General features: G+C 34.2%; 2 protein-coding genes and 1 long non-coding RNA gene across 5 annotated transcripts; 2 read left to right on the forward strand and 1 right to left on the reverse strand.

The window, feature by feature from the left end:
- The first annotated feature begins 18,429 nt into the window (after positions 1 to 18,429).
- Positions 18,430 to 30,428, forward strand: LOC137810984 (uncharacterized). The gene is made up of 3 exons (XR_011081006.1): positions 18,430 to 18,786; positions 29,670 to 30,029; positions 30,127 to 30,428. It is a non-coding gene; the product is annotated as an uncharacterized lncRNA (long non-coding RNA).
- Positions 30,429 to 39,866: 9,438 nt separating this feature from the next.
- LOC137810986 (NAC domain-containing protein 37-like) lies at positions 39,867 to 44,451 on the reverse strand. Of its 2 annotated transcripts, XM_068612510.1 has the most exons (5): positions 44,176 to 44,451; positions 42,996 to 43,041; positions 42,307 to 42,486; positions 41,858 to 42,129; positions 39,867 to 40,866 (listed from the first exon to the last, which is right to left on the reverse strand). In XM_068612510.1, exons 1-5 carry the CDS (start codon positions 44,434 to 44,436, stop codon positions 40,291 to 40,293), a joined length of 1,335 nt encoding a protein of 444 aa, XP_068468611.1. In that variant the 5' UTR covers positions 44,437 to 44,451; the 3' UTR covers positions 39,867 to 40,290. The 2 variants fall into 2 exon arrangements, with proteins under 2 accessions (XP_068468611.1, XP_068468612.1); XM_068612511.1 differs by lacking the exon at positions 42,996 to 43,041 and having other exon boundaries at positions 44,176 to 44,317.
- Positions 44,452 to 57,463: 13,012 nt separating this feature from the next.
- LOC137810987 (V-type proton ATPase 16 kDa proteolipid subunit-like) lies at positions 57,464 to 59,676 on the forward strand. 2 transcript variants are annotated; one of them, XM_068612512.1, is made up of 2 exons: positions 57,464 to 58,006; positions 59,172 to 59,676. In XM_068612512.1, the coding sequence occupies exons 1-2, from the start codon at positions 57,645 to 57,647 to the stop codon at positions 59,302 to 59,304; spliced, it is 495 nt and encodes a 164-aa protein (XP_068468613.1). In that variant the 5' UTR covers positions 57,464 to 57,644; the 3' UTR covers positions 59,305 to 59,676. The 2 variants fall into 2 exon arrangements, with proteins under 2 accessions (XP_068468613.1, XP_068468614.1); XM_068612513.1 differs by lacking the exon at positions 59,172 to 59,676 and adding an exon at positions 58,546 to 58,657 and having other exon boundaries at positions 57,498 to 58,006.
- Positions 59,677 to 72,089: the final 12,413 nt, after the last annotated feature.

A 72,089-nucleotide genomic window follows, 5' to 3' on the forward strand; every position in this document is an offset into this window, starting at 1 on the left:
TTGGGCTTTTGGGTTTGGGCTCTCGGCTTCTTTTCTCACAGACGTTGCTCTCCAGGTTGGGCTTTCGGCTTCTCCTCTCACAGATGTTGCTCTCCAGGTTGGGCTTTCGACTTCTCCTCTCACAGATGGGTGTGTGTACCTGCAAGGGCGCTCCGATGCCAAAGTCAGAAATAGTTTATGCATTCATCAGATAAAATTCACTCTTACTTACCTCATGGGTTGATCCTCTATTTATAAGGCTCTCTTATTGGGCTTATAATTTATTTGGGTCTTTCTGCACCACTTATTATTTTAAACACACTCAATAAAAATGTGTCAGAGAAAATCTCGTTTTGCGTGTTTTTTCTTGATCGAAACAAATGACTTGATGTGAACAATTTACCCAACCGTTAGATGCAAAGTATTTTAATGGTTTAAAATGTTGTGACGTTTCAAACTTAGGGTTTTATTCCATTATAAATATCTCACTTTATTTGTTGCTTTTGGTGTTATCTTATCTTGTTATTTTCGGAAAGGTTTGAAAGGTATAATGTCTATCTCGAGCTCTGTTTCCGTTTTTAATGAATTTACGGGTTTTTCGAGCGCGGGTGGTGAATCTACTGGACGAGTGATACAGACCGATCGAAATCCTGATTCCATCTCCTCATTTGCTACTCTTTCATGTATGAAGGATTCAAATGAAGCCACTACCGCTGTCGTAGTCAACAGGGCCAAAAGGATTGCACCAAAAACAAACCCTCATCCTGGTTATAACTGGGTTAATCCTAAAGTCCAAGAATTTTTCTCTCGGTACCGTTCCTCTAAAGATCTTCGTGATTTTCTTTCTAATACCCACATATATTCTTCTAATATTGTTGAGGATATAATTTCATTTCGGCGTGCTGGAAATGTTGATAATGTTTGTCATGGTCGTGAGAATGATAACAACAAATTTTTTTATTTTATGCATGTTTTTTTACTGATCTTCACATTCGATTTCCATTGAATGATTTTCAAAAGGGTGTACTAAATTTTCTTAACATTGCTCCTACCCAACTTCATCCTAATGGTTGGGCTTCTATGCAAGCTTTTAACTTCTTGTGTAAATTATTATCACTTTCTCCCAGTCCAAAATCTTTTTTGTATTATTATAGTTCTAGGCCTGGTAAACAACCAAACTGGTTGTCTTTAATTAGTAAACCTCGAATTTGTTTTCTCAAGCCCTTTACTCTTTAAAGGGGTTTTTTCAAGATTTTGATAGAGGAAGATGGAAGGAAGTATTTCTTTAATGGTGATACCCCAAAATTTCACTTTTGTTGGACTAACCAACCTTTGAAGTTCAACTCTTGGTCATACCACTCAATGGACGCCGAGGATCGTCGTGTGATCGAAGTTCTCGGTCACTTCTCTTACCAGATTCCTACTCGCGCTCTGTTACGGTTATACACTTCCAAAACGCCTTGAAAAGATTTCATTGGTATGTATTTATTCAAACTTTTGTTACGTAGCAAAAGATTTTTAACTTTGCTAAATGTTTTATTAATTTTCAGATTTAATGGCAGCCACTAATTCGAAAGCTCGTTCGTACTTCTCGAAACTCATGAGCAAAGCAGGTGATTTAACTCCTCATCCAGAACCAGTTGTTGATCATGCAACGGAGATAGAAGTTGTTGAACCTATCTCTCGGGTCGAGGCAGTTGAGCCTTTAAATGATGATCATAATGTTGGTCCTTCAAAGATAAACATGAAAAGAGATCGAAGCTGTAGGAGATCTCATTCGTCTTCTCGGCGTCATTGCCATATTCAAGGAAGTTCATCGCAACCACTTCTAGATTCAATCTTTGCTGCTACTACTAAGTTTTCAAAATTCATTCAGACTACCGTTGATGAATCTTCGTACAACATGCTCAAGGCATCCGATGCTCCATCTTTGGCTGACTCTATTATAGATCTTTCAAGTCGGACCTTGCTTATTGGAAAAATGATGAAAGAAAAGAGTGCAAATGGTATTTCTTCTGCTGAGTTTGACAAAATGAAGAATGACCTTGTTGAAGCAAATGAAAAGATTAAGTCTTTAACCCTTCAGGTGAAAGAAATAAACGTTTTGAATATTTAGCGAGAGACCGAAAAAGAGAATCTTGAAAACAAGATTGTTGAGTTGAATGCTGAAAAGCTGAAGAGTGATGAAAAAAAACGCAAATTCAAAACGAAAGTCAAAGTTTGAAGGAAAAGTTGTTGGAATTGTCTACTAGAAAAGGGATTGACAATAACACCATCCAACTTATGGAAAAAGAAATAAACCAACTAAAGGGGAACCTATCTGAACTCGAAAGCTTTGTCATTGAACAACATAAATTAGGTTTTAACAAAGCTCTTCAACAAGCCAAGTATTTTTACAAAATTCCTGTTGATGAAGGAAACTTTGATGTCAAAAAGAACTTTTATAATGGTGAACTGATTCCTATCAATGAGATTCCGGATGAAGATGCAACATAAATTAACATCATGAATTGAATGAGTATCAACTCGATTTTTTGTTGTAGATCCTGCTTAGCTATCGGGTTCCAAATCATTTTGAGTGTCGTTATGGCTACACTAATGTATTACTCTACAACTTATTTAATATAAAACTTTTCAGCTTTATTGTTTACTTTTATTATTCATTCTTATTTTTACCGTGAACGATTCAATCAATTTAATCTTTAAACGTTTTGGCTAAGTAAATTAACAACCCTTTTTTATCATACCTTTCGGTCTAACTCTCTTCACATTACTTAAAATAATTGTTTTTAAAAGGATTGTGATTATGAATGAAAGGACTTAAACTATACCTCTTGGTATGAATTTATCTAAAAAAGTATAAATGTTTTAAAGAAATTGATAATCTTTCGGTCATACCTTCTCAACTAACGTGATTGAAGGTGTAGATGCTTAGCATACTTCACAACCTTTCGGTCGAACCTCTCAGTCAATGTGATTGAAAATGTAAGTGCTTAACATACTTCACAACCTTTCAGTCGAACTTCTCGGCCAATGTGACTGAAAATGTAAGTGCTTAACATACTTCACAACCTTTTGGTCGAACCTCTCGGCCAATGTGATTGAAAATGTAAGTGCTTAACATACTTTACAACATTTCGGTCGAACCTCTCGGCCAATGTGATTGGTTAGAAAACGTAAGAGCTATCAGACTTTATAATTTTGATTTTTCATTTTATTCATAATATGCTCTCCACGTTACTTTGAATAGATTTCATGAAGAATGAATTTGTTCATAGTTGAGATACTTTTAAGATAGATTTGTCGGGTGGGTTCCACCTGGAGTGAAATCATCCAAGCCCAAGAAATCTGTAGAGCATTTTCTTTGGCAGGGTTTCATTTATTAATGAAATCATCCATGATAAAAAATGGAGTACATGTTGACCCAGAGAAAATCAAAGCCATCCAAGAATGGCCAATACCACAAAATGTAGGAGATGTTAGGAGTTTCCATGGGCTAGCCAACTTTTATAGAAGATTTGTGCCTAACTTCTCAAGTCTAGCTTCACCACTCAATGAGTTAGTGAAGAAGGACGCTCCATTTTGTTGGACCGAGAAGCAAGAACAAGCCTTCAAGAGGCTAAAAGCTCAACTCACTAATGCACCCATTCTAGCCTTACCAAATTTTGCAAAAACTTTTGAGCTAGAGTGTGATGCATCGGAAGTAGGCATAGGTGTCTTATTGTTGCAAGGTGGACATCCCATTGCTTATTTTAGTGAAAAACTTCATGCAGCCACCCTCAATTATCCCACCTATGACAAAGAGCTCTATGCAGTTGTGAGGGCCTTAAAGACTTGGGAACACTATCTAGTTTCTAAGGAATTTGTTATTCATAGTGATCATGATTCTTTAAAATATTTGAAAGGTCAACATAATTTTAACAAACGCCATGCAAAATGGATGGAATTCCTTGAACAATTTCCTTATGTCATAAAATACAAGAAGGGTAGTACAAATATAGTGGTCGATGCTCTCTCAAGGAGACATAAGCTCTTTTCAAAACTTTGAGCCCAAATGCTTGGATTTGACAACATAAGAGAACTTTACAAAGAAGATTATGATTTTGCATCCATCTTTGCTAAATGTGAACATGGAGCACAAGGAGGATTTTATGTGTCCGAAGGATATCTTTTTAAAGAAGGAAAACTTTGTATACCTCAAGGGACACATAAAAAACTCCTTGTAAAGGAATCTCATGAAGGAGGTCTCATGGGCCACTTTGGAGTTGAAAAGACTCTTGATCTTTTAAAAGGAAAATTCTTTTGGCCTCATATGAGACGAGATGTCCAAAGGCATTGTTTTAGATGCATATAATGTTTAAAAGCTAAATCTAAAACAATGCCTCATGGACTCTATACTCCTTTACCTATTGCAAGTGCTCCATGGGAAGATAATAGCATGGATTTTATTCTTGGACTCCCTAGCATTGCAAGAGGTTTTGACTCCATTTTTGTGGTTGTAGATCGTTAGTAAAATGGCACATTTTATTCCATGCCACAAGGTAGATGATGCTGAAAATGTTTCTAAACTCTTGTTTAGAGAAGTGGTAAGACTTCATGGGCTACCTAGAAGCATAATATCGGATAGAGATCCAAAGTTTATAAATCATTTTTGGAGAACCCTTTGGGAAAAGCTTGACACTAAACTCCAATTTTCAACGTCTTGTCATCCTCAAACGGATGGTCAAACGGAAGTAGTCAATATATCTATTTCTACTATGCTTAGGGCGGTCATGAAGGGTAGCCATAGATCTTGGGATGAGTACCTTCCCCATATTGAGTTTGCATACAATAGGGTAGTTCACAAGACTACTAATATTTCTCCATTTGAAGTTGTATATGGGTTTAATCCTCTTACTCCTTTAGATTTGTTACCCCTTCCTAATCCACATACCTTTGTGCATAAGGAAGGAGCTACAAAAGCTGAATTTGTTAAGAAAATGCATGAGAGGATTAAAGAACAAATACAACAACAAACTGAGAAATATATAAAACATAACAATAAGGGGAAAAGAGAAATAATCTTTGAGGAAGGAGACCTAGTTTGGCTTTATCTTAGGAAGGATAGATTTCCAACTAAGAGAAAGTCTAAACTTAGTCCCCGAGGTGATGGACCTTTCCAAGTCCTCAAGAAAATCAATAAAAATGCATATAAACTTGATTTTACCTGCGGAATATGGAGTACATGATACATTTAATGTCATTGATTTGACTCCTTTTGTAGGTAATAATGAAGAAGAAGAAGCATTGAATTTGAGGACAAATCCTTTTCAAGAGGGAGGAGATGATGGAAGAGGCCCAAGCGTCACCTCAAATGCAAGCCCACCAAAGTGTAGAATTGGGCCAACCACTAGAGCCATGGCAAAGAAGCTTAAAAAAGATTGGGATACTGCTACTGATGACAGAGAAACCTTCTTATACATGTTCAAGATGCCATAGATTCTAGTGTAGAGTAGAATTTAAATTCTTGTAAAAAATTAGCATAGGAAATTTCATTTGTAATTTTTGTTAAAATGAAAATTGCTACCTAAATACCAACCTAGGTTAAAATTAGGGTTTCATAAAACTCGTAATTTAACCTAGGCTAGTCCTAGGCAAGCCCATTAGGAGTGCACGTTCTAATTCATTGAACATGCTTTCCATGTGCTTGATTTAGGCGCCAATTTCAAAGTAGCTTAGTTTGAATTTCCCTCCTATTTTTTTTTATTCAAACCGGCCCTCAATTGCTATATAATGAGTGACTTGGTTCATGTTTTCACAAGATTAATCTAATAGTGAATTGCTGTCAATTTTGTGCCAATCTCACTACTTGTCTTCTCCTACCTCTCTAGGATAGACAATTGATCTTCAAACTTTCATTCTACCAAAGTCAGATGGCCTCACCACTCACATTTCATACCTAACCTGCACCTCCAAGGCAACCACTATCTCCTAGGAGAGCCTTGACCGTGAGCATCCATTGAGCTTCCACAAATTCCACCAACAATTCTCCAAAGGACTAAGGCACTCTTCCATCAGGAAAGGGTTGGTACTTAAGCGATCCAAGTGATCCCCCTTCCTTTCTTGGGAATCTACCTACATTACTCAACCTATATTTCTTATAGTAATAACTTTTAACACATAACTTTAACATGTTTTCTCATTCTTCAAGTCCAAATGAAAGTGATCGAAAGTCTACCAAAACTCTTTTAAAACAATTAGCTAGAGACTTTCAAGCACTTTCATATAGACAACTGCAACATGAGACCCAACTAAAATAAAGGCATGGTCATTTTGCTAAAATAGAAGAAAAGTTACAACTTGTTAAAGAAAAGGGTGAATACAACACAAAATCAAAAAGATCTTCAAAAACATCTAAATCTAGGTTGAGTGATTCATATGATGAAAAAAGTCTAAGAATGCATGATCAACCTCAACCTAGGAGAGTTAGAAAGGAAAGAAAAGAAATTCCAAGGGAAGTTAGGGTAGAGCTACCTCATTTCTATGGAAAAGAAAATGTAGAAACATATTTAGATTGGGAGAAGAAGGTAGAACATTTGTTTGCTTGCAACCATGTGAGTGAAGAGAGAAAAGTACCCTTAGCCACCCTAAGTTTTCAAGGTAATGTAATGTATTGGTGGACTGCCATTGAGAGAGATAGGCGTCTTCATAAGGACCCTCCCATAGAGTATTGAAATTATCTTAGGGGAGCCTTAAGACGTCGCCATATTCCCTCCTATTATAATAGGGAGTTGATGGACAAGCTCCAAAGACTTCATCAAAAAAATCTAAGTGTATAAGAATATTGGAAAAAGATGGTGTTATATATAATAAGGGTAAGGATTAATGAAGAAAACCATACCACTATATCTAGGTTTTAAAATGGTCTCAAATTTGAGATAAAAAACAAAGTTGAACTTTTATCTTATAAAGATTTAAATGACTTGATTCAACTTAACATTAAAGTTGAAAAACAAATTTTGAGAAAACAATCAAGTCAAAAATAAAGTTCATACTCTGTATCTTATGACAAGGAAGAGTTTTAAAGAGGGGAAAAACATATAAAAGAAACATATTTATAACCTTCCCAAAACCTATCCAAATACGAGCATATCTCACACACTCAAGCTAGAGAAATTCAGTGTTTTAAATGTCTTGGTAAGGGTCATTTAGCATCTCAATGTCCCAATGAAAGAACTATGATCTTAAGGGATAAAGATGAAAATAGTATCCAAGAAGAAGAAACTAGTGAGAGTGAAGAAAATGTAAAAATAGAACTCAAAATTCAAGAGAAAGTCCTTAGGGACCAATATGAGGTGTGGGAGAAGAATGTTCCTTCCCACAAGGTCATTCAGAAAGAAGAAAAATTTAAAAATGAAAGTGAAAATATACTTCTATCTGAACAACCTTCAGACCTCCTTTATTGTAAAGGAACACTTGAATGCACTGCCACACTAAGCTACCTTTTCAAGTGAAAAAGATTTTAAAAGAATTTGATGATATATTCCCTAAGGAAGGCCCCATTGGACTTCCACCTTTTAGGGTTATAGAACATCAAATAGATTTAGTTCTAGATGCTAGTCTACCAAATAGACCAGTTTATAGAACTAATCATGACGAGACTAAGGAGATAGAATCACAATTTCAGGAATTGTTGGAGAAGGGCTGGGTTTGAAAGAGTCTAAGTCCTTGTGTTGTACTTGTTTTGTTGGTGCCAAAGAAAGATGGCAAATGGAGAATATGTTCTGATTGTAGAGCCATCAATAATGTCACCATCAAATACATGCATCCAATTCCTATACTTGATAATATGCTTGATGAATTGCATGGGTCCACTATATTTTTTCAAGTGAAAAAGCTTTTAAAAGAATTTGATGATATATTCCCTAAGGAAGGCCCCATTGGACTTCCACCTTTTAGGGTTATAGAACATCAAATAGATTTAGTTCTAGATGCTAGTCTACCAAATAGACTAGTTTATAGAACTAATCATGACGAGACTAAGGAGATAGAATCACAATTTCAGGAATTGTTGGAGAAGGGCTGGGTTTGAAAGAGTCTAAGTCCTTGTGTTGTACTTGTTTTGTTGGTGCCAAAGAAAGATGGCAAATGGAGAATATGTTCTGATTGTAGAGCCATCAATAATGTCACCATCAAATACATGCATCCAATTCCTAGACTTGATAATATGCTTGATGAATTGCATGGGTCCACTATATCTTTTCAAGTGAAAAAGCTTTTAAAAGAATTTGATGATATATTCCCTAAGGAAGGCCCCATTGGACTTCCACCTTTTAGGGTTATAGAACATCAAATAGATTTAGTTCTAGATGCTAGTCTACCAAATAGACTAGTTTATAGAACTAATCATGACGAGACTAAGGAGATAGAATCACAATTTCAGGAATTGTTGGAGAAGGGCTGAGTTTGAAAGAGTCTAAGTCCTTGTGTTGTACTTGTTTTGTTGGAGCCAAAGAAAGATGGCAAATGGAGAATATGTTCTGATTGTAGAGCTATCAATAATGTCACCATCAAATACATGCATCCAATTCCTAGACTTGATAATATGCTTGATGAATTGCATGGGTCCACTATATTTTTTCAAGATTGATCTTAAAAGTGGATATCACCAAATAAGAATCAAAGAGGCTGATGAGTTGAAAACTACTTTTAAGACCAAATTTGAACTATATGAGTGGTTAGTGATACCTTTTGGACTCACTAATGCACCTAGCACTTTCATGAGGCTTATGAATCATGTCCTTAAGAATTGCATTTGTAAATATGTAGTAGTTTATTTTGACTATATGCTAAGATATCACCAACAAGTGAAGGTCGAGTTATCTGTAGGCATCTATAATGATAAAATTTTATGTGATGTACTGCCTAAGATCATTAAAAAAACTCCATGCACAATGATAAAATTTTATGTGATGTAGTGCCTAAGATCATTAAAAAAACTCCATGCACAATGATAAAATTTTATGTGATGTAGTGCCTAAGATTACCTTTACACATGAAAAAAATAAATATATTTTTTATCCTTTAACTTCTCCTTGGATGTTAGATGGTCAAATAAGATTAAAACTTAAAATAAAAACTGAGAAATAACTAGCTCTTCTATAACAAAAGGTAAATAACAAAAATTTAGAACAAGGGAGGAAAAAGTTAGAAAAGAAAATTACGTACTCCTCTCTAAATAAATCTTGTGAAAAGTTGCCAATAACAATAGAAAAACAAGAGGAATGGCAACTTAATAAGATTGATTTTTATACAACTGCTGAAACTAACTCATTTGATTTGTTTGATGACTTCAATAGATGGACATTTGATCCTGGAGGGTGAGCATAGTTGTCAAAGCAGGAATAAGGCTGTTGTTCGAGATCAACCTTGTAGATTTGAGGACAGATCCTTTCAAGAAGGAGGGGATGATGGAAACCGTCCAGCCTCACACAACCATATAATAAGGAGGATGAAGACCTAGATGTTGTTTATTGATTTAATTGCAAATATGGGTCTAATTGGGCTTTTGTTTATTTTTTTAGGCCCAATCAAGGGAACAACTCTAGATTGAAGGAATGTACAAACATATTCAAGAAGACCTCCAACTCATCAAAACATAAAAACTACTAGAAGAGGCCCAAGTTCAAGCCCAAGTGCAAGCCCAACAACTAGAAGATCAGGGCCCACAACTAGGTCTATGGTAAAGGAGATACAAGAGGACTGGGATGTTGCTACTGATGGCAGAGAAACATTTCTCTACATGTTTGAAAAAGCCTAGACCCTAGTTTAAATAGTGTAGATAAGATTTTATTTTCTTGTCAAATTTAGACTAGGAAATTTTATTTGTAATTTTTCCTTAGATGAAATTTGGCACCTAAAAACCCACCTAGGTTAAATTAGGGTTTCTAAAACACCTAATTTAACCAAGGTCGGTTATGATTAAGCCATGGAGAAGGGTACACATTTTCCACATGTTTCATATGATACATGTGCTAAACGTTTTCCATCACATGTTAAATATGCTTCATGTGCTCCATGTGCTAAGTTCAAATTAGGCGCCAATTTTAAATTCATTTTCATTTGAATTTTCCTCCAATTCTCTTGTTCAAATCCAGCCCTCACTTGCTATATAATAAGGTGCTTGGGTTATGTAAATTGAATATTAATGAAGAGTGAATTGCTGCCAAAATTGTGCCAATTTCACTCATTGTCTCCTACCTCCCTAGGATAGACACTTAGTCTTCATTTTTCACCTATTCCAAGTGAGATGGCCTCACCACTCACTCTCAACACCTAGCATGCACCTCTAAGGAAACCAAAACTCTACGTGAGCTCCTTGTTCATCTTCCTTCATTGATGCTTCAGCCATTCCTCCAAAGAAAACGCAAATCGGATGAAGGCATACTCCATCATATATGCCTATAACATTTCTGGTAATTTCTCTGCCCATAATCCTTCGCACTTCCTAATCTTCTTTTTAGTTGTCCAAGAATAATTTTGTTTACTGCTTCTGCTTGTACATTTGTTTGTGGATGCTCAACTAAAGTTGTTGTGGATTTAATTCCTAAATCTGCATAGAGTTCCATAAGCCTTTTATCAGTGAATTGTCGGCCATTGCCAGCTATAATAGTGTGCAGGATTCCAAATTTACAAATTATATTTTTCCACACAAATGTTTGAACATGTTGGGCAGTTATTTTTGTCAAAGCTTCTGCTTCTATCCATTTAGTAAAGTAATCAACAACGACAATCATGAATTTGGTTTGTCCTCATCCAACTGGAAATGGACAAAGTATATCCATTACCAAGTTAGGAAATGGCCATGGAGAAATGATTCCTTGTAACTCTTGCGTTGGTATATGATTAAGACTTCCAAATTCGTGACATTTTTTGCATGCCTTGACATATTGATTGCAATCTTTTCAGACCGATGGCCAATAGTATCCAGCCCGACTAATCTTTGTCGCCATTGTTCGGGCTCCATAGTGTAGTCCATAAATCCCTTCATGAAGTTCTTTGGTCAAATATTCGACTTGTTCCTGTGAAAAACATTATAACAAAGGTGTTGAAAACCTTCTTTTGTACAACTGATTACCTATTAGAACAAAACTGGCTCCTTTCTTTGCTATTTTAGAATCTACTTCAATGCCTTGTTCTTGATTTTTTTATCACTTCTATGTATGCTTTGATCCAATCATCTTTTGTTGTTGTAACATTGAAGCATTATTCTAAACCAACTGTAGGATTGTTAAGAGTTTGTTGTATGACTGAATTATGTTGAATATGTTGTTGTTGACTTGCCTACTTGGATAATGAATTTGCCTTTGAGTTTAGTTCTCTCGGTATGTATTTTATCTCGGCCTTACCAAAGCATTGCATAATAGTTAGGACTTTATGATAGTATTTCATTAACAATGGATCTCTTACCTGATATTCTCCTTGAATGTGACCTACTATGAGTTGAGAATCTCTTTTGCATATGACATTATCAACTCCCATGTCTCTGGGCAAAAGTAGTCCTACAATTAAAGCGTCATATTCAGCTTGATTGTTGGAAGTTTTGAATTCAAGCCTCAATGCCATCTCTATTTGGAAAATTTATGGTTCTTCAAGTACTATCCCTACTCCGCTTACCTTCTTATTCGATGAACCATCTACATGTAAAGTCCACACCTCCAGTTGTGTTATTGTTGGCAGTTGAATAATGAAATATGCAAGAGATTGCGCCTTAATTGCTCCTCTCGGTTCATATTTGATTCCAAACTCTGAAAGCTCCACAGACCATGCTACCATTCTGCCTGCTAGTTCTGGTTTTCTTAAATTTTTAGATATTGGATAATCAGTTCTCACGATTACCTGATGATTATGAAAATATGGCCGAAGACGTCTTGTCGTGTACACAAGTGTTAAGGCTATTTTTTCGATCAGGGGGTATCTGGTTTAGGCATTTTGGAGGGATCTACTTACAAAGTATATTGGTTTTTGCTTTGGGTTCTCTTGGATCAAGGTTGTTCCTATAGCTTCATGTGAAGTTGCTAAGTAGACTATGATAGGTTAAGCTAACAGAGGTTTGATCAGAATGGGTGGTTCGGCTATCACACTCTTTATTTGGGAAAATGCTCGTTCACATTGTTCATTCCACTCAAAAGTTTTAGCTTTTTTCAACAATTTTACTATTGGTTTTGTTCTCTCAGCTAGGATTGTTAAAAATCTTGCTAATGCATTTAACTTTCCCACTAGTCTTTGTATCTCCTTCAAATTTGTTGGACTTCTCATCTTCATTATTGCTTCACATTTGTCAGGATTTGCTTTAATTCCTGTGTTGGTTAGCATAAAACCTCAAAATTTTCCTCCCCTTACACCAAAAACACACTTATCAGGATTCAAGTGTATGTTATACTTCCTTATTCGTGCAAAAACTTCTTCAAGATCTTTTACATGTTGTTGTACTTCACATGACTTAACAATCATGTCATCAACATAAACTTCCATGTTCTTTCCAATTTGTTCCCTAAACACCTTGTCCATCAATCTTTGATATGTGGCCCCAACATTTTTTAAACCAAAAGGCATAACTTTGTAACAATAGTTAGTCGTATCAGTTGTAAAAGCTGTCTTCGAGATATCTGGTTCATACATTTGTATTTGATTGTACCCCGAATAGGCATCGAGAAAACTCATCATCTCCTAGTCAGATGCTCCATCAACTAATCGGTCAATACTTGGTAGTGGATATGAGTCTTTCAGACATGCTTTATTCAAATCAGTGTAGTCAATGCACATTCTCCATCTACCATTTGGTTTCTTAACAAGTACCACATTGGCTAACCATGTTGTATATTGAGCTTCTTGAATGAAACCAGCTTGCAATAACTTATCGGTTTCTTCAATTGTTGCCTTTCGTCTTTCTTCCCCCAATTTTCTTCGTTTTTGTGCCATCGGTTTTGCTCCTTGACAAACAAATAGCTTATGAGAAATTACACCAGGATCGGTCCTTGGAATGTCAGCTGCCTTCCATGCAAACAAATCTTTATTTCTTCGCAACACCGCAATCAATTTACTCAACAATTCATCAGGCATACTTCCACTTATATATTTACATTGTTTCTCATCTTCTCCCAGTATAATAGATGTTGTTTCTTCTTTCGGTTTTAACCTCTCATCATTCATTCTTGGATCCAAATCCACCAAGGCCACCATATTCCTTCTATCTTCTTTATCCGTTTTTGAAGTCATTTTTAACCCAACTGCATAACACTCCCGGGCATCTCTCTGATTAACATAAATGGTTGCTATTTCACCTTTCTCAGTTGGGAATTTTATGGCTAAGTGCGGTGTTGATACTATAACTCCCAACTTGTTTAAGGAAGATCTTCCCAACAAGGCATTATATGATTTTGGAGCATCCACTACCAAATACGCGATTTTGATTTTCTTTGTTGCATTTCATCTTCCAAACGTTCTTACTAAATCAATGTATCCTTTTGTATCCACCCTTTCACCCGAGAAGCCAATAATTTGTTCTTGAAAGGGCACCATATTTCTCTCTTTCAAGTGTAACTTCCTAAAAGTATCCCAAAACAAAATATCCACTGAACTTCCTTGATCTATAAGAGTCTTCATAACTGCGTACTTTGCTATCTCCACCATTATTACCATTGGATCATGATGATCAGGATCAATCTCCTGAAAATATTCATTTGTAAAAAGCATTGGTGGCAAAGTTCTCTTCTTAAAAACATTGATCCTGAAAATATTCATTTGTAAAAAGCATTGGTGGCAAAGTTCTCTTCTTAAAAACATGATTAACTGTTCTGACGCTCCTCCAATATTGTTTCTTGCCGACGATGACTCCTTTCCATAAAACCCTCCCGAGATTGTGTTGATAAAACCTCTCACAGGTCTTCCCAGACTTCTCTCTCTACTTCTTCTTATTGATTGTGCATTCTGATAACTTCTTTCATTTCTTGCTTCCGATCTACCTTCTCTTCTTTCATCTCTTCTTTCTATTCTTCTATTGTCTTTTCTCTCAAATCTCTTTATCCTCCCCTCTCCCAACTCTCCTCCTTTCGGTTCTCTTTCAGAACTTTGCCTTGTTAGTGTATTTCCACTTCTGACAAAACGTCTCAACTGTCCAGCTTGAATCAACTCTTTTATCCTATCCTTCAGACCGATACATTCTTTTGTATGATGACCATGCTTTTTATGATACTCACAGTGCTTGTTATGATCTGTTCTCTGATGTGTTCTTGGTTTTCTTGGTGTCTGTATGATTTCTGCTGCCATTGCCTCCTGTAAGATTCTTGTTCTTTTGGTGTTTAATGGTGTATATTGTTGGAACTTACGACTTTGAAACTCCTATTTTGCTCTTTTGGCAAAATGTGCGCCTTCTCTCTCACCTATTTTTTTATCACCTCCATCTGTTCTCGCTTGATTACGAAATTCTCTCAACTCTTCCATTTGCATAAACTTTGATGCTCGTTGCCTTAGTTCATCAAGGTTGGTTGTTGGTTTTTTTACAGAAGTTATCGGCAAATGGATTTGGCTTCAATGTTGTTATCATGTGATGCATTGTGACTTCTGGACTAAGATTTCGAATGCCCAAAGCCACCTTTCCAAAAGGTTCCATGAACATCCTCAACGACTCCCCCTTTTCTTGTCTTATGTTCACCAATGCAATCAACGTCAAATGACGAGGTCGACTAGTCGCAAACTGAGCTCCAAACTTTTTTACCAATGTGTCAAAACAATCAATACACAATGGTGGTAATCGTGTAAACCAACTCAGAGCTGCTCCATTCAATGTGGTTGGAAACACTCGGCACATTACAACATCATTCCATGTATACAAACTAATCTGAGTTGTATAAACTGCAATATGTTCATCAGGATTTGTACTTCCATCATACTTGTCTATGGTTAATTTTTTCCAATTATCAGGCAATGGGGTTTCCACTATCACATCATAAAATGGATGCTTCCTAGATGACATTATGGTAAAAGTTCCAGATGTTTCGGGTAACCTTTTCCTTGTGGTTTGAAAACTTTCATCATTATGAACTCTTTCATTTGCTGGCACTCTTCGTTGAACAGTTTTAAATGATGAGTTCAAAACTGTCTCTTCATGCAACTTTCTTTTCATATGCGCATTTTCTGCTCTTAACATACTTAACTCTTCTTCATTATTTTTCTATAACATTTCAAATTTCTTTTGTAATTGCATTAACATTGCCATTGACATCATATTTTATTATCTCCCTGTTCTCCACATTGCTCCTCTCTTCTACTCATATCTGCTTCAACTTCTTAATTATCTCTTGACCCCACAGTGGGCGCCAAAATGTTCTTACAAAAGGGCTGAGGACTCTTAATTAAGCTGATGACACAATCTTTACGGGTTGATCTCTCGAATTGGGCTTTTGGGTTTGGGTTCTCGGCTTCTTCTCTCACAGACGTTGCTCTCCAGGTTGGGCTTTCGGCTTCTCCTCTCACAGATGTTGCTCTCCAGGTTGGGCTATCGGCTTCTCCTCTCACAGATGGGTGTGTGTACCTACCTGCAAGGCGCTCTGATGCCAAAGTCAGAAATAGTTTATGCATTCATCAGATAAGATTCACTCTTACTTACTTCTTGGGTTGATCCTCTATTTATAAGGCTCTCTTATTGGGTTTATAACTTATTTGGGCCTTTCTTTTTGCACCACTTATTATTTTAAATACACCCATTAATTTGGGCCCTATTGAATTGGGCCCTGCTACAGTGATTATATATATATATATATATATATATATATATATATATTATCATTTATATATATATATAGTTCTCGACATAATCTTTCAGTGTTCTCTTTCGGTCATACCTCTCGGTCTTAGCAGTACAGTTTTAACAACAACATATAACATAAATACAAGTAATATATAAACTTTACACATTTTATGTTGTTTAAAATATTATCATAATAAGTCAAATTTATTATATATATATATATATATATATATTATATAATATAAAATTAATATAAAACTTGATTTCTATATAATATTTATTATGACTAAAATTCGTCATAGTAAGTCAATTTTATATGATTGTTATAGATATATCTCTCATAGTACATCATATTTTTCATAACTATTGTAGATATAATAGCAATAATATGTTCAAACAAAACTTTGTATAACTAATATTTTTATAATAATCATAAAAAATATAACTTACTATGATGATGGTTATCATAAAAACTTTAATAGTAAGTGAATTTTTTTATGATAGATATTTCTAGATTTGTTATAATAAATCTGATTTTTTATGTCAGATATTATAATAACTGTCATAGTAGTATCTTAAAAAAAGCTATTTTGCATTATATTTTTTTTACATTCTTTAATAGTAACAACTACTTGCATACTATTTTGCATTAGGAGGTTTTCACGTGCTCCTTAAGGGGGAAGACGGAGTGCAGATTAAAGATGCAATAAAGGAGAACAAGGAATGGTTTGAGAATCTATTTGACACCATTGTTCCATGGAAAGATCAATTTGTAGTTGTAGATAAACTTGTTTGGGTACGTTGTAGGGGTTTACCTCTGAAATTATGGAATACAAACTACTTGGAAAAAACTGCAGCTCTACTGGGTACCTTGGTTGAGGTGGACGAAGCTACGTTGGCATTGGATGAACTTGAATTCGCTAGGCTCCGAATTAGAGTCACTGTGGGTTGTGAAGCGAAATTAACTTTGTATATGAAGATCAATGAAACCATGTATGAGATTTATCTGATGGAGGGGTACACGGTGCCAGAGCATAAACTGTGTCAATGTCAGTGGGACGATCATTCTGCAGATGCTAACGACCTTGACTCGCAATAGTCTCTCGCATCTAGGTTCTCTGGGAAGGGGACATTGACGAAACAAGAAAGGCTACCAGGGAAGATACCATGGTGGATATGAAGGGTCGTGCGACGGGTTCTAGCTTTGGAGATTCTTTGAGGGGATTGGAATCGGCGTTCTCACGGTGCTGCGACCGCCCCGCTTGCATGACAAACTTTAATGCGTCTTTGTGTATGCCTAGCAGCAGTGCTATCGAGAACAGGGTATTAATTACCCCAACAACTCCACCAACCACACATAGGGCAACATGGCCTGGGCCCAAAATCACCCATTATGAATGCATTTTTAAAAGACTCTTTCTTCCTACACCTCCATACCTTCTTGTGTCACCTCCATACTAAATATGAAAAATACCATTTTATCCTTTTTTTTCACCCCTTGGATTTGAAATAATTAGCCTATGGATTATATAATCCGGATAAATTCCGAATTACATAATTCGGAAGTCAATTTCATATTTAGAAAAGACTTCCAGATTATGTAATTCGGAAGCTAATAACACATCTGAAAAAAAGACTTCCGGATTACATAATCCGGAAGCTAATTTTGAATCTAAAAAAAGACTTCCGGATTATGTAATCCGGAATATTGAAAAGGGTATTTTTGGAATAAGAAAAATTTATGGGGGTGGCACAAGAAGGTATGGAGGTGCAGGAAGAAGCAGCCTTTTTAAAAAGGATTTGGATGCGGACAGGGCGCGGTTAGTAACTTTAAAAGGGTTGCTTCCGCGCTTGCTAAAGTCTCGCTGGTGAAGCCCAATCCAGGTGACTCAAGTGTGGATTTGATGGGTTTGCATTTCATGACCGGTTGTTCTTCTTGAAGATTTGAAAAAGGTGACGGAAGCAATGAATGTGATGGATCAAGGAGGGTTCATATAGAGCTATGAGTTCCTTGTAGGTGCATGGAATGTATGAGAGTGATTGGTTGGGCCATATCACTTGGAGAAAGGTGAAGATCAAAATGTCTAATCTAGATATACTAGACAAGGGAGTAGAAGCTTGCAATATTTAACAGCATTTTACTCATAAAATTGATCTTACAAAACATGAGCCCAACACCCCTATATATAGGTGCAAATGCCTTGGGAGACAAGAAAGTGGAGGGTAGAAAAGAGACCTAAACCCTTGGTTAGGTTTCTAGAAGGTAGGGCTACATTCTTACCCTAAAGGGCCTTAGCACAAGCCAAAATGATAAATACACTCATAACCAAAATGATAAATACACCCCCTATTATGCTAAATGTACCATACTCAACTGAAATTACAAATAAAGAAACTAGTTGATGCTCAGCTCCCATGGCTTGGATCTACTCCTTGTGATCCTCTGAGGGGTCTTTGAACATGTAGAGAAAAGTTTCTCTGCCATCAGTAGCAAAGTCCCAATCTTGAATCCTCTTTGACATGGACCTAATTGTTGGTCCTAAACTTGGGCCTGAGCTTGGGCATCTTCCATCAGGATTGCTTCTTTTGGAATGGGCCTTGCAAAAGCTCATTTGCTGAAGAAAAGTGTCAGGATCTTGACATGGTTGAGCAGTCCAGTCAAGATGCCTCTTCCTTCCCTGCTCGAACGACCCTTGCTGAGCCACGTTCACCTTTTCGAACGCCCCAAGCCGTGTCACATGCGGTCATTAGGATGGTGATTTCTTGGAAGGAGAGGTCGTGCTTGATGAACAAAATCAAGGTTTTCCACACTCTAAGGAGGGATCATTTTTAGAGTGTATGTCCTATTCAAAGCGAAGGAAAAAACAGAGTTGGAAGTTGTTGAGCTTGGAAGGGGTAGCAAACACGGTTGTGGAGGAGTCTCAATGTGAGTGACAATGGAGGGATATTAATGTGACTGAGGGACGCTCTAGGGTCCTCGATCTTCAGCGTGCGTCCCCAAGCCTCTGAACAAATGTAAGGTTAGAGTCTTTTAATCTCAAACTTAACAATTTAATCTTTGATAGTGCTATAAGGAACGGTAATAGGAAATTTTGGCTTAAAAGTGAGAATTTTGAGGCTATTAGGTTATGGAATTTGGGTAAGGAGTTGGGATTTACTTTTGAAGGGGAAGAAGATAATGTTATTAAGAAGATAGGGTTGTTGGAGGTAAGGGACACAAGTTTGTTTATTAATGAAGATAATTAGCATTAATATAAGGGGTCTTAGAGGGAACGCAAAACATAAATACTTAAAGGACATTATTCGAAATGAGTAGGTTGGAATGATATGTATTCAGGAAACTAAAAGCAAGAATTTGGAGTTGGGAACACTTTCTTCACTTTGGGGGACTAATGAAATTGGGTGGGTGGAGAACGAAGCAATCCAAAGCATTAAGGGTATAGCTACTATGTGGAGGAGTAGTTGTTTTGAAATGATCAGTTTTATAAATGGAGCGAATTATAGTATTATTGAAGGTGTATGGAAGGAGGGGACTAGGAGACTTGTTACAGTGGTAAATGGGTTTAGTACCTTACGTGAAAAATCAAAGGTTTAGCAAGAAATAGTGGATGTCAGGATAAACCAACCTTCGAAACCATGGTGTGTGTTGGGTGATTTCAATGCAATTAGAGCGAGTGAGGAAAGAAAAGGTGTAGGTAATCAAACATCTTATGGTTTTGAAATCATAAGGTTTAATGATTTTATTCTGCAAGATGGATTATTAGATATCCCTGTGATTGGGAGGAAGTACACTTGGTATGAACTGAATGGTACAACGAATAGCAGAATAGACAGGATCTTGGTATCAAGAGATTTGTTGGATTGTTGGCCGGGTTCTAAACAATATGTTTTGGGATGAACGATGTCAGATCATTGTGCATTGATTTTAAAAAAATGTGGATATTGATTGAGGGCCGAAGCCCTTTCAAACTTTAGATGTTTGGCAACAAGATGTAAGGTTCAAGTTGTTAATAAGGTCAAAATGGAACAACTGAACTATTGGGTCGTGGGATGGTTGTCCTTAAAGAAAAGATGAAAAGACTTAAAGCAGACATAAAAGTTTGGAATAAGGAGGTCTTTGGAAATGTGAACCATGAAGTAGAGGAGTTGAATAAGAAACTACAGGCACTGGATGAAAAGGATGGCGCAAGTGGCTTAAGCGATGATGGAAGGGTAGAGAGGAAACTGTTGTTAGCAAAACTTAGTAGGAATAGACTAAAAATGGAGGCTACCGCTAATAAAAAAGCTAAGTGTAAGTGGTTGAAGTAAGGGGATATGAACACTAAATACTTTCATGCAATTACTAAATGGAGACATTGTAAAAATGGTTTGAACGGACTATTAGATAATGATGTTTGGGTGGAGGATCCAACGGTAGTAAAAAATAAGATAAGGCACTTCTACGAGTCTAGATTTTTGGAGGGGAGAATACCCAAGAAAAATTAGACAATATTCCTTTTAATTGTATATTGGAGGAGGATAATGTCTATTTAACGAGGATTTTTTCTGAAAGAGCAGATCAAGGAAGCTGTTTGGGATTGCGATGGGTCAAAAAGCCCAGGACCAGATAGGTATAATTTTCAGTTTTAAAATTTAGCTAGGAAATATTGAAGAGTGATGTTGTTAGGGAAATCCAGGACTTTGAGAACACTGAACATTGGTCGAAGGGATTAAACGCGTCGTTCATTGCGTTGATTCCAAAAGTAAATAACCCTTCAGATTTAAATGAGTTCAGACCCATATCTCTTGTTGGATGTATCTATAAAATTGTTTCCAAGTTGTTATCAAGGAGGCTTAAAAAGGTTTTGTAGGGGGTAATTGATGTTAGACAAGCAACATTTTTAAAAGGAAGAGGCTTATGGATAGTGTGTTGATAGCGAATAAGACCTTGGAGGAGGTAAAGAGGACGAATTCTATATGCTTATTCTTAAAGGTGTACTATGAAAAGGCATATGACTCTATAAAGTGAGATTTTCTCTATTACATGCTAGGTAAGCTTGTTTTTTGGAGGAAATGGGTTAGATGGATTAAAGCTTGCCTTAAGTCGGCGTCTGTGTCCATCCTTGTGAACGAGAGTCCAACAAAGGAATTCAAACCCGGGAAGAGTCTTAGATAGGGTAATCCACTTGCTCTTTTTCTATTTTTAATTGTGGCTGAGGGGCGTGTAGGTTTTGTTCGACAAGCAGTACATAAGGATTTGTTACAAAGTGTGGAGGTTGGGTCTAAAAGAATTAAGGTTAACATGTTACATTTTGCGGATGATACTCTTTTCTTTTGTAAGGATAATCCCCATAACATTAAGGTTATTAAAGCTATCCTTTGCTACTTCGACTTGGCATCAGAGCTTAAGGTTAACTTCTCAAAGAGCAGATTTGGAGGGGTGGGTGTAAATCATTCCAATTTGTGTGTGTACTCATCTATTCTTAACTGTGAAATCACAAAAGTTCCTTTTAAGTATTTGGCTTTGGAGGTGGGGGGCCAACCATCAGAGATTTAGTTTTTGGGAAAATGTGGTAGTTAAGATTCGAAAAAAGCTAGATAGGTGGAAGGGAAATTCTTATCTATGGCGGGTAGAGTTTGTATGCTGAGGTCAGTCCTTTTATCGATTCCCCATGCCTATGTCTGTAATTCTTACTATTAAGAAATTGCAAATAAACTTTCTTTCGAGGTGGGGGAAGGATGGAAAGAAAATTGCTTGGGTGCCATGAGAAAAGTATGCGAATCCAGAGAGGAAGGTGGGCTAGGAATAAAAGATATAAGACTCTTTAATGTTGCGCTGCTTGGAAAGTGGATTTGGCACCTTCTGTCAGAGGAGGGTGGCTTGTGGAAAGAGATTCTGGATTCAAAGTACGGTGGATGGAGAAACTTGAGAAGTGAGGAGAACAATCCTAAGGAGTCTAACTGGTGGAAGGATTTAAAAAAGTTTGGAGGTCGGAGGAATGAGGGCTTAACATTACGGATAACGTCATTTGGAGGCTTGGTGACAAGAAGCGAATTAAGTTTTGGGAAGATAAGTGGTTTGGTAGTGAGGCTTTAGGAGTAAAGTTTTCGAGGCTCCTATCTATTACCACCGACAACACTACCAATGTGTCACAAATGGGGCTTTGGAATAACGATGTATGACAATGGAAAGTGACTTGGAGGCGTGACCTGTTTGCATGGGAGGAGGGAGAAGAAAACCATCCTTTGTCATTATTGGGTAGCAAAGTTCCTTCAATAGGATGTGAGGACCGATGGGTGTGGAAAGTGGATGTATGGTTAGACTACATGGTAAGCTCGACTTATAATTGCCTAAGGAAGTTAGACGGGGGAGACTTTAGATCATTGTATGAGGCTTTTTGGAGCATTAAGGCATTACCCTCTTCCATGACAATTGCCTGGAGAGTTTTGGGAGATAGGCTACCAGCTTGTGTTAACTTGGCGAAAAGAAGGGTGGTTTTGAAAAACATCTTGGGTGTTATGTGTGGGGAGGTTGAGGAATCCTTAAGTCATATTTTTTTCAATTGTAAAGTAGCATGGAGGGTTTTGTGTCCGTGTAGTAGGTGGTTAGGGGAGTGTATGGTGTACCATTGGGATGCTAGATATCATTTTTTGCAGTTTAAACTGGGTTAGGCATCACAGAAGATTAACAGAATTTGGGGATGTGTGTCGATTGTTGTGGTTAGGGAAATTTGAAAGCAAATTAATCTCATCATTTTTTAAGAATGATAGAATGGATAGTTATGAAGTTTTTACTTTGGCTCAGCTCAAGGTGTGATCCTGGATCACATGTAAAGAAAGGTTAGCCTCTTTTACTTATGCCCAATGGAGTATGGATCCAAAGACGTGTCTATAGTCTATTAGAATGAAAGGTTGAGGTTGGGATTTTCAGTGGGATGGTTGCTTTTGTGTCTAAGGTAATGTTTTATTGCTTATACTGGTTTCTATTTTTTGTTGAATGAGCTTGCAACAGATACTACTAACCTTGGTTTGGTCTTAGGTTAGTATGGAGGTTTGCTTATATTTGCAGGGCTAAAGTTGGTATCTAGTTGAGTGCGGGTACAAATGGGTTAGGATTGAGTTAAGTGGGGTGATGACAATACTTTATGCGAAGGCTACGATGCTGTTTTGGGTATAGATGTGCAACAGACCACCTTGGGTGGGAGAATGCCCTCTTATTTCTTTTGCATTAAGTGGGAATAAATGCAGGAAGGAGTTATGTTCCTGTTGTAAGGGATAGAGGATCCATTCTCTTTTGTCTTGGCACCAGTTGGAATGTGTAGGGCGGGGTCTTTATTTGGGTTATTTTGGCTGGTTTGGGTTTGGGTTTCTTTTTAAGTAGTAAGGCTTGCAAGAAAAGAAAGTTGTAGTGTCTCCTATAGATGTCTTTATCATATTAGTATAAAACTGTTTGTTTCACTTGATTAGTTTGAGGAGTTGTTTGTATAAGGATTTTAACATTTTAAAGTGTTTCATTTTATTTAATTTATTTATTATATAGAGCTTAAAATGACATAATATAATGTAATGCGCTAGTAGAAATCAATTGGGTAAAATTAGACTACAAAATTCTAAAAGTAGCGTAGTCTTTATATACTCTGCACCTTGCAAAGTTAACAATCTCAAAGAAAATAAAGATAAACAATTTGATAGAGCTATAATATGCAATTTTAAACTAAGAAGTTCAATATAAAAGTTGATAATACTGAGACTCACGTCGTCAACAAGCCCTTCATTCCTGATTCATATCCTACAACTTCACCAATTTTGCTTCATAAACTTAAACTTTCCATTAAAAAGAAGTATAAAACAATCTGAAGTAAAATGAATTAGAATAAGCACAGACACAACAATCAAATTAAATGCATCACTTTAAACTTTACAATTATAACATGCATTCTAATTCAACCAAAGAGTAAGAAAAGCATCAGATACTGTTTTCAGTCTCTTTCGCTTGGAAAATGAGAAGCATGGACTTGAGGCACCTCTCCTCCGAAGAAAACCCAATTCTAGCACGCGAGAAGTGTTTTACACTAATTTCAAAATAATTTAATCGTTGTTAACTTATATTTTATGACACAAATTAATTTAAATAATTTAATTTTTTTAATATTTAAAAAATAAATAAAAATAAATATATATTTTTAAAAATAATTAATTTAAACTTGACATTTTATTAATTTTATTTTTTTATAAAAAAAATTATTTCAAACATCTTTGAAATTTTAGTCTTTTTTTATTTATGTATTTTTGTTAAAAAAAGTTAGTACACGTTATACTAATTTTAGTTTGTGCTTCAATTTAAATATAATTTTGAAAGTATAAAAAATTACGGAAATGGAGAGGGAATTTGCCAATCTTTCTTTGTCCCTTCCATACTCCACACTCTTAAACTTTTAGAATGTTCAAAATATGATCCCAGATTTCGGAGTATTCATTACCCATTTTTCTAGAGTTTATATATAGTTAGGGTTGCCTTCCCTTTTATTAATTCAATTTTATAAACCAGTAACAAAACATCGTAATGATGTAGGGGAAAAGTTTATGGTTAAGTTTGCCTTTTTGGACAACATGATATGTAAGAATAACTAAATATCCACGAATTAGAATGAACTAAGGAAGGGAAGGGAAGGACCATATGCTCCTTCCACTAGCTGATCCTAAAAAGTAGAACTGATGAATTTGTTCTAAAACAAAGGGGAAAAAAGGAAATCTTCTATGTGTCTGTAACTAGAGTAAGTAACTACCTTAATGTTGTGTAGGGTATACGTACGCACATGCGATTATTATTTTTTATTTTCTGTGTCATAGCAGATAAAAGACAAATACATAAGGTTCACAATGTTGGAATATGTTGATTATGAGGTGAATTGGACCATTAATTTGGTCCACCTAATATATAGGATGCCAGCAACTGTGAAAATCTAATGGGTAAAGATTATTCTCTTCGGAATCCGAGAGAATTATTTTGTTTAGGTGAAAAAAATAAAGGATCAATTGCACACAAGTATTGAACAAGAAAGTAAAGAAATGCCTTTATAAATTTTGAGGATATATATTACTGCAACTCGCAGAAGATATCTTTAACTGAATGAAAGTTTGAAGTCTATATATATATATAAGAGAGTGTAGGAGAAAATTAAGAAGAGTAAAGAAAAAGAAAGTTTTGAAGGTAGAAAGGTAAAAAGAAAAAAGAAGTTGCATGGGGCTGCGAAAGCATGCTCAACAGGAGAAATGGTGAGCAACGCATGCTAGACAACATACGGACCCACCAAAACTCTCCAAAATCCAATTCATGCACCATCCTATCTATGCTTTTCTAGTTTCAAATATGTGCTTCTTAATGCTACTTTCCATCTTCACTTCTTGACTTCAATTTTAACTTTTCTCCCACAATCATTATTTGACTTTCCTTTCTCTCCTTCCTTTAGGCTTCTCCATTTATCACTTTGCCCTCGATACTTCATTTTCTCTTTTTCATCTTACCTAAAATATCTAAATCTCTTAAAATTAGCACAAATCCAATACTCCCTTATCATGTTTTAATGTATGTACTACCGGATGGCCGAAAGATCGACCAGACGATAAAGCCAACTAGACGACAAGATGCAAAGCTAAACACGTAATTAGGTATAAACAAACCAACTTAGGTGATAAGCACGGTTAAGGCACAATTGGGCCTTCGTTTGGACCCTAAAGCAGGCCCATAACAGCCATAACCCATCTAAAGTAGTATAAATAGCAGAAGAGGCACAACACCCAAGGTAACTATTCACTCCCTACTCCTCTAGTACTTAGCTCTTGGACTGACTTGATCGTCGGAGTGTCTTCGCAGGTACCCCCCCCCCCCCCCCCCATCGTGTCCAGATCAGAGATTCAGCCGAAAGAAGCCTAACCGTGAGACCGGGAAGACGAGAAGATTACAACAAGAGGAAGTGTTCTGCAGAGTTCTAGTCTTGCAGGAACATTTTGGTGCCCACCGTGGGGCCGAAAGGAAACCCTGCGAAATATCCAAATGGTAACTACGAGGAACTTGACGGGCAATGACAGGAATGCGCAAGAGGAAACCAGTCACCCAGATCCTATGGCACTAATCTTGAAGATACAGAAGGAGATAGAGCTATTAAAAAAGAAAAGCGAAGAAGAGATTAGAGGAATAAAACGAAGAGAAGAGGAGATGGAAACTTTGAGGAAGGAGAATGCCCGGATGAAACAAAAGCTCGTTGAGAAGTCGGACATCCCGGAAGCCGTGGGTGATATCCCCCTGGGTGATAACGCGAATATGGATGTACACGAGGTCGGAAGTTCATATCAAGAAAATATCAGACCGACCTCAACTAACGCGTTAGGCACGACTCCCCGAAGAAGCCCCTTTGCCGAAACCATCCTTGAAGTTCCTTTGCCAGGAACTTGGAACAATCCCACGTTGGATAAATATGATTGAACCACAGACCCAGACGAACATGTGAACGCGTACCTAACCCAGGTTGGCTTGCACACAGCAGAAGACGCTATGGTGCCGAATATTTTCCACCTCTCTTAAGGGGGCAACCTTAAGACGGTTCACTCGACTACCGGCTCAGTCCATAGATTGTTTTGACACACTTGCAACTAAGTTCGAAGCTCAATTCACTACCAGCCGACCACACCACCTCACTTCGATCGCCTTGGTGAACATCCGACAAGAGAAGTCAGAGTCTTTGGGAGACTTTATGGACAGATTTAGCAAGATGGCTTTGGACATACGGAACCTAAGTCCCAAAGTGGCGATGCACCATATGGTAACTGCGCTAAAGCCGGGACCATTTTCAGATAGTTTATGCATGCAGCCGGCCACGACATTGGATGAGTTGCGCCAAAGAGCCACCAAATACATGCAGCTGGAGGAATTGAAAGAATTCTAAAACAAGGCTCAGGCACCTGATGAACCCAAGAGGAGGGGTGACAGGAGCAGACCAACACAATTCGGGAAGCCTAAAGATTTTCCCAAAGGACCGCGTTTCACCCGTTACACCCCCTTGAGAGTTGAAAGGTCGAGAGTCATGGAAGAAGCCCTCAATGCCGAGAGGGAGACCTAGTTTGGAGGATGAAAGGAGAAGCTCGCAAAGTCCCAGCAGAAGGAAAGTTCAATGCAAATTGGGAAGGACCCTTCAAGGTCAAAGAAAATCTTCAAAACGGCGCATACCGCCTAGAACAGTTGAATGGCCGGGAAGTTCCCAGGACGTGGAACGTCAGTCATTTGAAAATGTATTTTAGCTAATATGTATTAAGGGTGTACTCTTTCCTACCTTCAATCTTTTTTCCCAAGGGTTTTTGATTGAAGAAGGTTTTAACGAGGCACCACATTTAATGAAATCAGACTTACCAGCTACGTATGAATTCCTTCGAAAGAAAACCTCTCGGCCAAGGAAGAATTCACCTAAGTGAATCCCTGCCGAGAGTACGAAAGAAAAACCTCTCGGCCAAGGAAGAATTCACCCAAGTGAATCCTTGCCGAAAGTACGAAAGAAAAACCTCTCGGCCAAGACAGTTCGCAAGAAAACCTCTCAGCCAAGGAAGAATTCACCAAAGTGAATCCCTGTCGAGAGTACCAAAGAAAAACCTCTCGGCCAAGAGAGTTCGAAAGAAAACCTCTCGGCCAAGGAAGAATTCACCTAAGTGAATCCCTGCCGAGAGTACGAAAGAAAAACCTCTCGGCCAAGAGATTTCGCAAGAAAACCTCTCGGCCAAGGAAGAATTCACCAAAGTGAATCCCTGCCGAGAGTACGAAAGAAAAACCTCTCGACCAAGAGAGTTCGAAAGAAAACCTCTTGACCAAGGAAGAATTCACCCAAGTGAATCCCTGCCGAGAGTACAAAAGAAAAACCTCTCGGCCAAGAGAGCCAAGAGAGCCAAGAGAGTTCGAAAGAAAACCTCTCTGCCAAGGAAGAATTCACTCAAGTGAATCCTTGCCGAGAGTACGAAAGAAAAACCTCTCGGCCAAGAGATTTTGCAAGAAAACCTCTCGGCCAAGGAAGAATTCACCAAAGTGAATCCCTGCCGAGAGTACGAAAGAAAAACCTCTCGACCAAGAGAGTTCGAAAGAAAACCTCTCGACCAAGGAAGAATTCACCCAAGTGAATCCCTGCCGAGAGTACGAAAGAAAAACCTCTCGGCCAAGAGAGCAAAGAGAGTTCGAAAGAAAACCTCTTGGCCAAAGATTACATCTAGCATACGTCTTTCACCACTACATGTACACGCGCCTCGAGTACAAGTCACCACACTCGACATCCAACAACAAAGCAATCACGAACACACTCGGCATGCGAACACTCATGGAAATTCGACTCTACGTTACGTTTAAACCAACTCACTCGAGCCTGGGGGCATATGTACTACCGGATGGCCGAAAGGCCGACCAGACGACAAAGCCGACTAGACGACAAGATGCAAAGCTAAACACGTAATTAGGTATAAACAAGCCAACTTAGGTGATAAACATGGTTAAGGCATAATTGGGCCTTCGTTTGGACCCTAAAGCAAGCCCATAACAGTCATAGCCCATCTAGACCAGTATAAATAGTATAAGAGACACAACACCCAAGGTAACTATTCACTCCCTACTCCTCTGGTACTTAGCTCTCGGACTGACTTGATCGTCGGAGTGTATTTGCAGGTACCCCCTCCCCCCCCCCCCCCCCCCATCGTGTCCAGATCAGAGATTACAACAAAAAGAAAGTGTTCTGCAGAGTTCTAGTCTTGCCAGAACAATGTGTAATTAGGTTTTACTTTTTAATTACTAGGTTAAATCGTGTCAGATCTGACTGAAAAATCAAATAGGATATCCTTAATCAACCTCTTGAATTACTAGAATCTGGTTGTACAATATTATTAACTGAAGATGATTTTTGGCCTTTAAATTCACATATTAAGTCCTACATAATGTGATTTACATGCTCTCAATGGTGTGAATAATTACCGTTTATATGTTTTTTTCTGTTTTTTCTATATATTCTTTCTGTTTTTTTCTTATAAATTGTCCCCCAAAAATGAAGTTATTAGTTTTTTCCTTTATGAGAATGAAAACGTGTGGTTTTCAGTGCTTCTCTTAGAAGAAAATAATAAATGATGATCCGTCCTTGCAACACCCAGCCTAATGACGGGTGAAGCAGCAAGGCATTGAATCTTTTGGCCAAATTTAACTGGCTTAAAACACTTCAAAGAAAACTAGTAGATTCAATGAGTACATTGGAATAGGTAAACACTGAAACAAAAAACAATTTAGAGATTATATGTTATATGTTATATTATTATTATTATTATTATTATTATGTTAATATTATTTTTATTATTAAAATTGTTACTATTAATATTAATATTCTATTATTTTTATTAGAATTAATATAATATATATATATATACAAAGGGTATTCTTCACTTTAACTGCTCTAAATTATTTTTCTATTTTATCCTTACTTAATATTTTGTTTTATTAATTTATTTTGGTTATTTGGACATTTAGTAATTTTAGAAGTTAATTAAATATTTTTTTAATTTTAAAATTTTATTTTATTTGTTTTCACTTAATTGACAAGAGAGTAGAGAGATTGATTACTTTTCTGTTTTAAACTGATATTATTTTTTATTAAATAACCAGTTTATTATAGAAGAGTGGAGAGAGATGGGTGAAATGTGAGTTTATGGACGGTTGCTTTTTTTTTTGCAAAAGAGTGACATATAAGAAAATTGAGAGAGAAAGAATATAAAAACATCTTAAAAAGTGTTGTCTGGTGCTATTTGATATTTTTTCTACAAAACCCTAAGTGCGCTCTTTCTACAAATTCACAAGTAAGTGCAAATTCAACAAATTCAGTTCTGATGCGTTTTTTTGTTTTTTTTTCTGCAGATGGTTGAACCCACCAAAAACCTCCGGTAAGAAACCTCAAAACAAACTAGAGTCATCTGATGGAAACCAAGGATTGAAACACCACCACTACATTGTTGTACGAAAATGATATATTGTTTGGGACACACTAGTACAAAATATTTCATTAACGACACCCTTTAAATACGGTTTGGAAACAACTATCATAATAAGCGAGGCGGTGGCACTATTTCTTTTTTGAATTTTTTTGGCATTTTTAAAGACGGTTCTCGCCCGAAATGTCGTTAAAGGTGGGCGCGTGAGGATACAACGACGGTTTGCAACAGAACCGTCGTTAAAAGTTGGGTTTCCACGACGATTCTCATTGAATAGTCGTTAAAGGTGGTATTTTTTTATTTTTCAGCACAGCATTTTGCCTCCCCTTCATTTTCACACTCATTTTCCCTCTTCTTTCACTCCTCACCCACATCGTTCACAGGCCACCCTTCTCGCCATTGTTCCACCTTCGTCGTGCGACCGCTCCGTCAAGCCTCGTGTCGCGTGCAACGTGCCCCAGCATCGCTCGTCGCGCACCCCTGCGCCGTCATGTCCCGCGCGCCTGCGCCAGCGCCGTCTGTGCCCATGCCGCCCACGACCTCCTTGTTGCCCCGTTCGTTAACAAAGTTCCCGCTCGTACGCACGAGTTTCTTTTCAGCTTCGTTTCACTTTTTAGGTTAGTATATTTTTATTTATTATTTAATTATATATTAAATATTATTAACTATATTTTGAAAGTGTTTGTTTTGAGTTAGATATTGATTTTATATATTGAACGCACTGAGTTTGAGTTCGAGGGTGTCCGACCTTCGGCAATCTGAATTTAGATTTTAATGATTAGATATTATTTCTATATATTGAACGAACTGATTCTGAGTCTGGAGGTGTACGAACTTCGACAGTTTTGATTTAGTTTTTAATGATTATATATTGTTTTGACATATTGAACGCACTGGTTCTGAGTCCGGAGGTGTCCAGCCTTCAACAATTTTTGATTTATTTTTTAATGATTACATATTGAACGCATGGGATGCCAATGTTTTTGGAAGGCATAGTGATGTACCGTTGTACATTCACATGTTTGATTTGTTGGACCTTGCATCCAGAGATCAAGAGATTAACATAACAGTTCTACAATTATGGATGATGTAAGTTCAAATATTAAATAGGATTCCTCTACGGTATATAAATAGGATTCCTCTTTATAACCGTTTTTTGGTGTACACAATTTTTTTTCTGATTTTGTTTTTATTTAATATATCTCATTTTATTAGTACAATGTAGTATTTTGTCATTTCATATGAGTTACTTAAAACATAAAATTATTTTTTAATTTTTTAAATTAATGTTAAGGACCATTTTTATATGCAAACTAACTTTACACTATTTCCTTAATTCCTTATTTTAAGGCAACAAAAAGAAAAAAAAAAAGCATACTCTCATCCTCATTTGGTTCTCACACCAAATCTCACATTTTAAATAAAATAACCTCTATTTCCAATCACTTTCTTCATTCCATTACAAGCAACTCTAATTTTTTGGTAAAACCATCATTCTTTTCTATTTACCATCAAGTGAATCATAACCTTACGTGAATATCATCACACACTCTTCGATCCCAAAATCACCAATGGAAGAAGAGAAAAAACTTGAAGAAGAAGAGAAACTCAAAGTAGAGGAGAAGAAAAAATAGGTTGCTTAATCAATTCATCATTTTTCTTTTACATGTTATTTTTTGTTTTTCAATTTCGACTCATCCAAAATTATTTATGTATGTATGTATGTTAAATTTGTATCATCGTAGAAGTTGAACATAAGAGGAAAATGCAGATACACAAGCGCAACAATGCCACTAGTATTGATAATATTAATAATATTATTATTAAATTAATAATTTTATTTTAACATGTACTAATATAAAATAAAAATGATTAGTGTAACTTTTATAATAAATTATTATTACTAATAAAGATATTATTAATATTATTGTTATAATTATTACCATATTTATCTTTAATATTATTATTGTTATTACATCAATTTATTAAATTAATATTTGTGTTTTAATTTATCTTTAATATTATTATTATTATTATTATTACAAAGCATTCAAATGAAAGTTATCTCATCCTCTAGTTGTTCACTGAGGAACTCTATTACCTATAACCTCATCTACTCCCGTGTAAAACACGATCATCATAGATAAATAAGCAAACACAAACAAAGAACAAGGTAAGCTAGCTATATAAATATTTCTATATAATTTCAATTTCAAATTAATAAACATAATTCATCAAGTCTCATACATTTTCTCAAACCATCAAGTGTCTATTAAAATTCACAATTCATCTTTCACATGTCAGACTTCTACTAACTCGCAACACATAAACATTTAACTTTACTTATTGAAATTAGTATCCTAAGACCTGCACCTGTCATACTACTCGCTGTGAAATCCACACAGCCATGCGCATAATATCTCAATATCTCATCATCTCATCTAGTATGACATGGTAAATTCATATGACCTAAAAGACCATATTATATTTCAAACCGCAGACAAAGTCATATGAACCTCCATCGACTCTCACCACCTGAATAACTTCATCTATGTGATTCCATTATATCAGTAGAGTCAGGATGTCTCATTACGAGCCTGACAAATCAATACATCCTAACAACAATCTCCACACAGTATTTCCTTTCCTGAAAATACTATGTCTTGATCACACTTTCACACCCTTCCATATCTCATGTAACACATCAATGTACCATTTAATCACATCATATTTTAAACTTTATAAACAATCCAAAATCACACAATTAAATCATACCAAAGCTTAGAATTTCATTTAACTCATAATTTTATAAAACTACACATTACATTGACAGTTTGTGTTCAGCATTATACAAGCACTCTCATTGAGTCAATTAGCTATTATGTCAATCTATACATATATATCTGATTTCTAAATCAAAATCATTTAAAATCAAACAACTAATTCTCATCAAACATTTCATTTGAATTAATTCAACAAACTATTCAAATACATTCAATAACTCATTCAATTCTAAACTCATATGCATTCTACAACATCTATTATATCTACACTTTCACATTTCAATATCAAACAAATCTCAATCTACTAAAAAAAAGAAATCCTGCAAAAAAAATTTGAGACTGGTGACCACGTCACCCCCACATCCAGATCTTCTAGCCTAGGGTTATATTAGCAATTTAAACTAGCTTCCCTTACCTGAACTTGAGAAGATGATCCCTAAGAGCTCCAAACTACCAAAAGTTTAAGGGTAACCTAACATGCACCATAGAGTCCTGATAAAAAATCTAACTATACCACTACGACCCTTAGCTAACAAAGACTACTTCTGAAGATAAAAAAGCATCACATGCAAGCTTAAATTAAAGACAAAACTAACTCAAAGGAAAAGGAGTCAAGAATGAACTTATCCTATATGAGATTTTTATCGGACAATCTTGTAGAGTTCAATGTCAGGAGTCCAATGGTAGACTCTGATCATCAAACTGATAAGCAAGGAGACCAGAATCTTATAGGGAAGAGAGAGAAAAGGAAAAAGAAACAAAAATGAACTAACTCTATCAGATATTCTGATCGGGCAGTAGGATTCTAATGGCGTAATCTGATTGTCAAACTGATGAGCGAGGAGGTCAAAATCTTAGAAAGAAGACAGAGAAAAAGAAAATGAAGTTTTTAAAGAGGTGATGGTTCTTTTGAAATGAAACCTGAATAACTGAATTTCAATTTATATGCTCTTTTAAATTAAATATTAAAATATTCAGGTGTCATTTTAATAATACTAAAACTATTTTTCTCGGTCCTTACAACTATTATTATAATCATTATCATAATTATTTTTCATAGTATCATAAATTATTATTAATAATAAAATTATTAATATTTTTATTTATTTATTATCATAATTATTTTTATTATTATTATCTTCATTATTATTATAAATTATTAAATTAATATTTTTATTTTAATATATATTAATATAAAATAAAATTATTAACATTACAATTATCATAAATTATTAAATTATTTTTTTTGTTATTGTTATTATTACATGAAACTATTAAACTAACATTTTTATTTTTTTATATATTGATATAAAATAAAATTATTAGTATTATCATAATTATTTTTTTATTGCTAATATTATTACTATTATTATAATTATATTAATGTTGTGGAATTTACCAACAAATTTTTTCGACGAATAAGATTAGCGCCTAGTTACCAATAGATAATGATTCGAGCTCAATTATCAGAGCATTTTATAAATAGATACAAAAAATATTATATTTTTTTAATTTTTAAAATCTATCAATAATTTCATACACCGGTAACTTTTATTTACCAACAAACACAAATCTATCGATAATTTTTCGTCGGTAAATCAATAATTTCTTGTAGTGAAAATGAGTTTCATAATGAGTGTGAGGATATTTGAGTTGATATTGAGATAGAAAGAGAACTACTCAATAAAACACTTTTAGAGCTTTTAGATTTGATAGTGGAAATATTTAAGAATTTTTATGTGGATGTGTTGAGTCTTCCTTTTAAATAGTTAGGAATTTCTATTGAAGCAAACTTAAGAAGGGTGGACACATGAAGACTTAAGGTGACTAGAATTTTTTTTATGGAGTCATAAGAATTATCGTTCGCAGTTATTATTAATTAAATGTGTTAATTATACTACCATTTTACTTCTTTATTTAGATTCTAGTTGTAGTTGCAAGAAATTCGACATCAATTAAGAGGAATTGTTTTTACTATAGGTAAATAATAGATAAATAAAACTTATTGGGTAAAAAAGGAAAATGTTTGTATGTCAAAACAAGAAAGAAGGCTACATATTAAGGACCTCACTTCTTTCAACGAGACTTTGTTGGATAAATGGATATGGTAATTCCTATCGAAAGGGAACAATCTTTGGAAGCTCACACTACAATTGAGATATATGGAAATTGCAAAACCATGGGATGAAACACATGTACAAAGGAATAACTCAATATGTGGATAGACTTAAGAAAACACGTGATGAGGAAAATAACCTCAAATGTTTGATAAAGGTTTACATATAGGATATATAGAGAAAATAGTAAATTTTAGAAAAATAAATAGCTAGAAGAAAAAACATTTACAACGAAATTCCATACATTGTTTTTAACTTTACAACAATGGTCACACTTTATCAACAATATGGAAGATTGGGCAAATGGGACATGGGTGTGAAGGTTAAGGTGGAAAAGAAAACTCTTCAAATGAGTAGTATAAAACATCATGTTTATGGTGACAATTATTTTTGTATTTAATGTCATTTATAAATGTCACTATATACACTTATAGTGCTTTCGCATATCATCATAGATCTTGGTGTATAAGATGACGATCTTATTCAAAACGTCAAAACATCTGTCATTTAATACATTCTATAAAGTGTGGCGCTTTAAAGTTGTAAATAGTGTTAGTTAAAATTGTCATATTTTTTTTAATTGAAAAATAATTTCAATGTAAATAACTCATTATGATATAGTATTTCTAATGATCATTATTATAATAAATTCTAAAATATAATATGTTATTTTCAACTATCGTACTTCAAATATTAAATTATTAATAATTTATTCACTAATTTATAATCTCTTAATTTAATAAAACCTAATTTCCAATTTTCATAAGTACTAATAAAATAAAATAATATAGCAATACACAATTTAATTAACCAACATATTTATTCATTCATTGTTTTGGTTTAACATTAAAAAGTACAAAAATGTTTACAAAAGTATGTAAACATGTGTAAAGTTTACAAAAATGTTTACTTACTTCTTTACAATGTTTGTCTTCTCACTAATCATCATCCCATGGCTTATAGTAGGAGCTTTACCTATTATCATTATTCACAAAGTGTTACTCCTTGTCCTAAAATAATGTAACTTTAATTATATAAGTTAAAGACTTTAATTTTACTTACAATCTTTATAATATCACTTCCTAATTGTAGTTGATGTTTAGTAAAATAGATGCATACATTGATTCTTTTGCTATAAATAGGTGGATTGAGTCAATTCATTTTAATTGTAATACAATAAATCTATGAAACAAGTTGGGGAGTATATGTAAATGAGTCAACCTACTTCACCTACAACTTTGGTAGGTCAAATCGAAGTACAAAATTTCAGACTCACCAAATAGTAAACTAAATTGAGTTGACTTGATTTTAGCTCAAACGGTGATAACCAACACATGTAAGTTGGATTGACCCGTTTTCACACTCTTAAGTATTTCTTGCCAAAATTTAATATTCTATAAAATTCAAAATATATGTCATGAACTTTAGGTTGTGGAAAGACTAGTGTGCAACGTGGCTAATGTAAACTTTGCATGAAAAAGGAAGTGACAAACTATATTAGCAAGTCCATTGATAATTAAAGACTAACTGTATGCACTACATGTTTTTTTTGCGTGAATTTTATGTATTCAAATTATATTTGATTAAACAAATCAGCTACTAACACATCATTATTTCACTTGAAAGAAAAATGTTAGCATACATTATAAGAGTTTGAAGTTGTCACTTATGTTATATGTAAAGAAAGTGACCACTATTTAATCACAACATTAGAAGGGTTTGGTGCGTTGTAGGGGGTTCAATTCTATTAGAAGGAAGGAGGAGAGAAAAAGCTTGATCTCTGGTTTTGATTACAACAGATAAATACACGGTTTTAATAATTTTATTGAAAAAGCTTACTTGTTGGATATCCCGATGGTTGGTCAGAAATTTACTTGGTACAACCCGAATGGGACTGTTAAAAGTAGAATTGATAAAGTTCTGGTTTCCAAGGAATGGTTGGAAGTATGGTCGAACAGTAAACAATTTATTTATAGCAGATTTGTTTCTGATCACTGTGTTTGGTGTTAAAAGATTCTTGTTCGGACTGGGGACCGAAACCTTTTCGTAGTATGGACATCTGGAAAAAGGACGGCAACTTCAGAGATTTTCTTCGTAGTAAATGGTTGAGTTATGAGGTACATGGTAGAGGGATGTTTGCTTTCAAATAAAAATTAAGAGTTAAAATCTGATCTAAAAATTTGGAATATAGATGTTTTTGGCAATGTTAACCAGGTAGGGGATTTACTACAAAAGAAAATTCAAGAGTTGGATGCACGTGACAGTATCGGCAGCTTAGATGTGGAGGGTAGAGAGGAGAGGAGGTCTTTGTTGGAAGAACAAAACAAAAAACTTTTTAAATAAGAAGTTGTTGCTATTCATCAGAAAGCCCGTATTAGGTGGCTGAAAAACGACGACCTTAACTCAAAGTTCTTTCATTCAGTCGTTAAATGGCGGAGGGTAAGGAACGGGCTTAATGAATTGTTTGTTAATGGTCGTTGGTGTGAAGATAAGGAGGTGGTTAAGGATAAGGTCAGAGATTTTTTTAAGGTTAGATTTAAAGGATTAGATGGGCCTCAAATCAGGTTGGATAATGTGTCCTTTAATTCTATTTCTAATACTGACAACGAGATGTTGGTTATTTTTTTCTCTAAAGAGGAAGTCAAGTTTGCTATTTGGAATTGCGATAGTTCGAAAAGTCTTGAGCCGGATGGGTTTAATCTCTGTTTCATTAAGTTCTGTTGGGATTTTTTTAAGGACGATATTCTTTTGGCTGTGAATGATTTCGCAGTTTCTGATAAATGGCCCATGGGGATGAATACCTCGTTTGTATGCTTGGTCCCTAAGTCTGAGAACCCACAACAACTTTGTGATTTCATACCTATTTCTTTGGTCGGGTGTCTGTAATAAATTATATCGGAGTTGCTTTCTTTAAGGCTTAAAAAGGTGATTAACAAAGTCATTGATTCAAGGCAATCTGCGTTTCTTGAGGGAAGGGGAATCTTGGATAGTGTTCTTGTGGCCAATAAGGTGTTAGAGGAGGCAAAAAGGAAGAGGAAAAATTGTGTTTTTCAAGGTGGATTATGAGAAGGCATACGATTCTGTGAGGTGGGAGTTTATCTATTATATGCTTAGAAGATTAATATGCTTCAGTATGTGGATGATACTCTGTTTTTCTACAAAGCGGCTATGAAAAGTGTGTTGAGTATAAAAGCTATTTTAAATTGTTTCGAGTTGTGACTTCAGGTCTAAAGGTGAACTTTTCTTAAAAAGCAATATTGGAGGGGTGGGGGTTGAGCATTATACGATTCATTGCTTTACGACTATTCTTAATTGCGATGTGATGGAAACTCCATACAAAATACATTGGGATGTCGGTTGGCGGGTGTCATAGGAAGGAAACGTTTTGGGATGGGATGGTGGAAAGAATAAATACTAGATTGGGAAGATGGAAAGGTAGGTTTATTTCGATGGCCGGGAGGATTTGCCTAATCAAGTCAGTTCTTTCGGCTATCCCACTGTTTTATCTTTCTATGTTTAAATTACCTTCTGTTTTGGTGAAGAAGATTGTGAAACTATAGAGGAGCTTCCTGTTGGGATACCCCACTTGTATGTGGTAAGTTCTTAATGTGGTCTGATTTGTGTAAATGGGTTGGGATACCCCACTTGTATCCCCTTTAATTTAACTTTATTCTTTGCTGATAAAAAAAATAGAGGAGCTTCCTGTGGAGTTGGGGGTTTGAAGGGAGAAAGATTGTGTGGACTTCTTTGGAAAATATGTGTGAACCATGTTATGTTTGCGATATTGGGGTTATTAATATCAAGTAATTCAGCCCTGGTGGGAAAATGGATTTGGAGGTTGGGTTCTTCCAAGGGTGGTTGTGGTTGCCAGTATTCTTTGTTGTTTGTGTGGGTTACAAGAGTAATTTACTAACCATTTGTTTTTTCGTTGTAGAATTGCATGGTTAGTTTGGACTCTGTGTTTCTCGTGGTTAGGATTGGTGTCAGTTGTCCCTCTTGATTTCTTCTCACATTTCATTCAATTTTCTATTTGTAATGCATTTGTATCTGTTAACTTAGTTTTAAGGAGTGTGTGGATTTATGTAGTAAGGGAGATTTTGAGTAATGAGAATAAGGTCCTTTTCAATGGATTGTTAATTCCATTATTTTAAGTTGAGGTTGCATATGTTAGTGTTTTGGCTTCTTTTGTTAGGTGGTGACTTTTCTTACTCTGTTGAGGGTGGGTAGCTAGGTGAAGTGTGTTTTATTTTCATGATCTGTATAAGGGTTTGACCACACCTAAAATAGTCATATTTAGTCATTCTTTCTTGTTGATAAAAAAAATCATAACATTTTTACATACACATAACCACGCATGTGTGATCTGCCAATTCTGAAGTCAAAACCAAAATAACCTGTTGAAGTTGCTAATATGTAATGTTTGATTGGAAATAAACTCATAATGTCATAGGTCGTGCAAACAGATACAAGAGCTTCAAACACGGGGTTGATTGAGATTATAAAATTTGATTTGTTGGCTGTGTTTTTTATGTGATTCACAAGCAGGGGGTGAAGGTGCAACCGGTGCAACAACTGAATTAAAGGTAATTGCACATGTGCCGTCTAGTGATGTAGATGTTGCTAAACCCAACTTTTTCACATATGATCTGCCAATTCGGAAGCCAAAGCGAGAATAGAACCTGTTGAAGCTACTAATTTGTAATGTTTGATTGAAAATGAACTCATAATATCATTGACAATACAACCACATACAAAAGGTTCAGACAGGGGCTGATTGGGATTACAAACTGATGTATTATTCATTTTTTGCAACTGTTCAACTTGGGCTCTCTTAGCATAAACCATATTAGATTTCTAAATTTTGAGAGAGTAAAATTTGAGTAGAGAGAATAAGCAGGGAATCACAATACCTTTAAAAGGGTATATTAAAATTTTATGCACATCTATATATATATATTCTTTTCGGCGATTAAAAAAAACACACACACATTTTGTACTTTACGTGTGTTAACCACAATTCTATCATCAAGAGACTTAATTAAAGTTATTAACCGAATTTGCATCTAGTTATAAATAATATATTAATTGATTTGCTTTCATTTTTCACCAACAAAAATGGAAGTGATCAAGTTAGCCAACTGACAGGTACACCATGACAGCAAACAGGTATATTGTGTGTGCATGCACGTGACATACAGATGAATGCAGAAGAATTGTAGAAGATGCTTAAAAGAGAGGACCAGATAGGAAGGTTTGTTATAATGAGAGAAATTAAAGAATACAGGCAATAAAATAACAGAAGCATTGTGAAGGATCACAACATATGCTGTCACACCTGCCATCTTAGGCATGAGAGCCAGAGCCTACGTAGAGGACTCGTTTTATGGCAAGGCTATTACTGTACCTGCTTAATAAGATGATAACTTAAAATATAAAACTACCTAAATTCTAGAGCCACTTGGACGCATGCATCTCAATTTGCGCACACAGCTGCACTCACGCAGAAGGGCATATATAGAGAGCTTAATTCTTCTGATCCACACATATTTTTTATACAAAAATATAGCATGTCCTCAGCATCCATAGAACAATTGACATATGGTACCTCAAATAATTAAAAATCGTTTCCATGCACTTGTTTCCTCTATCATTTTTCAAATACGCATATCCCAATATCACAGTCTGAGCTTGTGTTCAGAAACGGGCTTAGCTTGTTCCCTTCATCCCTACTACTCTGCAGTAGCAGCAGTGCCATGTCGTGGTTATCATGGGGTTCAAAGCTTGAGAGTCCATTGGTTTCAAGCGTGTCTTCTTGACTCAGTTGAGAGGCTACGAACTTGTCAAGAGCTCTCCAATCAGTGACTTTCTTTGTGTTGTTGTTGGATAACCTGTTTTGAATGTCTTCATCTTCGTTATTGTCTGATACTAGTGACACTGTGCTTGGCCTCTTCACTAATGGCAAAGACGGGCTTTCTAGCTGAGGAAGTTGTACAAATGGATCTTGGAGCATGCAACTCAAGTTATCTGCTTCTATCTCTTGCTTACACATGAAATTTTGAGCTAAAAAGCTGTGAGACTGCCTTGAAATGAGATCAATTGGATCAACCACAGTGCTTAACCCACTTGCTTCCTCAAAGAAGTAGCTTGAGTCCCATCCTTCAGTAGTCTTTGTTTGTCCAGTGGTTTTTTTCTTGAAGGCTCTGCACACAACCCATCCTTCCTCCTGCAGGAACACAATTAAGTTCCAAAGTTGAGATGAAAATCTCTGGACTTTTATCACCTTACTTTTTGGGTTTATCAGACATGCTACACGGTAGGGGAAGAAAAAGTAAAAAGTTTATCGTTGTTGCTCCTTTAAAGTTTTAAGTAAGGTTTTGCTTTAGCTTTCTTAAAAAACTTCCATCTGTTTGGTGAGAGATTGTAATAATTAATTACGTTTTGACAATCAAAATGGCAAGAAAAGTGCGTAGTTGAAAGGAAAGGGAAAGAACAAATTTAATTATTCGCTGCTGAAAGCAGTGACTTTTGACTTCTTGTTATGGAAAGTTATGTTGCGAGAAAGCGTGTACATGACTTGGTGAATATTCAGAAGTTAGTGGTGCGCTTAAAAAGCGGAGAAAGTGAGAATAGAGAAACCAACCAGTTGCATGATCTGAATTAACTTAAGTGACAACAAACAACGAAGTCTTTTCATAACATGAAGCAGTAACTAGTCAGTATGTAATGCACATATCAAAATTCAAAATAGTGTAGCCAGATAGAGGAAAGAGAGAGTATAAGCTACTACAGTTACTCTAAGCACCTACATATAAAAGAAAATGAAAACCAAAATGTATCTGATTTTTTCTATAAAATTAAAAGTGATAAATTGATATTATGGAAAAAGTTGATGGCAAAGTTGTCCAAATAAAGATGGGGAATTGAAAGTTTTAACGTTGAAAACCCTTTGACATCATTAAGAAAGCTATAGAAAATAGAAACAGTGCTTGATCTCTAGCTTATATGTATTGTAGCTTTTTGAGTATGTTTGTGAAAGAGTAAAAGATTAAGGAATGTGCCATAATTAACGGGGCCATCTAAGGCAAAGTTTGAACGTAAAACATCAAACTCAACCACTCAAATGGAGTTACCAACAATAGTAGAAGTGCAAAAGAACAAATGGTACTTATTATGCACTAGAGATTAATAGTATGTACGCAGTAATATATGCTTGCCTGTGGAGGTCCATTCTCATCCGATTCAAGTCTATACTCGTGCATGATCCAATCAGATTTCTGTCCATTAGGGGCTCTTCCTTTGTAGAAAACAAGGGTTTTTCTCATCCCAATTAGTTTTGCCTTGTCATACACTGCTTTGTCTCTTCCTGTAGCTTTCCAAAACCCCGCCATGGTAGCTCTATTAGTTCTTGTCCCTGTTGGATACTTTTTATCTTTGTGGCTGAAGAAATACCACTCATTCTGCTCTTCATACCCGATCCTGCATCTATCTGCCATATCATTCACATCAGACAAAAAGAATTAACACAGATCTATGCTGCTAATATTTTGATAAAATGAATAAATATGTCATATCAAATATTAAATATTCACAAAACCCTAATAGTTGATTTAAAATGAGTTATGGAGGAAGCTTGCATAAGTATTGTATGTAGCTATATATATACCTTGGAGATCCCATGGTTCAATACGATATAGATCGATCTCTCTGATAACGTCAAGGTCAATCTTTTGGGAAGCCACCTTCTTCCTCAGATAGTAACCAACAAGCTCTTCATCTGTTGGGTGGAACCGAAACCCCGGTGGGACACATGACTCCATCGACTCCATCATAGCAAATTCTGGTACTGCATCAAATTCACCACCACTATTAATACCCACCACACTTGACTTTCTTCATCATGTTTGAATTATAACCAACCAACATTTGATGTGAATGTTAATCAATACTGCTTAATGTGTATATATATGAGAGAGAAGAGAAGTGAAGCCAAGGGATGATACTATAATAGTAAGAAGAGTAACACTATAAGTGATAAAAAAAAAAAAGGCAAGCCCCAATAAAATGAAACATTTAAAAAATATAATATCAGGCCTTTTAGTGAAAAGGTGTCAAGTTTTATCAGAGATAATCATAAGCTCATTTGGTGATGAGCAACACTCACCAAATTCCATAGGAAATAAATATAAGCGCGTGTTATAAACAAAACCCCATGATTTCAGAAACAATGATTTTCTTCCCTGGGCCGGGTTAAAAAAAAGGATAAGGAGTTGGGGAAAGAGAGAGAGAAGAAAGCTAATCATGAGAGTTTAGTTTTCATTAAAAAAAACAAAAAAACAAGGAGTTGAAACTTACCATAAGCCCTGTGTTTGGGCAAGGGTGAGAAACGGACAAGTAGAGGCTGTGCTAATGATGTTGTCTTGTGTTAGTGAATGGTGAGAATGATTCATCACAGAACGGGGTTCCCCATTCCGCATTACCATTAATAATTATGTATATTCTCAAATAATTAGACACATAAGTTAAGCTCAACAAAAACACAACATGACATGGATAAAACAAACGAAAGCAACTTTTTAGGAAACCATTTTATTAATCGTTTTGAACCAGCGGCTCAGAACGGAATGTTCATGCCTAAATCTGACTTCTGAAAAATATTAATGCAAGATTAGCATGCGCTAGCTAGGAGCTGAAGTGGCCAATTGTATGAAAACACATGTATTAATTGAAATGGAAAGAATGAAGAAAGTAGTGTATTAAGAACATAATTAATTATGCTATGAATAAAGAAAGGGCATGGTAAATGGGAGTGACGTGATCACAAATTGGGCACGCGTTTCTCGAAAGAGAAAAGAGTTGGAAGAAAAAAGAGAGGCACCGTTGTATTGGATCAAGGCGATGAGAAAAAGCAAAGGTCGAGAAAAAGTGGGAGAGGATAGGATATAGTAGAAAGCACATATACTAGTGTTGAGGCATTGCGAGTGAGAGAGTCATGGATCGTCTAATTCAGGAAACTGGGGTTCTGACTTTGCTGTCTCTTTGTCGAGAATTTTCATGGCACATCTGACCTCTTTCCTTGACGAACTTTGAGGAAATATGCTGACCCTAAAACCACTACACTTTTATGAGCTACCCTCCCTATACCCTGTGCACAACAGATGCAGTTCACCTTTCTTTCTAATGACTTTGGTTTCCACTACAAGCACTCATAATTGATTAGGTTAACTAAAATCAACAAAAGAAAAACATATAGACGGAATGAAAAGGTTTCCCAAAATCTCCCACTAAATCAAGGTTCAAATTGTTTTGAAAGAAAATTTATATTCAGTATTGATAGACCTTGTGTTTAGAGATGCAGTTCTATGTGACCAAGTTCAAGGAGAAACAGAAGATGACATTGATAAAATGTTAGAATTGTGGTAGTTTAGTAGGAGTGATGCATGTAGTTGTTTGCGAAAGTTGGAAGAGAAAAAGATGCATGGTTTTTGGTTGGAGATGCAGAACAGAACAGGGGTGTAGTAGGATGAAAGCTTACCTGATGAGATAGTTGGTTAAAGGAAGTGCAGTTAATGAAGAGGTGGAGATGAAGAATGAAGAAGCTAGGGTAGTTTGGTAGAAGAAAACAACATGATGATTGATGAGAGAAGGAGAGAGAAGAATGTGAGAAAAAATCCGTTAGGAGTGAGGAATTTGTAAAGAATATAAAAGAGGAAGGGAGGACCGCTGAAATGCGCATGGGTTCATGGTTGTCCCCCCAGTAGCTGACGTCATTGCCTAACCTTCCTACACTGTTCATTACCTTTTCCTTTTCTTTTTGTTTCTTTTTCCTCTCCTTTCTTCACCTTTCCTCTTCACCATTTTTTCCCTACAACTACACTGCCTGTTCGGACTCATTCTTAATAACTAACACTTTAATTCATTTTCTTATTATTCTTCTTATTTTTCATTTAAGTTTTCAGTAATGTTTACTAAGATTAACACACCCACACACCTCATACTGATTTACTTACATTCTTTTTACACTCATTACTTTGTACTTCCCTCTCTTCATATCCTTCACTTTTCATCTCATCAAATTTCATTACTTAAATATTTTAATTAACTTATTGTAGCTTATAAGTTTTTATTAAAATCAAAAATATCTATTTAATTTATATTACTTTATTGTTTTTAAGCTGTTTTTTCTTATACAATTTCAGTTCACATTCTTGTCTATCATAATTCTTAGGCTTATTTTATAGCGTAATTCGTTAGTTTTGCCTAAAATAGATTATATCTATTATATAAATTTACATATACATTACCTGCAAAGTTAGAGGCTTGAATGTTATTTTCAACGAACAATAAATATATTATAAAAGTACTAACGTGTCGTTAGCTAATCTCACACATGTTAGTTTAATTATGAAGGTTTGCTTAGTGGGATAATGTAAAGGTCAAATAGTAATAAAAAAATCTATTTTGACACTACTTCACAGTATAAGTGAAAGATAAAATAGTACATTTTATTCAGTTATAGATAAAATACTAATTAAACGGAGTCTTTTCAATTAAAAAAATTCAATCATGTTATTCAGTGATTTTTGGATATTAATATATCTATACTCTAATAAAAGTAAAAATCTCATCTCACTTAGTGAGTTAATTATTAGTTATTACTTATAGGAATAAAAAAATATTAATTCATATCCAAAATCAAATAAAATTAATTGGAAAAAACTAAATCATTTTAATTAAAATTTGAGTTCAACAACTTTATAAGGTGTTTTTTTATGGGGAAAAACTAAATCGTATAAGTATTAAATAGAGGATTAAATTTAATTGAAACTAAAATTTATAAGACCAAATTTCTATATAAAGGGGTTCAAGAATTTTTATTATTATTTTTCTTTCACAAAGATTTAGGATTGGTTGAAAATGCTAAATTCTTTTTATACGTGGACATAAAAATTTGGTCATTGTGAAAACCAAATTGGTTCTCCACAATCTTTCTCTTTTATTAACGTGTTCTATACATATTTTTCTATGATTTTATATATAATGACTATTTTTTGTATTTTAATAATACAATTTTAAATATATTCCCTAATTTTTAAAATAGAAATTAAAATACTTCTCCTTTACTTATCTAACTTAGAGAATAATACAATATTTTTATACATTTCTAAACGTCAAGAAATTATCATTAAGATCCCTTCCTTTCTCTCCTTATATAATATTATATTAAAATTAACACTAAATAGAAATATCTTATCATACATGGTTATATATTAAAACAATAAGAGCTCGTTATATATTGAATTATATATCCTTATATATATATATAATATATATATATATATATATATTAGATTATAATATTTAATATACTTAAAATTAAAATTAATATAAACATTAATTTTCACTTATTAAAATAAAATAACAATGTAGAAAATGCAAAAATACAAATACAATAATGTCATATTTTCACTTATATTAATAAATATGTCACAGCTTATATTTTCCCTAGTATTATACCATTTTTTATGTCTCGCTCATTTCATTTCTCTGTGGCAAAATAAATACATGTGAGCATATATATATATATATATATATATATATATATATATATATATATATATATATATATATTATAATATCATATAATTTAGTAATTAGTTAATTTTAATATTATCTACACATTTTAATTTAATTATATAATTTTTTTTATCGGTTGGAATCGAGTGGACTAATTCACTCAATATCAGAAGTCAACGGACCAAATAAATTTAATATATTAAGATAATAAAGATATGTGATGAATCATGTTAAATCTGATAATATATGTGATAAAATAAAGAATATTATATATATATATATATATTATGAATTAGTTCAATATTAACAATATAAATAAATATTGGGACATATAATTTTTATTAATATATAATTCACTATTAGGTCATTTTCGACCGAATATACAATAGAGTAAGTAAAAAAAACGTATCGAATACGATAGAATGAATAAAAAAAAGACAAAGAAATAATAATCGAAGAATGAAAAACATTTGTTCAAACCAATAATAAATATTATCTTTATACAAGTATATTTTGTTTTCGCACAGTGGAATTTTGAGGATTTGCAAAGATAGTTTGACAAAGCTTTAAAGATTATTTACATTAAGAATTAATTTTTGAAATGATACAAATTGAAGTGTGAAAAGGCCACTTTGTATGACATTCCTCCTGCACTTTTTTTTTTTGGCACAATGGTTTCAGTCTATGGACAACATGCCACGTTAGCCCAAAATGATGACCTCCCAAGAGTGCTTAAAAATCTTATAATTAATATTTAGCTTTAATTTTTATATATAAAAAATACATTTTGAGTTTGTGCGTTTAATTAAAAAAATTTAATTTGAGTTTTTCGTCAAATACTAAAATCATAAATATATTTTTTATTTTTAATAATTAAAATAAATAATCTTTTTTCAGAAATAAAGCCTACTATTGATCATTTTAAGACAAAAAAAATTTCATTTGGTTCTAATAAATAGAATCGAATTTCAAATCTTACAAATGATATGGGTAGCAACAATCGTATATAATATTCTCTAATAATAATAAACTTGGTTATTTTTGCTTATATACTCCTTTTGTGGTTGGCTTCACATGCATGAGGCCCTCGGTTAAGCTCTATCCGAAGATTAAAGAAAGGATGAATTAACTTAGAAAAGCTTTCACTTATTAATTACTTTAGTTTTACATTAATAACAACAATTTAAACACTCAATCATTAACATGGATAGTAATAGACCGATTCCTTTAAGGAAAGTCTCTCGCATTAAATTTTGTAATGAAAAACATATTATTGATAAAAGAAACTCACTAATCAATATTTCATAGTAGAACTAATTAAGTAAAAAAAAAAATCATTTTGTTATAATATAACTAATTAAAAATTCATAATTTAAAATTAACTTATGAAAATTATTATTTCAATTTTTAAAAGTATTTATAAGAAAATGATCTACACATACTTTTTTAGGTATAAATTTTATTTCAGTAAATAAAATTATTTAAGGAACAAATTGTTTTAGAATAATCTTATTGTACGATCTGCACAATGAATTATCTCAACCGAGACAATACTCAAATTACGAAATGTGATTAAGATAATACTTAAATACATCATATATATGTAATTTTGTTTTAGTCCAAAGTTATTAGGGGACTCCAAGTTAGAGTATTTGGAAAAAATAAAACTTCTCAATATTCTTTAAGATTTATTTATAGAAGAAATGTGAGCATCTAGGATCTCTAATTCCTTCAATTTGTTACTCCATTTGATTCTTCAGAGTTTCTATACAGTTTAATTATTTAAATATTAGAAATTTTTCTTGCTAATTACTCGAGGTTTACAATATAAGTTATTAAAATAAAAAAAGTGGTTACCTAGCAAGAAGTGTTATTTTGAAAATGTTATATTTTAAATTATCGATCTTTGATCTTGAAAGGACTCTCAATTCAATATCATGACAAATATATTATAAATAATCAGACATGTTATCATATAAATCAAACTATTATTTAAGGATATACATATTCACCTAATTTCAAGTAAATTAGATTATTCTTAGTCTCAAGTAAATTACATAAAAATATTAATTATGTGATGATTTAATTTTATTTAGTAAAAAAAATAAATGTGATGATTGATATTTTTTAAATGAAATTATTCAATTGAAAACTTTAGAAATAAACTCAATTCATAGTATATATATATATTACACACTTTTAAATACTGCGGTTGGGACTTGAGAATGTCATTTATTAATGAAATTGCTTTTTCTTGTGCGGCTTAATAACTTCACGATGAAGATATAACAGTGAGAATATTTTAGTTTTCACGTGACTGATAGAATTTTTTATGCTTCATCGTACGATTTTCGTTATCTTCATCTGGAAAAATGGAAAAATATTGTTAAATAATCTTAGAGTTATCTCTCTGGTAAGGATAATATATTTCGCCAATAAAGTGTTATAAACAGGTTTTTTGCTGTGGTTTTGGTTAATTATTGACTTAATAGAGACATAGCAAAATTCGATTATGCAGAAATAGCTTACAAAAATCTATTTTTCTTTGTGGCCTTCTTTTTCTGAAACGCAGTGTCCATTTTTAAGGTACAAATTTACAGTTGGAATCATTTCATGAAAAGTATTTTGGAAAAGAAAAGAAAACGTAAGTTGAGCAACAACAGTGTGATTAATCAACGTGTAAGTCACAGGTTGGTGAATTTGTGTTCCAACTTTACGTAGAAGATAAACAAAGAAAAGACAAAAAATAACTAGACATTCCTGCTAAGACCATGCCTTTGATTACCCGGAACCCCACACCTTCTTTGGTCCTCCTAAAGAGTTATAGTTGAAATCAAATTCTTTTCCAAGGGTTAGCATCTGTCTTCAAATTACGATAATATTATTCCTTTCATACCAATAAATTCTATTATCCACCATTCTTGCTGCTGGATACTTCATCAATAAGTCTCACCAATTTAAAATGCTTTCTTATTCTTTTATATATAAATGGTTGCACACCCTAGAGTATATAGCAGTTGATCAAGTGCTACTTTAACAATTGAAGAAAATAAACACATGGACTTAAGAGGGTGGAAGATTAAGGAATCTATGATATTTTGATTTTATATACATCATTGTGCTCTAGATATTGGATCAGTAACTATCAAGCACATTATACACACACACACAAGTAGAAAAAGGAACATTAAATGTCGGCAATGGCATGTAAAACGTTAGTGGTTCTTTTTATATGTACAAGTGTTAATAGGTGAATTGTTCATTCTTTTTTAGATTGACAACGTTGTGGACCATTTGGGCCAATGGTGAAAGAACAAGATTTTTTTATCGCGGCCTGTTTCATGGTCTTTTATCGAGTAGGGAAAGGGGGTGTTGATAGCTTGGAATATAATTAATTAATTTCGCAATAATTTCTGCCCTTTTCATCGCATGTATAATTAATTAAAATGTAGCAGTTTCCTTCTAGAGGATTAAGAGAAAGAGTCGAGTTTGACAAAGACATTGAACTATGTCTCCACCATGTCATCTTGAAGAAGATTTCACATCTTCAACTATTATTATGTTTGGCAAAAACCCTTATCAATATAAGTAGCAGGATTAATCAGTTGCTAGTTATAACAAATTCTTAGTCCTCATCACTTTCTCTTACCTTGTTCAAACTACTTTTGAGTTTCTTACAAGTTATTGCAATGATATGGTTATGATTATTTCTATTTCATAACAACTTATTCACTAATTAGTTAATAATTCAAGAATTATGTAAATACATAATTATAGTTTATTTCATGTTCAAAGTATCAATTCAATATTTATTTTTAAAATATTTGATCAAGAAAATAAATAATTACTAATTTAGTTAAAAGTCTTCAGAGACTTAAAAGTAAAAATTCAACGTGTATTTATAAATAAAAAATGGTTAATATCCATCCACTTTTAGAAGTAATCTCGAGAGTGTTAAAACATATATTTTCAAGGAATTTCGTATAAAAAAAACGATGCTTTTAAGATAGACATATTCATGGATCCAAAATTAGGTCATATATTATTGTCCTAATTTGATATATGAATTACTTTGTACTTAAACCAGTCTATTAAATCGATTATACTGCTATTATTTCATTTAAAACGTCTGAATTGTTAATAACTTATCATGATGTTGGAATCTAACAATATATGACACAAAAATTTTAGTGAAAAGTAAATCCATTGTCCTTAAATTAAGAATTCCAATTTTATAACTTGCTAGCGGATTTTGTTTGATAGTCACATGCATGGCAAATGGTGTGTAACAGTTGTGTATTAGATAGAATCTCTTGTTTTGTGGTGGTCCTCCATGTAAAATACGTGGCCTAATTGGTGACGAAAGAGAAGCAAAGTAGGCGTCAAACAGGCAATAGATGTTAAATGCATTCACCAATTTAGGTTAGTAAAAAGAACCATATTTTTTACGCAAAATCATTAATAATAAGTAGTAATTTTGGAATCATAATATATGGAACACGTCTCTCAATCTCCTATCTTTGTTGCAAATTATTTTACACCCATCTACTTGTGTTAATTGGTGTAAGTAAAATTTTATTATTATTATTAAAAATTGAGCTAATTTATCGTATTACCAAAAATTCAATACAATTTCTATAAATAAAAGATCACTCTAAATTCAAAAGTAATGGAATTATAATTCTATACTAATATCTTTATTCAGAATTGTGTGGTCATGGGCCGACCCTGAAGCCTCTTTGGCTTACGTCAGAGGCTGAGGGGCTGTGTGGTCATGCCGGCCTTAAAGCCTTTTTGTGTGGTCATGGAATGACCCTATAGTCTTTTTTAGCTTACGCTAGAGGTTGAGGGGTTGTGTGGTCGTGGGCCGACCCTGAAGCCTTTTTGTGCGGTGAGGGGTCAATCCAATTAATTACCTTAAATGGCTTGTGCTAAGGAAATTACCATTATAGAATCTGTGTAATATGTAGTTAAGTAATCAAGGGAGTTACAAGAAGGAAGGAAAAGGAAGAAGGTGAGGCAAGCGGCTATATAGAGAATGGGAAACCGATCAACGAAGAAAAAAAGAAAGAGAACAAGAACGAGAATGTTGAACAATCTTGATGTTCTAGGTCAATGATTATTTATCTTAACTAGAACAAGAACCAAATTAACTTGAATGTCAATAAAAAATATTCTACCAAATTAAATGAGAATAAAAAAAATTGGGTCCCTGTAATAACATTATTTTTTATTAACTAGAAAACTTTCTAACATATGTAATAAACAACTTATATTAATATTTTTAAAGTTGTTTTTAGGCAACAAATGAAATAAAATATAACATTAAACAAACTTAAAGCACTCCCTTTGGCTGTAGTAAAGAAAAGTATATTAGATGTCTTAGACAATGATGTGGACAGGCATAGTCCACGTAGGACGGTGATGGTGGTCGGTGGTGGGTCTCCAATCATGGGCGGAATGCATCATTGAACCCGTATAAAGACTTACTGTGGGCCCCACCAACAACATTCCCTCACTTATGCCAACAACCAACATCAAATTAGCTATCTCTATCAATTTACCTCTCTCTAACATATCTATTTTACTGTCTCCACATTATTATTATTATTATTATTATTATTATTTATTGTTACCTATAATAATAATAATAATATATCATAAGAAGTATATGTGAGAGAAACAAGGGTTAGCGTAAGCAGCTAAAGGTAGAGATCCTTGCGGGGTCCTATAAGGGATATTAGCCCTTTTGACACGGACTCTGCTCCAAACCTCTTCCTTTTTCTATCAATTACATTTTACCCTTCAATATTTTTTATGTTATGTAATTTTAGTTTATGTTGGCGGCAGTTGGTGAAGAAAAATCACCATACTCGATTGAAAAAAAGAGATAAATAAATAAAGGAATCAAATGGGGTTTGCCAAAAGTCTTCAACTACACTCCCTGTTTGCATCTAGGTGTGAATATGAAGCTTCTTTCAAGGGGGACATGAACCATGATTGCACCCTTATAGGAGTTTATTTTTACATTTCACTGAAAGAGATAAGAATATTTATGTTCGCTTTCTAAAGCATCTCAATACACCATGATTGTTGCTCGTTTTTAGAACACCCCCACCTTTCTTTCCTAGATATGTGTTTGTGAAATTTCAAGCATTAATCAACTTGTAGTTTTTCATTCTATGCAATGATGATGATGACTATTAAGTTTATCGAGAGTAGACATGGCATCGCCTAATTTGTATTACTTGTCCTAAAATGTTGGAATTGATTGAAAATTATAGCACGAACGAAGGCCTTATTTGAAGATGAAGTGTGGAGGCATGAAATGTGATTGAAAAAGAATGGGTATTGGGAAATAGGTGGCATGATGCATCAGAGATTATGGTGAATTTGAACGAAGGGGCTCTGGCATTGCCTCGTGTTCATGAGTATAGTTTTCTAAGGTTTCAGTGGAGGGTCCAATTCAAATCGATAACAACGCGTTGGGAATTGACTTCTAAGATCTGTTCTTGCTTGTGTTACACAGACATCCTCTTCCTGTTGATAATGAATTTTGCTTTGTGCTAGTTTGTCAAAAATGCATGATTCATTCTCCTTGCATTACCTTTTTCTCACTTTCCTATCACCATTTTCTAGTCAATCAACTTCCTTACCCAGTCTTCATTAAGACTTTCCACTCTTAATTAATGAAAGATATTTGCTACTTTTAGAACACTCCTAATTAATAAATAAATTTTACCTATTTCTCGAATAAATTATTATTTTCAAAAGTAATTATTTAAAAAAATTTGTTTCGACTTCAAGACTTCTAATTTATTTTAAAATTTGAAATTTTATAACAATTTTATCTTTAAAAAACATTTAAATAAGTTAAAAAAAAATTGTATATAAATTGTTCTTCAACTTAACTTCTAAGTATATCAAACTATATTAAACGGAAAATACTTATTTCGACCAAGAGTAACAGATATTTATTATTGAACGCAAGAGAACCATATGTTAGTGGAAGGGCATCACAAATACTAGTAAAAGTTACTTTGTGATATGGGGGAACGCGTAATGCAGATCGAATATGCGTAAATTATCAAATTATTTTTCGCACTATCATTTCTTAGGAGGTACAAATATTAAAAAGAATTAAGAAATTAAAATTATTCTAGAATACATTTCATCAATTTATCTTAACATTATATATATGTTTCTGTAAAGAGAAGATGAATAGTCGTACGGGCCCGGGCGATCGTACGGGTCCGGGTCAATGTCAAGTCGTATGGGTTCGGGTCGATGTTGAGTCGTACGGGTCTGGGTCGATTTCGAGTCGTACGGGTCCAGGTTGATGTCGAGTCGTACGAACTTGGGTCAATGTTGAGTCGTATGGGCTCGGACCGATGTCGAGTCTTACCGGTCGGGACCAATGTTGAGTCGAACGGGTCCAGATTGATGTCAAGTCGTACTAGCTCGGACCGAAGTCGCGTCGTATGAGCCCGAGTCAATGTCGAGTCCTACGGGCCCGGGCCGATCTCGAGTCTTACGGGTCGGGGCCGATGTTGAGTCGTACGGGTCCAGATTGATGTCGAGTCGTACTAGCTCGGACCGAAGTCGCGTCGTACGAGCTCGAGTCAATGTCGAGTCGTACGGGCCCGGGCCGATGTTAAGTCATACGGGCTCGGGCTGATGTCGAGTCGTAAGGTCCCGATTCAATGTTGAATCGAGTTGATCCGCGTCGATCCACGTCCAAGTTGAGTCGGATTAGGTCATATTCGAGCCAAATTAGTCTGTGTTCATATCAAAATGGATTTAATGTATTTGACAAAGTAAATTTAATCTAATTAAAAAATAAATTTAATCTAGATTTAATCCACTTTAAATAGATTTAAAAAAAAATCAAATAAATTTGATGTAGTTAAAATAGATATGAATTGAATTTTGAAAAATCCAATCCATTACCACCTGCATAAATAGAAGATACTTTATTTTTTTTTAAAGTCTCATCAAAATAAGTATTATCAAAGTGCACTACCATATATATCTAAGAGCAACGAACATTACATCACCGTGTCATGTTAATATAAACTTTTTTCCTTATAAATATAAATATGTTATGGTTTGCTTAATTTTTAAATAATATTATAACTAAAATATCTTTTACAATTTACACTTTTCTTCCTTGAGTGATTTAAATATAATTTCTATTATATTATTTAAATTATACAATTTTCTCTTTTATATAATAGATGAAAATACATCGCACTATTTTGACACTTTCTACCAACAAAAATCAATTCAAAACAATTTTTTCCCAGAAAAAATATTTCATAAAATTTGTACACTTTTTTTTCAAAAAATAGGTATGCCTATAACTTATTGGATTTTATAATATAAATTTAATAATTACTTATCTATTAAATATCATTTTTAGCTTCTTTATTTTTATTTTTATACATATACGAAAAAAACATATTTGGTTCAATATTTTAGGAATGTTTGATAGAAGAAAAAAATTTAGTTTCTTTATAACTTGAGAAAGTTAGTTTTTTCATGTATTTTTTAAAATATAATATTTTCGGAAACGAAATTTTGTTATATTTTATGATAGAAATTGTTGCCATGAGAATTTAACTATTCTCGATTAATTTCAGGAAAACTTATCAAATATAAGTATATAATTTATAAATAAAAACTAATAAAAGATTTGTGGATAACAATTATGATTAATGGAGTAAATATTAACTAAATGAATAAAACTGGAGTGACGTATGAGCAAAAGTTGGTAAAGTTGGTAAAGAGATAATGAAATTTTAAGTACAAGTGAAAGTATCCGATTGGGTCTTAAAAATACAACTGTCACTTTAATCCTGAACTAAAAGTAGTATTGAACTGGCCACAGTTTATTGAAGGGAAAAGCTTCATTGAGCAAAGTATTTTTTGTTTTCATATTTTTTGAAGAGATCATGAAATGGGTTTGTATTATATGGTACACATTATTCAATCCCAGTGTAAACAAATCTTACCATAACACTTCTCATCTCAAATAAAGAATGTTCAAAAGATGGAATACCAATGATGACCTCTTTATTTTACTCCGTGCCTTTTATTATAGGACAAGCATACATTAAATTCCACTTTCATTAACTGGTCCAATTATAATCTTACTGTTTCCATACGTACCAAACACACTCTTCATCCTTATTACCAAACTACAATTGACTTTGTTCTACCCTTTGTTTTGGTTGGTGTAACTTGCAACTTTACCATGTAATGCTGATTTAATGGGCCAATGTTTTTAGTTTAACATCTGCTTGGTGATGATAAAAATAAAAATGATGACGCATTGAAATTTAGGTCAAACAATCCGTATGCAAATCATAATAGGTCTACATACAAAATTTCTTCTCGACAATAAGATGGAATGCAAGAAAATTTTCATTCTCCAAAAGAATTGCGAATGATGAAGCATTAGTATGAATCCGAATTAAATTTTAGAATTTGCTACGGAATTGGATAACTCAAGAAAGTGATACGAAAGCCTAGAGAATAATTACACCTCCATATGAAAGTGGCAATGCCTCTTATAATAATTTCAGTGATGTTTTTATTGGACTTTTATCATACATCTTTCAAGCTCCATAGGGACATACCATATCTAAAATGGACGTGTGGCCGAAACTGGTTCTTCAGTGTGAAGGCCCGGAAAATGTGGTAACATTCCCAGTGGAAATTATTAGAATTTGTCTAATCATAACAATTTTGAATTTTTATTTTCACTAAGGTGTTGCGAAGGATTAAATTGTTACATAGATACATACATGTTGGATAAATTCAATGATGAAAGCTTAGCATGGTCAAAGAAACAAAATTAATGATGAAAGGTAGAGTTTAATGTTGATTGTTAATCCCATTACCTAAACCAAGTTGCATTATTATGCGTTAAACATTGAAACGCATGGTGTCCGTAGTTTGTTTGGTTAGTTGTCAAGAGTTCTTGAGTGGTTATGAATTCTCATTATTGAACTTATGTCAGCCATAATATTACATGTCATTCATTATTCATGAAGATAACCTCAGCACCCCATTTATCACTTGAAGTACATGAATGTGAGTAAAAGAGAAAAAAAAAGTTACTGAAAAGCGATGGATACTTAATCTTGTTTTAAGGGAGATCTATTTATATGATGTGATTTTATCATTTATTTAGATTTATTCTAAATTTAAATTGTGTATTAATTTAATTTAACTTGATCACATGTTACAAATAATTACCACACTCCTGAATTTAATACATTCTACTTTAGGTTAACAGTGAAGTTTTTTTTTATGATAGTTTACGTAATGACTTTTATTATAGTGACGTCTATTGTTACTCATTAATTATTTTGAAACAGTAAAATTTAGTTTTAAAATTTTGAAACAGTAAAATTTAGTTTTAAAATTATGAATTATTTGATGAAGTCATTACACGTAAATAAAATAAACTAACTTGATAATAAAAATTGTTTTTGTCAAAGATATTTTGGTTAAAGAAATCAAGAAGGCAATTACTTCCTGCAGCCAATAAATTTGAACCTGCACCCAATCAATTTTTATTTTCAAAATTGTTTCTTATTTTAGAATTAAAAATTTGGAATTAAAAAATACATTCTAAAAAAAATATAGAATATATTTTTGTATTTTAGATTTTTAAAAAATCCAAAATACAATTATGGAAAATAAAATCTAAAATATATTTTCAAAAAGGGATTTTGGAAAGATTCCAGAAAAAAATTCCAAATTTCAGAATATATTTTGATCCGTATTCCCTTCTTATCCAAAAACTGAAAAACTGAAAAGGGCATTTTTGTTATTCACATAAAACACGGGGTAGAATTCAAATTTGTTGGGTGCAGGAAGCAATTGTCAAACAAGAATGCTAAGATAAAAATATCATGGGCTGCCGCAAGTATTATCACACATTCCCATACGGGCCTCACTAAAGTTTTTGGTCGAAGGAGTGGGCTTTGATGTTTTGAACCGCTCCTGCTATTTCCACTTCCTGGTTTCCTAAGTACACTTCCTATTTGCTTCTTTTATTTAAACTGATATCTTTAGCCTTATTTTCTCCTTATTGCTTGATGTTTCAATGTTGAAAAAAAATTGTGTTACAAAAGTTAATTTAGCAGATGTTAATAAAATAAAATAAATGTTCTTAATAGAGTAAAAGGTAAGTGGAATGATATAAAAGGGATTATTTTAGTTGTTACTAAAATAATATAGTTTGGCGTTAGTGATAATGACAGAGGTGGCAGAGAGGGTGGGTTCAAGAAACTTCCGAGAGGGAAGAAGCGAGGGAGGGAAGAGAGAAGGGAAAATTTTAGCAATAATAAAAGTAATATCAACAGATCTCACTCTCGTTTGCCCAAAGCCAAAATTCAAAGAAGGAAAGAAAGAATGGTTGATTTCAGCGGCGATGAAACTGCTCCCTTCTTCGGCTTCCTGGGCGCCGCGGCGGCCCTCGTTTTCTCCTGCATGGGTGCGGCGTACGGCACGGCTAAGAGCGGCGTCGGTGTTGCCTCCATGGGCGTCATGAGGCCGGAGTTGGTGATGAAATCGATTGTGCCGGTTGTGATGGCGGGAGTGCTGGGCATCTACGGCTTGATCATCGCGGTCATCATCAGCACGGGCATTAACCCTAAGGCAAAATCCTACTATCTCTTCGACGGCTACGCTCATCTCTCTTCTGGTCTCGCTTGCGGTCTCGCGGGTCTCTCCGCTGGCATGGCCATTGGCATCGTTGGCGACGCCGGTGTTAGGTATACTATTCTCATTCTCTACTCTCTTTTCGTTACTTGTTCAATTTCTTTTGTATTCACTTCTATTCCTGCCCATACTTACTTCACTTTGGTTGTGTTCTCTGGTTTTGTACTGGTTTTGAATTTTTCATGTCAATTTTAATGATCGATGATCTTCTTTGCCGAGTTGAATTTCAAAATAAGAATTTATTCAAGAATTGGGCTGAGTATGTATGTTGACTTGTAATTTTGATGCTTGTCCGAGGTACTTTGTGTATTGCATTGGTGGAGTGAAGGCGTTTATTATACCTGCTTGTTGTGATTGCAAATTTGATTTTGGTTCAATGTGAGTTTGAAGTGATGTTTGGGAACTTTTTTTTTTATTTCAAAAGCAAGTTTGTTAGAAAAGACTTAGGGTTGGAACTTGGGTGTGCTTGTTTGTTTACAGCTTATTTGGGCGTATCTGATGAGGACATAAGCATTTGTTAAGTGTTTTTGAGAGAATTTGTGAAAATATGTTATGATTTTTTCGTATGTTGCTTTCTGCTTGTGTTAATCAGCTGTGCAGGATAGCTTATGAAAACAGCTTACAACTTGTATCAAAACAGTTTAACCCAATTTCCTCTTTCATAACGGAAACAGCTTAAACGCATGTAAGCATTTATTTATAGTGCTTATTAAGTTGTTTATTCAAAGGCGTCAAATTCTCAACACAATGGAAAAACTACTTTTTGTTCTGTTTTTTTGCTTGTAGTCTAACATGCTTTTGGCGCATAAGAAATTTTCATTAAATCTTTACTATGAGATCAATGTTTTCTGTTGTTAAACATGATTGTGAGGTCTTCAGACGTGTATCCGAACATGCTGGTAGTTAGTTTGGACTACAGCAGCAGACTTCTTTACATATGAAATTGATTTTCAATTTGTTCTGCGTGGTTGAAAGTCTACAATGATGAAACAGCTATTATAGCATGATACAAGGCAGAATTTGGGAAGTACTTGTCTGTTGTCGATTGAATTTGAATTTCCAAAATTATCTAATCCTAGTGTCACACCATTGCTGCTACTGCTTTCAATATTTTGACGGCATGTTCACTGAGATTTTTTAACTCCTACTTATAAATTTGTATAATCTCAATTGCAATTTATTGAATTTGCCATGCTGAAAATGGACTGTTCTTTGTAGAGCAAATGCCCAACAGCCAAAGCTTTTTGTTGGGATGATTCTGATTCTCATCTTTGCTGAGGCACTGGCCTTGTATGGTCTCATTGTTGGCATCATCCTCTCTTCCCGCGCTGGCCAATCCAGAGCTGATTAGTATGATATTTCATGTTGCTTAGAGCGCTTAGAACCATGGATTGGATGGTGAATGTGGCGTAGGACTAGGTATTGGTAAGTAAGAGTGTTGGTTTGTGATGCTCTTCATTCAGGTTATTCAGAAATAAAACGTCCAAACGATATCTTTGGCCATTTATTGTATTTACTTGTGCTATCCAAACTAAATTAGAGATCTCTGAGATAAAACATGTTTGTGTTTAATTTGGATAACATTTAGTATTGTGTGTCGTGTGCCATTCGACACTTAGCTCTCTCTCTCTCTCCACAACCCCCAAAACCTTATCTTATGGCTGTAATGAGATATTAAATGTCAATTTGATTTTTTTTATAATGATCTTGAAAATTATGGACATATCTGACCCATGATGACTGTCTTAATTATTCGTCTAATTAATGGATAAAGCTGTTAATGAGTAACCCTGTCTGATACGTTGGATAAAAGGGTGGTTTGTTAAGGAAAATACATTTAGGGGTGACCCTAGATTAGGTTGGATAGGGTTTGAGGAAAAAGAGAATGATTGTTTGATGAGAGTGCCAAAATTTTCAGCCAGTTTAACTTGAACTAATCGAAGGAGAATCAGGTTGGACCAGGTTACAGCTTTGGTTAGATGTATTTTTTTTGTAAATAATTATAAAAATGGAATGATATTTTTGAAATGTAAAATTTCAATTTGTATTAGTACAGCTTACATGTGGTATCGTAGGTATGTTAGGTGTTTTCCAATTAAATTTGGAGTTTTAGTTTAGTAATTAGTATTTTATTAAATACATTTGCATATTAGCTAGATAAACTCTAAAAATGATTGGAGAACAACACCTGCCGTGTTATGTTATTATATGTAAGTTTTCACCTAATAAAATTGTAAGAATATGAAAATTAAAAAAAGTTATGGTTGGAGGGTTGGAGTGCTTGAGTTTGACAATGCACAACTTAACAAGATCTAGAGGTTGCAACCTGTGAACTAATATGGTTTGCCATGGGTTAAACTTAGTCGACATACTTTAACGTGCGAACCAGACAAGTGTGAGCCAGGTTTGCATATTAAAAAATCAAATACAGCAACTACTTAAATATTAATATATATATATATATATATATATAATGTCATTAATGAAAAATGTTACTAATTTTTATACTTGATATTTATTAAATCTTATTAATCAATTCATATTGGACTTTCTAATAAAAAATTATAAAAAATTATAATGTTAGTACCAAATTAAAGGTTAGTATTTTTTGTTTGTTAAAAAGATATCAAAATAAGTAATAGTAAAAATTAAATAAAATTGTTTGAATATTTTTATAAAAAAAATATTAACTGAATAGTTTAAAAAATTATAAATAAAAAGTAAGTTTCATGATGATATGTATGTAATAAAAAAAATTAAGTAAATAAATTTATTATTAACTTTAATAAAAAATAAATGTATAAATTATAATTTTAAATAAAAATTAAGAAACAAATTATATTTAAATTGAAAAATATGTAAATAATGAATTATATATAAATGAATGTCATTAAATTATAATAATAAATATTATTATATAATATTTCTTATCATTTTAGGGTTGAGGATTTAAAATTTATGATTTAGAGTTTAGGGTTTAAGATTTACATTTATTTTATCTATAATATTTACTTAAATATCTATAAAATATTTTATTTACTTACATAGTAATGCATAATGTATTTTTAGATTATGAAATAAATTTTCTAATCATATAATTCATAATGTTTCTGATGATCATAAATAATTTATACTTTTTTTCTCGCAATTATGAAAATATACAAAGTTACTACTAGAGTGCTAAAAGAAAGAGAAAATGCTTAGACCTTATACGACCCATTCAACCCACATACACACGGGAATAATTTGATTGAGTTGGTCCAGTAAATGAAAGTACATTCTCTTATGAACATTATATTTTGCACCCCACAATTTAAAAAGGCACCCCCATATAATAAAAAAATCTGTTCTATCTTTTGAATTTTTTTATTTTGAAATATACAATCCGAAATAAAAAAAATATATCCTGGAATGTACAATCGAAGATATATCTTTTCTATTTCAAATTGTGTATTATACAACGCGTGGACGTTTACTCTAAATTATCCCTTCATTCGTGACACTATGACTAATTACAATGCATTATGGATTTTGTTTCATGTCAGAGTACCTTTTGATACATGTTCATAGTCGATTGAACTATAGAATGTCAACAATCCTCTTGAATATACTTTGCGTTCATTGAAATTATACGCTTATAATATTAAAAAAAAATATTGTAAAATAATAATATATACAAAATAATATAAATTACTAACCAAAGAAGCATGCTTTTGTTGTGATGTAACTATGTGAATGATGATGTGGCAGTATAGATGGTCGATCTTCGTCTATCCAAGCAAGTATGCAGTGGTGTGACAATGATCTAACCAATGCATGTATCGATACATGTCGAGGGTGTTATAATGTATGATTTTAAACTAGAGGGGGGTGAATGGTTTAAAGAGAGATTTCGAAAACTTTTAAGCCTTGAATGAAATTACTTCGAGAATATCTTGATTAAGAAATCAGTTTTTCAAAACACAAAGCTAAAAGCACAGCACCAGCAAAACAATCGGTTGTTTATACCAGTTTACAAATATCAAAATTGAATTTAAAGAGTTAAGGGATAGAGAAAATGCACACAGAGATTTATACTGGTTCACTCTAAACCCAGAGCTACATCCAATCTTCTCAGAAACCACTAAGGAACACCACTAAGTAATCAAACCTATATTACTTACAACACAACCAAGAAAGTGACCTTGATCCCCTCAAGACACACACTTCTCTTGGCCAACACATCAACACTAAGAATTATGATCTTGATCCCCTCAAGAACACACAACACTTCTCAGCAAACACACAGAGGTTCTTGTTCAACAAATACAAGGATTACACTTGTTACAGAAGCAAATATGAAATCAATACAAGAGAAAATCCTGTCTCACACTCTTTGATCAATCTCAATCTCTAAGCAATCTCAACTTTTCAAAATCTCAAAACTTGTGTAAGTGTTATATTTAAAACTCAAATATGTTTTTCTGAATATATTCAAAGATGTTGTTTGTTATCAAATCTTAAAAAACTATTAATTGTCTTTAAAGATTGGTCAAAGCATTAAAAACTGGAGCGTAAACCGTTAAAAATCATTTAATGCTTAGTCAAAGCACAAACCATTTTTCTGTTATGGTACCAAAACAAACAATCGGTTGTTTCCTCGAATCAATCGGTTGTTTTGGTTTTAACAGCTCAACCATTTGAAAAACAGTTTTCAATCTTTTCTAAAAACACCTAAGTATAAAACAATCGGTTGTTTCGACAAAACAATCGGTTGTTTTTCACTTAGTTTGAAAAACACTTTTCTTTTAAAAAGATTGAGAATGCCTATGCTTTGGATTCAATCAAGAGAGGATTACAAACTCAATCTACCCCAGTTCCTATCTAAGACAACTCAGCAACAACAAGGACAGCCTATCCTTCAACATCCTTCAAAGGGTTTGGATTCTTCAAAGCTTGAACACCACTTGGTTCAACAATCTCCCCCTATTTGATGAAGACAAATCCCTGGAGCTTGTGTTTGATCTGATTGAATCTGAAGCAGTACCTGCAAAAATAGCATATCTACCATCCAATGCTTCTTACAACAGCATGTTAGATTTTTACACATTTAAAGCATAAAACCTGATAAACAATCGGTTGTTTCTATTAGCAGTAGCAGAAAACAGTTTTATAGCAGAGATTTTAACAGAATTAAATAGTTTCAGATAAGGATACACAAGACCAAATTATTCTCCCCCTATTTGTCTTCACAAATAAACTTTAACAGTAACAAAACAAATTTAAGAGAGATTATTAAGATCAAGGATACCTAACTCATTTCTTAGAAAGAAGAACCTTTCTTTTAGTAGTGGTTTAGTGAAGATGTCAGCTAATTGCAATTTGGTCTCCACAAACTCACTTCACAGTTCCCATTGTTTACATGATCCCTGATGAAATGATGCCTTATCTCAATATGTTTGGTCCTTTAGTGCTGAATCTGATTTTTGGTAAGATTGATGACACTTGTGTTATCACACATCAAAGGGACCTTGCTGATCTTCAATCCAAAGTCTGCAAGTTGTTGTTATTCTATGCACAACAGCTTCCAACAACAATATACATAGCCTCAGCAGTAGAGAGAGCAACACAAGCTTGCTTCTTGCTATGCCATGAGATTAGGCTTGAGCCAAGAAGGTGGCAAGTGCCACTTGTGCTCTTTCTATCTAGCTTGCAACCTGCAAAGTCAGAATCTGAATAACCAATTAAATGAATTGGAGAGTGAGAAGGATACCATAACCCAACAGATGATGTTCCTTTGAGATATTTCAGAATTCTTTTTGCAGCTTTGAAGTGTGACTCTTTAGGATTTGCTTGATATCTAGCACATAGACACACAACAAACATGATGTCCAACCTACTAGCTGTTAGATAAAGCAAAGAGCCAATCAATCCTCTGTATTTGGTTTGATCTACACTCTTTCCAGCAGAATCAACATCCATGTAGCAGCTTGATGGCATTGGAGTGCTTGCTTCTTTGCAACTCTCCATTTCAAATTTCTTGAGAATCTCCTTGCAATACTTTGATTGACATAGAAAGATCCCATCCTTTGTTTGCTTAACCTGCAATCCAAGAAAGAAAGACAGTTCTCCCATCATAGACATTTCAAACTCACCTTCCATTGCAGCCACAAATTCTTCACACAACCTATCTTGTGTAGCACCAAAGATGATGTCATCAACATAGATTTGCACAAGAATTATTTCAGAATTTGACTTTTTGATGAAGAGAGTCTTGTCTACCATTCCCCTTTCATAACCATGAGATAGCATAAAGTTGCTAAGCCTCTCATACCACTGCCTTGGAGCTTGCTTCAGTCCATACAAAGCCTTCTTCAACTTGAAGACATGGTTGGGATGCTTATGATCTTCAAAACCCGGTGGTTGATCTATATACACTTCCTCATTGATGTAACCATTCAAGAAGGCACTCTTGACATCCATTTGGAAGAGTTTGAAACCACTCATACAAGCAAAAGCCAACAACAGCCTTACAGCCTCCAACCTTGCAACAGGGGCAAAAGTTTCACCATAATCTATGCCCTCCTCTTGATTGTAGCCTTTGGCAACTAGCCTTGCTTTGTTTCTTGTGATCACACCATCTTCATTCAACTTGTTCCTGAAAACCCACTTCGAACCTATAATGTTCATTTCATCTATTCTAGGGACAAGAAACCATACCTCATTCCTTGCAAACTGATTCAACTCTTCATGCATAGCTTCAACCCACTTCTCATTCTTGAGAGCTTCATCAATTGACTTTGGTTCAATTTGTGAGACGAAAGTTGTGTGCCTGCAGAAGTTTGAGATGGAGCTTCGTGTGGAGACACCTTCCTTTATCTGCCCTATGATGTTTTCCACTGACAGATCTCTAGGAATCCTCCACTCTTTGGGAAACTCACTCTGTTGCAGAATTTCAATCGGTTGTTTTTGCGAATCAACCGGTTGTTTTTCTGCACAAATTTCCAGCTTCTCCAAACTGATGCTCTGTTCATCCTCTTCAACTCTGGTCTTCGGGATTTGGATGTTTCTGTGATCTACCTCCTCAAAGACAACATGAACTGATTCTTCTACTGTCATCAACCTCTTATTTTAGATTCTATATGCATGACTTGTGAGAGAATACCCTATGAAGATGCTAAGATCCGCTTTCTCATCAAACTTCCCCAAGTTTTCCTTTCCATTGTTGAGAACAAAACAGCTGCAGCCAAAAACTCTGAGATGGTTGATGTTAGGTTTCCTTCCATTGAAGAGTTCATATGGAGTCTTCTTTAGAATAGGCCTAATAAGCACTCTATTCATCACATAACAAGAAGTGCTCACTGCATCCGCCCAAAAGTACTTAGGAAGCGATGATTCACTAAGCATTGTCCTTGCTAGCTCTTCAAGAGATCTGTTCTTCCTCTCTACCACACCATTCTGTTGTGGAGTTCTTGGTGCAGAGAAATTGTGCAGAATCCCCATCTTATCACAGAATTTGTTGAACTTCTCATTTTGGAATTCTCCTCCGTGATCACTTCTAATAGAGTCTATGTTGCAGTTCTTTGTATTTTGCAACCTTCTTTCTAGCTTCTTGAATGCAGAAAAGGCATCACTCTTTGATTCCAAGAAAAGAGTCCAAGTGAACCTAGAAAAGTCATCAACAATAACAAGAGCATAATAATTTCCACCAAGGCTCATAGTTCTTGATGGTCCAAAAAGATCCATGTGAAGAAGCTCAAGGGGTTTTAAAGAAGAAACAACATTTTTTATTTTAAAAGAACTTTTCACTTGTTTCCCTTTTTGGCAAGCTTCACAAATATGGTCCTTCTCAAACTTGAGCTTTGGTAGCCCAATCACAAGATCCCTTGGAATTAACTTGTTCAAGTGATTCATGTGAATATGAGCAATTCTTCTATGCCAAAGCCAAGATTCATCTTGCTTGGATAGAAGACAACCAATAGAACATGGTGAAGATATATATATATATAGAAGATACACATTATTGACTCTCTTACCTACCAACATTACTTCTTTGGTGTTGGGTAGACAGATTTCACATGTGTTTGACTTGAACATCAGTTGATATCCCTTGTCACATAGTTGGCTAATGCTGAGCAAATTGTGCTTTAGACCTTCTACATAGAGCACATCATGGATGACCAAGATGTCTTTGTCTCCTATGGATCCTCTCCCAAGAATCCTTCCTTTGTTGTTGTCCACATAGGTGACATGCCCTTCTTGCTTAAAGGAGATGCTAGGGAACTTTGATTTGTCCCCTGTCATGTGCTTGGAACATCCACTATCCAAGTACCATTGTTGCTTGCTCCTCCAAGATTTCCTACAAAGAAGATTTTCAAGTACAAAGATTTGGTCCCCTTATGAATGTGGGTCCATTTGGTTTACATTCATCAATTGAATCTTTATTGCACTTAGGAATCCACTTCATAAAGCCCTCAGGAACAACATATTTTCTGATTTTACAGAACCTCACAAAATGGCCTCTTTTCATGCAATAGAAGCATGTAACAATCGGTTGTTTCGATGGTCCAATCAGTTGTTTTTCTGGCATTTTCGAAAATGATTTTGAAAATCTATCTTGTTTGTTTTGTGGGTTAAAACCCAATCCAGCTTTTCCAAAAACACAGTTTTGAGATGCCAAGACATTCTCAAAGTTGGATTGACCTTTAGAAAGCTTATCCACAGTTTTAACAAGATAATGAACCTTCTTTTCAAGATTTTCGCAATTTTCACAAACAAGAGTATCACATTTGCAAGAAGAGTTTTTGTAAATGATTTCAAGGTTTTCAAAATCTGTTTTTGAATTTTCTAATTCCTCTTCCATTTATTTGACTCTGTTTTCAAGCAAGCTATTCTTTTCCTTTAACCGATTGTTCAGAGGGCCAATCGGTTGGCTTCTTCATGCGTTTCTTGAAAGGCTTGAAGCTACTGACCATAATTTTCAGAATTTGATGAGTTAGATGAACTTACACTGCTTGAGTCATCTTCCTTTCTGGCCATGAAGCAGAGGTTGAGGCTTTTCTTGTTTTGCCTTCTTTTCCTTCTTACTTGACTCTTTGACCTTGCCTCCTTAGGTTCATTGTTTCCATGAGTAGCCTTGAGTGTGTCCCACATCTCTTTAGCAGTTTTGCATTTTGATACCTTGAAAAACTCATTAGTATCTAGTGCAGAAGCTATTATGTTTTGAGCAGTACAATCAAGCTTGGCCATTTTACATTCATCATTGATCCATTGAGACCAAGGTTTTGCAATGAAAGAACCATTCTTTTTAAACTTTGGAATGTAAGGACCATTCTCAATTGAATCCCAAATTCCTTGATCAATAGATTCCACAAAGATTTTCATTTTGGCTTCCCAATACTTGTAATTCAATCCACAGAATAAAGGTGGTTTGTAGATTGAAGCACCTTCCTCTAAAGATTGTTTACCAACCATAAAGAAATTTTTTGGATTAACTTGAATAACTTTCAAGAACCAAGCTCTTGATGCCAATTGTTAGAATGTATGGCTTTAAACTAGAGGGGGGTGAATGGTTTAAAGAGGGATTTCGAAAACTTTTAAGCCTTGAATGAAATTACTTCGAGAATATCTTGATTAAGAAATCAGTTTTTCAAAACACAAAGCTAAAAGCACAACACCAACAAAACAATCGGTTGTTTCACAGAAACAATCGGTTGTTTATACCAGTTTACAAATATCAAAACTGAATTTAAAGAGTTAAGGGATAGAGAAAATGCACACAGAGATTTATACTGGTTCACTCTAAACCCAGAGCTACATCCAGTCTTCTCAGAAACCACTGAGGAACACCACTAAGTAATCAAACCTATATCACTTACAACACAACCAAGAAAGTGACCTTGATCCCTTCAAGACACACACTTCTCTTGGCCAACACACCAACACTAAGAATGTTGATCTTGATCCCCTCAAGAACACACATCACTTCTCAGCAAACACACAGAGGTTCTTGTTCAACAGATACAAGGATTACACTTGTTGTTAGAATATATGGCCTTAAACGAGAGGGGGGTGAATTGTTTAAGAAGAGTTTTTGAAAACTTTTAAGCTTAGAATGAAAATACTTCAGAAGAACCTTGATTGAGAATTCAGTTTTTCCAAAACAAACAGCAAAAGCACTAAGCTGGAAAAACAATCGGTAGTTTTAACGAAACAATCGGTTGTTTATACCAGTTCCAAAATATCAAACTGAATTAAAGAGATAGGGATAGAGAAATTGTACACAGTTGTTTATACTGGTTCACTCCAAACAAGAGCTACGTACAGTCTTCTCAGAAACCCTGAGGATATCCACTAAGCAATCATCACTTGATTACTTACACCACAACCAAGAGAATGACCTTGAACACCTCAAGAAACACACTCTCCTTGGCCAACACTAAGATTGTTGATCTTGAACACCTCAAGAACACACAGCCAATCTCAGGAACACACACAAACGAATTGTTCAGCAGTTTAGACAGATTACACTTGTTACACTTGTTACAGATGAATATCTGAAATCAATACAAGTAGAATCCCTATTCAGCACCTTGATCAATCTCTCAATACTTTAGCATTCTCAGAATACTTTGAAAAACTCTTCTTTGATCAAAACTATGTTTCAAGATTCTTAATATCAAAACTGTTTTTCAGAATATATCTAAGAATATAGTTTGTTATCAAATCTTAACAAACTCTTAATTGCATTTAAAATAGATTGGTCAAAGCATTTAATGACTGAAGCGTATTCAGTTAAAGCATTTAAAGCTCAGTCAAAGAAAACAGTTTTTCTGTTATGGTTTTAAAACAAACAATCGATTGTTTCCTCGAATCAATCGGTTGTTTTATTACTTAACAAAATACACCATTCAAAAACAGTTTTCAAACATTCTCAAAACACCTAAGTGTAAACAATCGGTTGTTTCGACAAAACAATCGGTTGTTTCAACTTAGTTTGTAAAACATTTTGCTTTGTTAAAATTGAGATGCTAATTGCTTTGAGATTTAATCTAAGTGTTGATTACAACATTGAACTACCCCAGAACAAGGCTAAAATCAGCACAGCAGCATCAAGCAAAACAGAGGCTTCATCATCGTTCAAAGGATTTGGATTCTTCAAAACATTGAACTCCACTTGGTTCAATACAAGAGAAAATCCTATCTCACACTCTTTGATCAATCTCAATCTCTAAGCAATCTCAACTCTTTGAAAATCTCAAAACTTGTGTAAGTGTTATATTTAAAACTCAAATCTGTTTTTCTGAATATATTCAAAGATGTTGTTTGTTATCAAATCTTAAAAAACTATTAATTGCCTTTAAAGATTGGTCAAAGCATTATCTGGAGCGTAAACAATTAGAAAATCATTTAATGCTTAGTCAAAGCACAAACCATTTTTCTGTTATGGTACCAAAACAAACAATCGGTTGTTTCCTCGAATCAATCGGTTGTTTTGGTTTTAACAGCTCAACCATTTGAAAAACAGTTTTCAATCTTTTCTGAAAACACCTAAGTATAAAACAATCGGTTGTTTCGACAAAACAATCGGTTGTTTTTCACTTAGTTTGAAAAACACTTTTCTTTTAAAAAGATTAAGAATGCCTATGCTTTGGATTCAATCAAGAGTGGATTACAAACTCAATCTACCCATATCCTATCTAAGACAACTCAACAACAACAAGCACAACCTAGCCTTCAACTTCCTTCAAAGGGTTTGGATTCTTCAAAGCTTGAACACCACTTGGTTCAACAGAGGGATGTGAAGCCAGTGTCACACCAGTAACAAGATGGTTGGCAAAGTACAACCATCGATCATTAATGACAACTACACTTTCTTCAAAAGGTGAGAGAGGTCGAGGATTCATTTGCTCGTACATAAACTGTCATGGTACATGCTTTGACAAATGACACTATGAGCACATCTTGAGTTGAATATATATATCGATAACATGGAAATCACCTCAAATGACTGACTAGGGTGATTGTCATGATAAGAACTTCAAAGCACCCTAGCATGGGTAAAACCATATATCTGCACGCTCACAACACCAATTGTACATATATGAAATCCAATGAGATAATGGGATGCCCGAGGGAAGAACTCCTAATATGTGGGATTGATATCCCTCATTCCCATCCATGAGAAGTGTTCATATATCCACATTTGATTCACCATAAACTCAACATTATTCATATATTTAATTGAAAATAAATCTAATTTATTCAAATTATGTGTATTATTTATCTGTAAAAGTGTAACATAACCTCATAATTGTTTTTTTTTTTTTGCACAAAGAAAACATCCTGCAGCTGGTTGTACATGTGGGTGAGTGTGGCAACTCCTTATTGTTGGACCAAGTAGTGTTCAAGCTTTGAAGAATCCAAACCCTTTGAAGGATGTTGAACTCTAGGCTATGCTTGTTGTTGTTGAGTTGTCCTAGATAGGATCTGGGGTAGATTGTGTATGTAATCCACTCTTTGATTGAATCCAAAGCATAGGCATTCTCAGTATTTTTAAAAGAAAAGTGTTTTTCAAACTAAGTGAAAAACAACCGATTTTTTTGTCGAAACAACCGATTGTTTTATACTTAGGTGTTTTTAGAAAAGATTGAAAACTGTTTTTCAAATGGTTGAGCTGTTAAAACCAAAACAACCGATTGATTCGAGGAAACAACCGATTGTTTGTTTTGGTACCATAACAGAAAAACTGTTTTGTGCTTTGACTGAGCATTAAATGATTTTCTAACTGTTTACGCTCCTGTTTTTAATGCTTTGACCAATCTTTAAATGCAATTAATAGTTTGTTAAGATTTGATAACAAACAACATCTTTCATATATTCAGAAAAACAGATTTGAGTTTTAACAATGCAGATTTTGAGATTTTGAAAAGTTGAGATTGCTTAGAGATTGAGTTTGATCAAAGTGTGTGAGATAGGATTTCTGCTTGTATTGATTTCAGATTTGCTTATGTAACAAGTGTAATCCTTGTATCTGTTAAACAAGAATCTTTGTGTGGTTGCTGAGAAGTGTTGTGTGTTCTTGAGGGGATCAAGGTCACTTTCTTGGTTGTGTTGTAAGTGATCTAGGTTTGATTGCTTAGTGGAATTCCTCAGTGGTTTCTGAGAAGACTGGATGTAGCTCTGGGTTTAGATTGAACCAGTATAAACATCTGTGTGCATTCTCTCTATCCTTAATCTCTTTAAATTCAATTTCAATATTTGTGAACTAGTATAAACAACCGATTGTTTCTGTGAAACAACCGATTGTTTTTCTGGTGCTGTTGTTTTTGCTTTGTGTTTTGGCAAACTGAATTCCTTATCATTTGTTTCTCGAAGTAATTTCATTCTTGGCATAAAAGTTTTCGAAAACCCTCTTTAAACAATTCATCCCCCTCTAGTTTAAAGCCATATATTCTAACAATTGGCATCAAGAGCTTGGTTCTTGAATTTTATTCAAGTGTGATCCTAAAACTGTTTTTTAATGACTGATAGACTACCTTTTGGGGAAGGTGCTTCAATCAACAGACCACCTCTGTTTTGTGGTTTGAACTGCCAATTTTGGAAAGTGAGAATGAAAATCTTTGTGGAATCACTTGACAAAGGTATTTGGGATGCAATTGAAAATGGTCCTTTTGTCCCAAAGTTTGAAAAGGATGGATCTTTCATTGAAAAGCCTTGGTCTCAATGGACTGATTCAGAAAGCAAGAAGGCCAAATTTGATTGCATTGCTAAAAACATAATAACCTCTACTTTAAATTCAGATGAGTTTTTCAGGGTCTCTCAATGCAAATCAGCAAAGGAAATGTGGGACACCTTGGAGGTAACTCAAGAAGGTACAAATGAGGTGAAGAGAGCTAGGAAGCATACTCTAATCCAAGAGTATGAGATGTTCAGAATGCTCAAAGGTGAAACAATTGCTGAAGTGCAGAAAAGATTTACGCACATCATCAATCATCTCATGAGCCTTGACAAGACCTTTGAAAAGGAAGAGCTAAACATCAAGATTTTGAAATGTGTTGATAGAGCATGGCAACCAAAGGTAACTGCTATATCCGAATCTAAAGATCTAACATCCTTGAGTATGGCTTCTTTGTTTGGCAAGCTTAGGGAACATGA

The sequence above is a fragment of the Phaseolus vulgaris genome, chromosome 2 (assembly GCF_000499845.2).
Source record: "Phaseolus vulgaris cultivar G19833 chromosome 2, P. vulgaris v2.0, whole genome shotgun sequence".
NCBI lineage: Eukaryota > Viridiplantae > Streptophyta > Magnoliopsida > Fabales > Fabaceae > Phaseolus > Phaseolus vulgaris.

Bases quoted from the DNA above. Each gene is read 5' to 3' on its own strand.
- LOC137810986 (XM_068612510.1), bottom strand. From the start codon at position 44,436: ATGAACAGTGTAGGAAGGTTAGGCAATGACGTCAGCTACTGGGGGGAC. The intron at 42,130-42,306 runs GTATATATATAG...ATGATATGGCAG, and splicing joins TGAACCATGGGATCTCCAAG to ATAGATGCAGGATCGGGTAT. The intron at 40,867-41,857 runs GCAAGCATATAT...GTGTTCCTGCAG, and splicing joins ATGAGAATGGACCTCCACAG to GAGGAAGGATGGGTTGTGTG.
- LOC137810987 (XM_068612512.1), top strand. From the start codon at position 57,645: ATGGTTGATTTCAGCGGCGATGAAACTGCTCCCTTCTTCGGCTTCCTG. The intron at 58,007-59,171 runs GTATACTATTCT...TGTTCTTTGTAG, and splicing joins GTTGGCGACGCCGGTGTTAG to AGCAAATGCCCAACAGCCAA.